At 34.7% G+C, this 72,089-nt stretch overlaps 1 pseudogene; it reads right to left on the bottom strand.

Moving 5' to 3' along the window:
• Nucleotides 1-14,351: 14,351 nt before the first annotated feature.
• LOC107868895 lies at nucleotides 14,352-49,257 on the bottom strand (annotated as a pseudogene).
• Nucleotides 49,258-72,089: the final 22,832 nt, after the last annotated feature.

Here is a 72,089-nt window from a genome sequence, read left to right as displayed (position 1 = left end):
TTGGGATAAAAAATTTACAAAGCCAACATGCAAGGAAAGACGTAAAATAAGTTTCATCCCTGAATGATTATTCTATGCCTAGCTCGACAAAAGGGGGATTCTTCTCTTTGGTTCATGGTAAAAAGTTCATGTCAATATTCCCTAAAGGATCATGATTCACTCCTGGCTTCGCCTGGTTTTTGAATAACTTTGGTGAAGGCTTGACATATTTTCTTGGTCCTCAAAACCAGAACTTAGTCCAATCAACAAAAGATATGTCATCAACGATACCTTTTGTAAACAGGTTAAATGCGAAAAATACGTACGAGTAGCTTCTAGGGAGAAAAGGCTTCCCTTGGTCATCTACATTTGTTAAGTCCTTAGCTGAGGGAATAACTTTTTCATAAATTGACCCATGAACATAAAGGCTTCTGATGTTTCTCAAGTCCCATAAAGATATTGACAACTCTCCAATAAAACTAGAATTTATACTGGTGGATTGACACCAATTCTCACAGAAGGCCTAGAGCACATTCTTGTTATGGTCATACGTGACGACATAATAAGTCTGGTTGCACTCCAAGGCCTCCTTGTGATAGGAAATAACATCTTTTAGCCCCTTCAAATATCAAGATGTATACCTCACCAAATCTGGAGGGAGGAACGCGCCAACTACAAAGGCTCCCATTGCGTCTAAAAGAACTTACAACAACAATATTTTGATGGGTAGAAGACTTCAAGTGGCAAAACTTTTTCAGTCATAATTTTGCCCGAAAAATTATCCATGACGTCCTTTGTTTCTTTCATTGACTATTCTGTGGTACGGGGGGAGTGTCTAGCGGCTATTTAACAAGCAGAAAGACACCGATAACTGGAGCAAGAACTTTCAAAGTCATAGCTTTACCAAAAGAATTTGGCTTGCTTTCCATGATCAAAAGGCAAGGGTATGGAGTTTCATGATCATTGAAACATGTCTTTTATAGGAATCAAGTGTCAAGACTTAAAAGTTAAGGGTCATGGTGGCACTTGTCATGGCAAGCCTTGACAAGTAGGCCTATCACACAAACTTATACAAAAGGGAAATAATAAAACAATAATCCAAACTAAGACTTCTGGAATGAAGTCGAACCACATAATATAATTAATACGGAAGAATATAACCAAAGATATCATATCATAATCCCTAAACCAGGGGTCATAATGTAAGAACTAACTAGTACAACTCAAAACCAGAATACATAAGTTATCAAAAAGAGGAAGAACTTTGTCTCTAAATGATAACTAAAGATACGGTCTAAATAAAGAAAGGTAGTAATCAAGCCCCGAAGCAAGATTCAAACCACTACCTTGAATATATCCAAATGTTGCCCAAATCAACCATCACGAGGCACACTCGAACCTGGATCTATATAAAAAGGGCGCAGTAGGGGTGAGTATGGTCCACTTGTACTTAGTAGGTATCATAGGTTGACTTTGCAAAGTTGAAAATAAAGTCTACAACATACACACTAAGGGCACATCACTTTTAATCAGATAATGTCCCACAATGGTAGCCCACACTGTCTCCACTAATATTTCTATAATATTCATATACATCATAATAAATATGAGAAAGAAAGATAAGTAGACAAGTATTACACATACGAATACAAAGGAAAAATACATATAGACAGGTACCACATCAAGGAAAATAACACTTCACATATATGTACTAAGTAAATACAAATGAAATCGGGATAATGATGATAATTATAATGATTATGATGATGATGATACCCGAGGTTGTCGCACAACCTCTGTATACACCTATGGAGCTAAAGCTTCTAAACGTAGGACCCATGGAAGGTTCATCAACCTGCATACAATCAATATCTAGTACCAATATCCATAGCTACTCTAGCACATCTTTCGGTAAAGGTTCTTAAATACGTAACATTTTCTGTCAGAAAAAGCCAGTGTTCCCAATATTACCAGAATTTCCACAGTGATACCAGTGTTTCGTGAATGTAAATGATATGATATGTAATGCTCACAACAAACTCGAATGAGAATTTCCATATCTAACGAATATACCAACCAAGTGAGCCAATAATCCACTGAACATTTCCAAACCACCTGCGAAACCCAATATGAACCATATGCCAAAAGAGTAACATACATCAAATATACCATGATACCACATTAAGCTTTTCATTAGACAAGATACAACTAATTTCACATCCACAAGGGCAATAATATCATATAATACCCCACACGGTCACACATAGAAATTAATATTCCAAAACCACAAAATAACATCAATGTATAGGCCCCCACATGACAAGAACACAATAATATATCCATTTTCATGATTTTTTTCCACACCCTTAATATAATTTTGTAACAAAATTATCTACCCAGTCCAGTCTGAAGAATGTTAAGCCATAACCTACCTCAAATGCCGAAAACTCAGTCCAAAAGACTTCAATCTGAAACTTTACTCCTCTTAAACAAACTCAGAATCAACTAAAATATAGAAATATAGAATTTATGCGTCAAAAGAAAGTCAACGACACCCATACTTCATATTTTCATGTGAAGTAAAAACAGACCCTCGAAATAGTTTTCGATTAAGAAGGGCAAAACTTTGTTTTATTTCAAAAGCATGTTCCATATATTTTTTGGGGTCTACAGTTAAAAACCTAAGCAAAAATGGGTTAAAAACAAGGTTCAAATCAAAGAAAACTCATTTTCAAGTTTTACTAGTAAAAGTCTTCGAAATCCATTTTAAAATTGAGAATTAAACTTTTTTTAGTGAAATCGAAAGGAAAGTGATAATTAAAAGATTAGAAACCCACCCGAGTGAAAACGGGTTGAAATTGAGGTTTAAATTGAAGAGTTCTATTTTTAGGATTTCTTATCCAAAATCCCCAACTTCTACCTTTTAATCCATATTAACACCAGAACTAAAGGACAAAAAATGATGAAAAAGGTTGAAATAGGTGTTTAGGATCCTACCCAAGCTTAAAAGTTAAAAAAATTGCTCAAAACCACAAAACCCTAAGCTCCAAGTCTCAAAAATAGTGGAAAATAGCGAAAATAAGGTATAATATAGTACAAGTAGGCGTCGCATATGCGGTACCTAGCCTGATGGAAGGGATCGCTATCCCGACCTTGTCCTCACATACACGAGACTCACGATTGTGCTAAGATGTCACATATTTAACACCTGCGCCTAATCTACTGATTCGTGTACTCAACCAGCCACTCACGGTTGCACTGGCACTAAAACCAACTGGAGACTTGGACAAGTCTGCGTGGACCACTCTGGACTCATCCAAAACCCCGTGAACACAAATGAGTTATGCTATCTTATCAAATTCAATGTTTTAGACTCAATGGAGATAAGAGATTTTCAAAAATATCATTTTCACAAAATTGACCCTCGAGACCCAATTTCACAACTTTCTAAACCGAGGGTCCAAATATGATTTAAAAATCATAAAACCACATCAACTATGTTACCACCCTAAAATCGACGTACTAAATTTGCTGGCGCAGTCCGTTTTGCCATCGGATGCACATATCAATAAATATTTACTAAAGTCAACTATAAGGCTTTTTAAGACACCAAAAATCACAATATCACATAAATCGTACCGAAACACATTAGGAATTGTGCCAATAATTACCATTTCCTAGAAATACCACGGCGCAACCACGGAGAGGGGTAAAATGGCCAAATTATGTAGAAATCAATATTTCACATAAATCTTCAAAAATTAGATTGTTACATCATCTACTACTAAATATCTAGTTCGTCCTGGAGCTAAAGTTATGGAAAAATACCTAAATCAGTAAAAAGCTAGGGATAAGAACTACGCATATCAGACTCGACATCCCAAGCAGACTCATCTATAGATCAAAGCTTCCACTAGACCTTAATCACTGAATAACTCTTGCATTCAACCGTTTAACATCCCTAGCTAAGATAGAGACTGGCTCCTCAAAAAAATACAACCTCTCATCTAACTAAATAGAATCCCAACGAATGACATGAAATCCATCAAAATATAATGGTGAAGCACGGAAACATAAAAAACTGGATGAACATCTAATAATGCTAGGAGCAAAGCCAACTCATAAGCCATATTAATAACAGTCTAGAGAATCGCAAATGGTCCAATATACCTAGGGATAATGTTGTCCCTTTTTCCAAACCTCATTAGATCCTTCATGAGTGAAACTTGAAATAAATAACGATCACTAACACTAAATCTCAAGGCACGAAGTCTACGATTTGCATAGCACTTCTACCTACTCTGAGCCGCTCAAAGTTTATCCTGAATAATCCAAACTCTATCCAAAGACTTATGAAGCAAGTTCGTACCACGAGGTCTAACCTCAAGAACCTCAAACCAACCAACCAAAGAGCGACAGCGTCTACCATACAGGCCTTAAAAGGAGATATATTAATACTTTAATGGTAGCTATTATTATACACAAACATTGTGAAGGCTAAATATTATTTCCACTGACCACCAAAAACCTTCACACAAGCGTGGAGCATATTCTTCAAAACTTAAATAGTCTTCTCTGACTAACATCGGTCGTGGGGTGAAACGTTATGCTAAGATTAACTCGATCACCTAACTCATCTTGAAAAGTCTACCAAAAGTGAGATGTGAACACTAAACCTCAATTTGAGATCATAGACATATGCATGCCATAAAGATTCACATCTCACGAATATAGATGCAGGCTAACCTCTCGGTATTAAAAGAAACCTGAACCAGAAAGAAATAAGTAGATTTAGTCAAACGATCCATGATGAACCAAACACAAATAGAACCATGTGAAGTACGAGGCAACACAATCATGAAGTCCATACTGATTTGTTCACACTTCTGCTCAGAAATGGGTAACCTTTGAAGTAATCCACAGGCCTCAAATATTCAGCTTTACCTGCTAGAAATAGAGGCAATGAGCTACAAAATCTGCTACATCAATCCTCATACCACCCACTAGTAATGCTACCTTAAATTATAATGCATATTTGTCAGTCCTAGATGAATGAAATACCTAGAACAATAGGCCTCCTCCAAAACCAATCACCCACTTTTGGGATGCAAACCCAGCCTCTAATCCTCAAAATACCATTTGAATCGAATAAGGCTTCCTTAGTCTCACCATTTAACACCTTATCCTAAATTAGTCTTAATCTATCATCATCAAATTGATGAGCTCAAATTTGCTCCATCAAATAAGACCTAACCTCTTCCACGAATGCCAAAAACATACCTAGGTGTCAAAATTTCAAGCCTAACTATTTGGTTTAATGAAGACTAGACCTATAAGTCCAAAGGCCTCTCCTAGGATAAAAGATGTTCCAAGATACCCATGATAGTTGACTTCCTACTTAAGGTATCTACAATAATATTAGTCTTTCCCAGATGATGGAGAATAGTCAAGTCATAATCCTTAAGCAACTCAAGCCAGTGGTACTTTCTCATATTAAGATCTTGCTGGGTAAAGAAATATTGAAGGCTATGATGATCCGAGAAAATCTCACAATAGACTCCACAAAAGTAGTGTCTCTACAACTTTAAAGAAAAAATAATTGCGCACAACTCCAAATCATGGGTAGGGCAATTCTTCTCATGGGACTTCAACTAATGAGAAGAATACGCAATCACCTTACTATCCTGCTCTAATGCTAGAAGTATCACAAAAGATGGTAAAATCCATGCCCTTCTTGGGCAAAGTCAAGATAGGAGTTGATGTCAACAAATCCTTGAGCTTTTGGAAGCTCGCCTCACAAGCATCAGACCACTAAAAATGAACCTTCTGATCAGTCAACTTGATCAACAGAGTTTAAAGGGATGAGAAACCCTCACCAAAACATCAATTGTAACCTACTAAGCCAACAAAACTTTAAATCTCAGTTGGTGAAGTAGGCCTAGCCCAATCACCAACTATTGTAACCTTGGTTGGATCAACTGTAATACCTTTCTTAGTCACCACATAACCTAAGAAAGAGACAAACTCAACCAAAACTCTCATTGAGATAACTTAGCATACAACTTCTCATCCCTCAATCTCTAAAGCACAATCCACAAATGCTCCTTATGATCGGCATCACTCTTGGAATAAACAAAGATATCATATATAAATACAATAACATAGGATTTGAGATATAATCAAAATACCCGGTTCAGCAACTCCATGAGCGCAGTTAGGGCCTTAATCAACCTAAAGGACATGACCAAGAAATCATAAGACTGTATCAAGTCTGAAAAGTTATCTTTGGAATATCTGAAGCTCTAATCCTCAACTAGTGATTCCTGAATCTCAAATAAATCTTTAAAAACACAGAAGAACCTGAAGTTCACTGAGCAAATGATCAATATAAGGAAGAGGATACTTATTCTTAACTGCCACCTTATTCAACTGTGGATAGTCAATACACGTATACATACACCTATCCTTTTGCTTCACAAACAAGATAGGCACACTCCAAGGTGATACACTAGGTAAGATAAATCCCTTATCCAATAACTCCTTCAACTGATCCTTTAATTCCTTTAGCTCGACTAGGTCTATCCTATAAAGAGGAAGATAAATGGGCTTGGTGCCCATCTCAACATTAATAGAAAAATCAATATCATGACTGAGAGGCATACCAGCCAAATATGGAAGAAACATATCCATAAACTCATGAACAACTCAGACAAAATCCAAAGAAGAAGGTAAAGTAACACTAGTATAATAAATATGATCCAAATAAGATAGACATCCATTTATAACCAAGCAACAAGCCTGAACATATTATATAACCATCTTGGGACCCGAATGAAGTGCACCCTTCCAAACTATCCTTGGGACACCAAGCGAATCTAAGGTCACGGCCTTAGAATAATACTAGGATAGCATGGTAAGGAACAAACCAATCCATACATAGATAACATCAAAATCTAACTTATCCACTACAATCATATCAAACCAAGTTTCATACCCAACAAAAATCATAACACAAGATCGGTACACCCGATCCACCACTAAAGAGTCTCATATGCAAGAAGATACATGAATAGGCACATTAAGAAGTTCATAAACTAAATCAAAACCTAAAGCAAAGTATGAAAACACATAGGATAGAGTCAATCTCGAATCAAATAATAGAGATTCAGGTTTGAAACAAATAGAGATGATAATTGTGATATGAACATCATAGGCCTCTGCCTCTAGTCTGGTGGGTATAATAGAGCATTATCCACGGCCATCAACTGGATAAACAGCCCCACGATCACCATCACAGGCTCTACCAACTCTAACTCATGCACCTTTAGTAGAACCTCTACCTCTCATAGCTGAAATAGAAATAGCTCTAAATATACAGCAGGGATAGTCACTGTCTAAATGGTCAGTCTCATCACACACATAGTAACCTCTATATCCCAACTATCTAAGGGGAGGTTTGACTCAACTGGAGTGGTCACCCAGAACTGCTAAACCAGAAGACCCACTACCTAAACTCTTCAAGGCTACCTACACGGGCCTACCATGATAACCACAAAAACCTCTAGAAAATATACCTCATGAAGTGTGGCCTCTGAACTCCCCAAGATAGTGCACCTTCGTGATTCCTCCCTGAGATGCTCGACGAATACCTTCAATTATTTTGGCATGATCCACTATACTCTGAAATGATGGTCCAAACACTATCATCTGAGATATATCTAGCTAAAGAGAAACATCCAACCCTTTCATGAACTTCAAAATCTTTTCATATTCGATGGCAGTGCTGGCATAGAAATATCTAGACAAGGCATAAAAGTGTACTTCATACTCTGCAATAGACATAGACCTCTGCTCAAGGTGATTAAACTCATCCCTCATCCAACTCTCAGATTGTGAGACATGAACCTCTCTAAAAAAAAGCCTCAACAAACTAATCCCAAGTCATCTCAGGAGAATCAAGAGGTCTGCAAACAATAAGTGACCTCCATCAATCCCTAGTGGCATCCTTCAATTGATAAGTGTTATGTGTAATACCATGTTACTTAAGCAAACCTAGGTTATGCAACTTCTCATGACAGTCAATCAAGAATGCTTAGGAATCCTCGCCTAAAACACCACAAAACTTAGGAGGACCTTAAAGAGTGCACCTCACAAACCTCTTCTTTATACTCAGAATACATAACTGAACTCACCATAAGAGGAGGCATGGTGATTCTGGTAGGCTAATATCTAACCTGAGAAGTTAATATAGATGAAGTCTAAACTCCTGACCTCAAATTACCATACTTAGATGCAGGCATTGAAGGAGAAATAACACTTAGAATCTACAGAGAGACAAAAGTAGAAGTAGGTACTACTAGACAATCCATACTTGGGGTTAGAGGAACAACATAAGTAGACTCTAGCATAAATAAAGTACAATAGTCGAAGCTGGCGAACATTAGGCATACTCAAAGGAGCACCCTCCAAATGGGTCAACAAATGAATCAACAGTCCCTCCAAGACTATGGTAGAAAAACTCGATAGGACTAAAGTAAGACCCATATCCCCAACATGCTCAATTCGAGACTCAGTGAAAAGTCCCCTAGAACTACTCCTAGATAGGGTAGATCCACATGCCTGTCCACTACCTTGAGCTAGTCCATAACTCATAACTCACCCTCTAGACTAGGATCTCTCATCTGATGAATGCTCTACATCTCTAACCTCATGAGATCTAGTCATCACTATCTGCATGAAAAAAGTAAAATATGACTTAGAATAGAAGGTAAGAAGAAAATTTGCATGATAAGCAATAAAATAAGAAAAACTTCCCAAAGAGATCTTATAGCATCTCGAAGATAGATATGTTTATTTATGTATCGATCTGTGAGACTCTATTAGACACCTCGTTCTTACAATATTGAGACCAGTGAACCTGGCTCTGTTACCAATCTGTCATGACATAAAAATTAAGGTTATTATGGCACTTGTCGCAGCAAGCCTTGACAAGTAAGCCTATCATATAAACTGATACACTAGGGAAAATAATAATAATAACTCAAAGTAAGGATTCTACAATAAAGTCAAACCACACAATATAATAAATACGGAAGAATATAACCAAAGATAACATACTATAATCCCAAAACCTAGTGTCAGGGTGTAAGAACTAACTAGTACAACTTGAGATCAGAATACATAAGATATCAAAAATAGGAACAACTCTATATTTGAATACAAAATAATGACACAGTCTAGATAAAGAAAGGTAGTAGTCAACTCCAGAAGCAATACTCCAACTGCTACCTCGAATAGCTTCAAATGTCACCCAAATCAACCACCATAAGGCGCACTCAAACCTGGATCTACATCAAAAGAGTGTAGTTGGTGTGAGTACAATCCACTTATATCCAGTAGGTATCATAGGCTGACAGACCAAAGAATAAATAAAGTATATGATAGACAGGCTAAGGGCATGTCACCTACAGCTGAAAAATATACCACAATGATTGCCACACCATCTTCAATATAGTTCGATAATATTCACATACATCATAGAAAATATGAGAAAGAAAGATAAGTAGATAGGTATTGCATATATGTATACAAAGAAAAAACATAGTTAGACAGATATCATATCAAGGAAAATAATGCTTCACAGATTTGTACTAAGTACAAATGCAAAGGGAATAATGATAATAATGATAATGATGATGATGTTGATAATGATGACGATGATGATGATGATGATAATGATGATGATGATGCTTGAGGTTATCGTACAATCTCTGTATACAACTACAGAGCTTAAGCTTTACGATGTAGAACCCATAAAGGGTTCCTCAACTGACAAATAACAAACATCCAGTACCAATATCCATAATTCCTCTCTAACATATCCTTCGGTAGAGGGTTTTAAAGATGCCATATTTTCTATCAGAAAAAGCCAATGTTCCCAATATTTCAAGAATTTCCACTATGGTACTAATGTTTCATGAATGTATATGATAGAAAGATGTAATGCTCACAACCAACCCAAATGAGAATTTTCATATCCAACTAATATACCAACCAAGTGAGCTAATAAACTACTCAATAATTCAAAACCATCCACGAAATCCTACATGAACCATATGCCAAAAGAGTAAAATACATCAAAATATACCATTGATACCACATTAGGCTTTTTATTAGACAAGATACAATTAATTTCACATACACAAGGCCAACAATATCATCTAAGACCTTACATGGTCACACATAGCAATTAATATTCCAAAATCACCAAATAACATCAATATATAGGCCCCCACACGGGCACAACACAATAATATATCCATTTTCATAATTAGTTCTCGCACACTTAACATGATTTTTGAACCAATATTAACTACCCAGCCCACTTTGAAGAAAGTTAAGCCATAACCTATCTCAAATGCCAAAAAAGTAGTTTGAAGCCCTTCAATATTAAGCTTTACTCCTCATGAACAAACTCAAAATCAACTAAAATATAGAAATATAGAATCTATGCATCAAAAGAAAGCCAACGATACTCATATTACCAATTTTCAAGTCGGAATCAAAATAAATTCCAGTAATGAATTTTCAAAAAAGAAAGGAAAAATCATAATTTTATTTCAAAAATATATTTCTCATATTTTTAAGTGTATATAAATGAAACCCTGAGAGAAAATGAGTTAAGAATGATGTCCAAATGAAAAAGACCATTTTCAAGCTTTACAGATAAAAGTCTTCCAAATTCATTTTAAAATCAAAAATTAAAGTTGTTTTAAAGGTGAAATTGAAATAAAAGATATAATTATAAGATTAGAATCTCACACAAGTGAAAATGAGTTGAAACCGGGATTTAAATTGAAGAGTTTAATTTTTAGTCCTTCCGAGCCAAAATTCCCAATTTTCACTTTTTTATCTATGTTAACACAAGAATTAAACGATTAAAATTGATGAAAAAAGTTAAAATAGATGTTTAGGATCTTACCCAATCTTAAAAGTAGAAGAAATTTCTCAAAATCACCAAAACCTAAGCTCCAAGTCTCAAAAATGGTGAAAACAAGGTATATATAGTTCAAGCATTACATACGCGACCAGGTGTCGCGTATGTGGCACCTGGCCTGATGGCAGGTATCGCTATCGTGACCAGTTCTCATTTCTATAGGACTCTCGATCATGGATGACATATCATGTATGTGATACTCTTGCCTAATTTGTTGAGGTGCATGCATGACCAGCCATTCATAGTTGCGATGGCACCAGCACCGGCTGGAAACTTGTAGAATTTCAAGTCTCCGCGGACCACTCAAAACTCATCTAGAACCCCTTGAACATATACGACCTATTCTACTATATTAAATTTGATGTTCCAGAATAAATGGAGATATCAAATTTTCAAAAAAAAAAACATTTTCACAAAGTTAATCCTCGAGACCTAATTTTATAATTTTTTGAATGAAGGGTCGAAATGAGATTTAAAAGTTATAAAACCACACCAACTATGTTAAGATCCTAAAATTGATGCTCCTGATTTACTGGCGCAGTCCATCTTGCCATTCGATGCATAGATCAACAAATGTTGACCGAAGTTAACTATAAAACTTTTCAAGACATAATATCACATAAATCACAATGAAAAACATTGGGAACCATTTCAAGTATCCCCACACAACAGAAATACCATAATACATTTACAGAGAGGGATAAAATGGTCAAAAATATAGAAATAAATATTTCACATAAATTATCAAAAATTAGATCGTTACATAAAGAGTGCACGACATTGTAAACAAAAGTGAGTTACCATTGTGAAAATGCAACTTGGAAAATTGAAAAGAATCTAAAAGTTGTATTTAAAAAAAGTAGAGATCTGTAGCAATCCATGATTAATATGGCTGCAAAATATTTGCTAGGCTACAATTCCCCCATTTTAGTTTCAAAAAAAGATCAAACTACTTGGGATTTAGATATTTCTATAGGAAGCTGTGAATTTTATACTATAAGTGCACAAACTTGAACCACACAAGCAACGTACTGCTGAATCATGTTCAAAATTACCTAAGAAATTTTGAGGGATATTTTTCTTTATGTTTTTTTTAGATACGATATAAGGCTACTTCTCTTAATGTGATTGAATCGAGCAATGTCGTAGCTTCGTAGCCTATAAATTAAACACACTCGAAGACTTTTCTTGATAGCTCTAGAATGATTTGATGATTTTCTATACAAGGGAGAAGCTACATAGAAGTTCTAGTGGAAATGCTCATTCTGTATATAAGTAAAGTTGTGAAATTGGAAGAAGAGAATACCTAGGAATTACAAATTTCCAAGCAGCTGGAAAATAAGCATATTGAGAAAGATTTCTTTAAAAAACTTTGATTCTCTTTGGAATACAAAAAGAAAGCTAATATTTTTTTCTTTTCGGGGTGCAAAGGTGCAAATCAAAATTATTTATTCCTAGTACAAAAGGGCATATCAAGTTTAAATTTTCTATAGTCCATATGGCCCTTCTATTTCAAATCTATATAAAAGGTTTACATTGTTGCCCAACGAGAAGAACTTAAAAAAAATATTGAAGTAATCATTTCTCATACTTATCCAAGAAGAGTAAAATAAATCAAGTTGGTGGATGGTAAGCCACACACTCGAAATAGTATAAAATTTGTACTTGATTGTGGACACAAAATGGGAATCACTACAAATAACTCATTTATTATTTCGGTGAAGACTTTCTCTATGTGAAAATTCACAAAGGAAATTTTAGTTAGAGCACTCGCAAGTGGTTGTCTAACTAGAATGCACTGACGAGAAATAAATATCTTTGGAGTCACAAAATATAAAACACACTCATGAGTACTTCAAGTCTTGTTGTCAAGTTTTGAAAAGACTACACGTCGACAAGTCTTAAAGTAAGGGGCATTTGTTGACATACAAATTTATCGGCGAAAATTCATACAAAAGTTGGGTTTAATTGATGTTCATTTGGGTTGATTAATTAATTTGGGATTTACAAATTTAGTAGTCCATTTTTTTTATTAAATTCAAGACTAAGGTCCATTATATTTTGGAGCCCAAAGCTATGCTATGTGTCAGGGTGACCTACCATCCTATCAAATTCAATAGCAATGAGATAACTCCACGTGTCCAAATGATGTGAAATATCATTCAAATTCAAGAACTAATCAAATTAGTCATATGTCAAAATGACATATTTCGCCAATCATAAGCAACTTGATCTACTCTCTACAACTATAAATAGGGGGTAGTATAACATTCTAAAGGGAGAGTAAAAAGACTTTGACAAGCATTAGAGAAACGTTAGCATTAGCAATTATGTTCTTGCAACGAGCAATCAATGGAATTCTTCTTGGAGATTGTTCCAAAGCGACAAAACATTTTCCAATATTTCCAATGATTTAAATACATCTCTAGAAGTCTAAGTTATCAAAAAATTTGAGAAACAAGCTACTGAAGGCCATCAGAGCATTACTAAGTTTAGGAGAGAAGAATCAAGACAATTATGGAATTGTACTCCCAATATTCATTAATAAAAAAAATTCTTTTACTTATCTTTGGTTGTAGTTAATTTTCTACTCTTTGAAAATTTGTTGTGAATAGAATGCAAATCCAAAGACTTCCTAGTCGTACACCAAGTAACTAATAAATAATAAAGTAAATTGGGATAATAAATGACCTTATAATGACCTAAACTTCAAATAAAAAGATTCAACAGCATTGTAAGCCTCGATTTCATAATGTTAAACTTATTTGAGGTAAACAAACAAGTCAAACCTCTTTCTTCCAAGAAAGAGCAAAAGAGGGAACCATTTTGCATCCAGAGGTCTGATGCTATTGCTATTGACAAAGCAAGGAAGCAAAACACAACATTTAATGATGAAAATTATCATAAACTGGTATCTAGATCAACTCATCATAATACATATAGGAAAACAAGTGTTGCAACTTGAAAGAAACTCGCAATACACAACATCTAAAATGTAACAAACATAATCTTGACGAGAAACCAAGCTACTATACCATTTGATAGACCATAACAACAAGTTAAAAGAAGAATAATAAATAATATAGAGAAGTTAAATATTTATGATTGTGTTAAGTTGATCAAAAACATAATATAAGGGAGCATTTATATGTCTTGAGACATAAATACTTGTAGTCTAGTCATAGAAAGCTCACACATGAAAGATATTCATAGAATTGGTAGAGTATCTTAGTAAAGAAAATGGGCAGCCTGGTGCACTAAAGCTTTCGCTATGTACAGGGTCCGAGGAAGAATCCGACCATAAAAATCTATTGTATCTAGCCTTACCTTGCATTTCTTCAAAATATATCAGCCGATTAGCTAGTTGAAATAAAACTCAGAACACATATTTGATTCCACATCTCTCACAACTTCCTCTCTTTGAAACGATAACGAACTTCTCCAAAACTACTGTGTTCTTTAGCAAAAATTTTGGAAGTCTAAAAAGCTTCTTGGCATATTCAAACTTGAGATGTTCCTTCATTCACATCCTAGAGGAGATGATAATCTTAACATTCTATAGGTTGGGAAATAAAAAATTTGAAATATAACTCTGCAAATTAATAAAATCACCTTTGACCAGATATTTTCTGTCAAAATAATAGCACCTGGAGTCATCAAACTAGAGATATGGTATTGTAATGACCCGGGACTACCCCTAGTCATTACATGGTGCTTACGACCTCAAAAGACCACAAGCTAACCTATGAATAGTATCTGTTGTGAGCACTGAATAATAATACTAAAATTAATGCTGAAAACAGGCTGAAATACCATAATGTTCAACACATCTAAAATACTGATAAAATATAACATCTGTAAAATGAAATATTGTCTGAAAAATTAGTCTGAAAAGTCTCTAACTGAATCTGTCTGAAAGTGAAGTTGATGGGACAATCCCCCAACTAACTCCACCTACTGAACTACTACATCTACTGAATATATGAAATAATAGAATATCCCCGAATGATAAGGACTCACTGCTAAATCTACTACTTTTGGCTAAATCTGAATCTACTATGCATGGTTAGGAACCAGAGCGTCCAACCTATGATATGAAACATCATAGTGCAGGAAAGTATGCATCAGTACGTGGGAATGTATTGGTATGCTAGATGAGATAAGGCTGAATGCAAGGGTTCATATGCATGAACAATAACTGACTAAATGATACAAATAACTGAACATGAGAGTACATAGATAATATAAACTACGAAAAATACTGAGTATGCCGTACTGTCCATTTATATACATGTTGTAACTGAGATTTTCTAAAGCTAAGTATTGAATTCTAATAACTGAGTAACTAATATCTAAGTTACTGATAACTGAATTATTGGTACTGAATTAACTTTGTCTAACAGTACTGATTCTGTAGAACTGAACTGAGTTCCCTACTAAAGACCAAAACTGAAACTGAAACTGCGAGAGGTATTATCTAATTGGCATGCCCCAATTAAAGCTAATTGGGGTCCAAACTGTAACCCCAGTTGGAAGGGTGATAATACCGTACCATGGGTATTAATACTAGAAAAACAGGATGCCAAGCCTAACTGACGGGTGACATCGGGTTGGAGCCAAGACTAATCTGACAGGTGACCCCTGGGAGATAGTCAAGCATAATCTGACGGATGACTTCTTATTTTGTGCTGGCTATACAGATTTGGAGTACAGGGACTGCTACTAACGACTCTGCCTATCTGATGGAGGATCCGTCATCCCTGCACTCGCTCGATGCTAAATTCTACTCCCAACTAAAAGACACTAAACTGAGTATACTGAATGGGACTGGACTAAGACTAAGTTTTTCTGAGTTCTGTAATTGACTGAGTTCTACTGAGTTCTGTAACTGAATAAAAATACTACTGATCGTGACATGATTGATACTATTCTGTAACTGACACTGGCTCTAGGTAAACAACTAAATTATTGGGTATTAAATACCTTCAAGACTCGATAGCATAAAAATTAAAGCAAAGCATAATCTTGAATAACATAACAATGTTCACTTGGTTATAATTCATTCATAGAGACATTTCATCAAACACTTGTAATGCATTAACTTATACATAAATGGGATCAAATAATAACATCTCATGATTCTTCTATCTACTTCAATATGTATTTTAGCAAATACTTGGGGAACATGTGTATTTCACATGATAATGGTCATCACATAAACTTCATGAATATAATACTTAATTGCAAATTCAAGGGTTTAGCATGTAATTCAAATAATTCCCTCTAAATACTATTCATTTTTTTCATGAATCTTATCATAATCATGTATTACAAACCAAATTAATATCATAGATGCATTAATCACTTTGTACGTTCAAGGGTTTATCAAGATAATCACATATTCATCACACATGTTATTTAATTTCATGAAACTTCTATTTAAATCATGGATTGGAACCCAACTAATATCATGAACATGAATTCAATTTAAATCAAACATGGAAATCATAAATCTGAGATCTTGTAGGTTTAAAAAGGGATTCTTGGAATCTATGGGTGAAAGGAACCTATAGATGAACATCTAACATACCTTAATTTGTGAGATTCTTGAAGTTCTTGAAGGATTTCTTGGGCTTGATCTTGATTTCTTTAACTAGGAATTCTGCCTCTTGAGAGAGAATGATTTTGTTCTTGAGAGAAAGTGAGGAAAAATGACATAATAGGGTATTTAGGGCATAATTTTGTGTTTAAAGGTTGATCTGGATCATGGAAAAAAACCCTATTGCCCCTAGAAAGTTTTGAATTTTCGTCACTAAAAACCCGAGTTGGGCACCTGGAACGACGTAGCACTATCGCGTCATGTCACTGAAAACTGACAATTGGGAACTAGGTTGATGGCGCGATGCGACGTCATCGCAGTGCCTCACTGGTTGAGAGTTTTCCCTTTGGCGCGACGTGCCATGATCGTGGAGTCACACTGGAAAGTGATAATTGGGAAAAAGGCTAGTGGCGCGATGTGGTGGTATCACGTTGTCTTGCTGAAAAATGACAAATGCCATTTGGACTGCCTCCGCGATGCGCTAGAGTACCAGGTGGTACACTGTCTCACTAAAATGGCTCTAACTCTTCACCCGGGTGTCGGATTTAGGCGAATTTGGTATCGATGGAAAGCTTATTCAATTTACCACACAATTATAATTCAAAATCTTGAAAATTACACATGTATAAAAGTGTATTCATCTTTAAACTAAGTCATTGATATTTTTGAGACGAATTTAAGCTAGGTAAAAGTACGGGGTGTTACAGGTATATAGCCAAGACTAAATATAAGTCAACTCAATAGAAACTGAACTAATGTGTCAAAATGAATTCACAGTATATCTAGTACATAAAAAATTCAAAACCTATAAATATGAATGGTGATTGGAAAATGATTATGATGGGAATACATCTCAAAAATATTTGTGGCATATATAGCCACAAAAAATAAGTGATAGCACAACAATCCTTTTCATTTTAGGGCCCATTTACCTCATAAAAATAAACAATACCAACCATATTAAAGTGTAGCTTTATAATTACAAAGGCAAAGATTATTAGTGATAATTAAGGATATATTATATTCTCCTTCAAAACAACTCGTGCGGAGAAGGGGGAGGTTGTTAAAATTACATTAAATGAATAGATATAGAAGGAAAAGAATAGGTTCCAAGAAGTTAAAGGCTGATTTTTTATTTCTATGTCGAGTGACGCCACATGAGGCGAGGCTCACAAAAGGCCAGCGGCCCCATACAAATTAAACTTTTCCAAATGTAACTCCAGACCTAGATGTTTGCATTACAATTCTGGTATTGGTACTCCTTTGAATTGCAATATGCATAGGCCTGGATGTAGTAATCCCAATGAAACTATTAAACAATGGAGAAAGCAATAAAAGAAATCACTTCACAGCAAAGAGATAGTGTTGTAACAATTCTAACAAAATTCTAGTTTCTTGTAATACTTTTTCTCGGTAACATAATAGAAATAACCCACTTCTAAAGTTGATCCAAGAATTGCAAAAAGATATAAATTGACAGCACCAAGTTATGTACAACTGAACAAAAATTTCCTTATTTGGCTATGCAATGCATTAATGACAATCATTTCAATCATAAGTGAACAAAGTTCTGAATGTTAACTTAGTTACCCGACTTAGCTTTTGATAATCTTGGATAAAGGGTCTTAAAACGTTGATAGTAATCAATGCAACTGTCCTTCTCCTCATCATCAGCATCTTTATCAAGATCCTCGAGATCTATTATAATGCCCCATATGTTTGGACATCCCTTTAGAGTTAGAAATGAGCCTATATGATCCTTAGGTTGAGAAGAAATGTGTTTGGGATGAATTTGGTAGTGTTGGGAAAGATTAGGATATGAAATGGCACCATGTGTCGCACGCTAGGAGGTCGTGCCTTGGCCTCGTGTCGCCCAACCAAGCGTAAGGGGCTGATAATTAATCCTCGCCACAGGTCGTGCGCCGCATAGGGTGGATCCCGTGATGGGCCATGAGACGCAAGGCGGTAGGCTACGCGATATGGTGTGCTTTTCACCCCAAATGTTGAAGATGATGGAAAAAAATTTCAAAGAAGTGTTCACTTTCACTTTTCCCATATCATACTAATAACCTCCAAATTTCATGCTTTTTACCAACAAAGAATTAATTTCAAGTCGATGAAAACCCTCAACCTTATGAAATAAAGTTTCCAACGCAGGATAGCCTAAGTTGACAATTGCAGCATCCCCTACCATATCCTCCAAAGTTATGTATGCTCTTAAGAGACTTCCACGCTATGACAATATTAGATAACAAGGAACTTTCTACAAGATGTAATGTTATCAAATACAAGCAGGTGAATAATGATTCAGGAAATTTGCAAAGAGGATCAGAATTGACTAGGACATGTTCCATTTTTTTAAACAACAAATCTAAACCATCGATTGATTCGTTTCTTGTATTTACAAAGGCGATAGCAGTATCTCAAACGTTTTGATTCTGGAAGCAACAGTATGAGACAATACATAGTCAACAAATGATCAGAAGCCTTTATTTTTTCCCAAGAGTGTTTCAGAGAGAAAATGAAGATATCAAGTGAAATCCAGATATACTACCACCTTTAGGAGAGAATACAAGTTGTGAAAGTTAACGAAGTAGTATATACTTGGATTTATTTGATTAATTTATTAATCATGACTTATCTGATAAAACTAGATTTAGATATTCCCCAAACTATTATTTAGATGAATAACGTACAAAAATTTCAAAAATATAAAGAATTAAAACAAATAATATCTGCAAAACGTAAAGAATTAAAAATAAGGATAGAAAGAGTATAGTATAACATAATTGTTGGAGTTAGCAAAAGCTCAATAAATGCACAAAAAGAAGAACTATCAAATTTAGAATCAACAATAGATAGTCTAGAATATATATATCAACATAGCTTATATACATTTAAATAAAATGAACAAAGAAGAATTTATAATAGATGAAAAAATATATGACAATCATGAAGGATTAAAAATAAAAATAGCATTTTCTAATCTAGGAAGAAGGTATAAGAAAATAGATGAACACTTATATTTAATGTTAGAAAAAGAGGAATTAAAATTAGAAGATAAATTGACAGTTATGGTAAAAATAGAAAAAGAAAATGAAGAAAAAGATAGAAAAAAGCAAATAGAAAAAATAAAACAACAAACTACAAAAGAAATACGAAAAATAGAAGAAACTAAAAATAGTAGGACGAAAAATAGAAGAAACTAAAAATAGTAGGATTGCTGAATTAGAAAAAGAACTACAAATACTAAAAGATTTGTGTGGAAAAAGATAGAAAGAAAAAGAAGAAAAAGATAAAGAACAAAAATTATTAAACGAGATAAATCAATTCAAAGAAAAATTAGAAATAAATACAATAGATGTTGAAGAAACAGATAATTATGATTCAGAAGATAGTTAAACATAGACAGAAATCTTAACAAATACAAAAAACTTAGAAATCAATGAAAAACAAGAAGTAATTAATGAAGAAAACTTAAAAATTAGAAACACAGAAATGTATACTCTTGATAAAAAAGAAGATGAAAATATAATACCTAGAACATCAAAAATAAGAAAACATACATATTATAAGAATAAGTTTAAAAGATATAATCTAAAGGATGAATATGACAAATGGATACCAAAAGAAATAGTTAATAAAAATTATAACTTTTTAGACTTAGATTGTGTAATAGATACAGAAAAAACAATACAATTATGGATAGGATATATGACAAAACAATTATTAGATAATAATATAAATGTAACAGATGCACCAGAATATATAGAAAGAACACTAATAGGACCAGTGAAATTATGGTTTTTAAATCTAACTTAAAATAGTAAAAGGGTATTAAGAACTGACAAACCTACAGAAGAAACATCATCAACAACTACAACTAAATTAACACCTATAGAATTATTAAAAAAAATATAAAATAGCTATAAAAGACGAATTTAGTAGCATGACAACAACAGAAGAAGAACAAAATGAAGAGAAAGATACAAATAAGAATTTAATGTTAAAATTAGCAATATGTAATATGTGTTACATAGATGACTATACTTGCGCTTTTAAAGAATATTATTATGAAGCAACATATAATACAAAACAAAGTAAAGAAATAAGAAAATTATATTTTAGTAAATTACCTGAACCATTTAGTTCAAAAATAATAAAAAGTTGGGATGAAGCAAAAATAGTAGATACTCTAGGAGCAAGAATAAAATTTTTATAACAATGGTATAGACACCTATGTGAAAAATATAGAGAAGAAATAAAAATGAAAAAAACATTAATAAGAAATTTAGCATTTTGCAAAGATAAAATAGTATCTCAATTTGGGTGCGAAGAAAGATATTATAAGAAAAGAAAAAGACATAAGAAATATAAGAAATACGAAAAATCAAAATATAAATATAAGAAACCAAGAAAAAGATATTATGTAAAAAATTATAAACATAAAAGACCATATAGGAAAAAGAAATCTATAAAAGAATGTACTTGTTATAATTGCGGAAAATTAAAACATTTAGCTAGAGATTGTAAATTAGCTAAAAACTCAAAAAATAAACAAATATCAGAAATAAAAATAGAAAATATAGGATATATGCAGATAGATTATATAGATTACGAATTAGAAAGTGAAGATAGTATATATGAAATTTTAGAGAATGAACAGATAATGAAATAGATAGTGAATTAGATGAATTAAATAACTGAAGAAGATATAAGAATAAACCAAATAACTGAAGAAGATATAAGAATAATAACAAAGTAAGAACATTTAAATGAAGAAGGAACAGATCAAACAATAATATTTGATAGTCATATATTTGATGAAATAAAAGGAAAAGAATTAGATTTAAGTGTAGAAAAAATATTTAAAATACCAAAATAAAAAATATATTTAGTAGAAGAAAAGAAGAATACTACGTAGTAAGCCAAAAAGAACATGTAATAGATTGTAGATATGTAAAAGGAAGAGCTAGTATACCACTAGTAACAAAAAAAATAATTAATAAAGAAATAAACGATATAAAAAGTAAAGACCCAATAAAATACGTACACCTTGGAGGAACAGAGATATTGATAAAAACATGTTTTAGAGAAGGAATAGATACACCAATAAAATTATACCTAGCAGATGATAGAATTATAAAACCTATAGAAAAAAGTACAATAACTACCATAAAAGGAAATTTAATATACCAAAAATTAAAATTTATAACAAGTGTGAATTATTCAATAGCAATAATAGATAAAAATATAGATAAATCATTAGTATTATATTGAAAATATCAGGAATAGAACTAATCCCAGAAAGTAAAATATTTACAGCAAGATATAAAAATCTATATGTATTAACAACAAAACATAAAATAAAAGGAAAAAATAAAATTAACAAAATACAAATAGAAAGTCATTTCGAACAATTTGTAAAAACAATTGATAATAATGATTATAGTTATAGAGACATAGATATAGAAGAAAATTTAGAAATAATAAATGATAAAATAAGTATAACAAAAAGAATAGCTTATGAAAAAATAGAATCATCAAGTTCATCAAAAAGAACAAGTTATGAAACAAGTTCAACAACTAATTTAAACCAATATTACATAACAAGAACAATAAATGAAAAACAATATTTAATACTCTAAAATACAGGACAAGAAGAAAATTATATAGCAAGATATCTAGTAAAAAATGAGGAAATAAAATCTAACAATAATATATGCCCAGATCAACCAAGAAGCTTAATAAACACTAAAAATATAGCAGAAAAAAAAAATAGGAGTTAGAAAAATAAAAATAGAATTTTAAATAAAGGGAGAAATGAAAAAAGCAGACATAATATTAGGAATAAAATGGCTAGAACAAGTAAAACCATATAATATAGAGCATACACAATTATCTATAAACATATAACAGAGAGAAATTATTCTTAAGAAGAGCTTTAACATGATATGAAAATATATGTATTAATGAAGATAGTAGTAGGAAGGTATTACAGTAGATATTATACGCCTATGATAGATACAAGAGCAGAAGCTAATTTATGTAGATATAATTGTTTACCAGAAAGTAAATGGGATAAATTAGAAACACCAATAATAGTTAAAGGATTTAATAACGAAGGAAGCTTAATTACTTATAAAGCTAAGAATGTAAAAACACAAGTATGAGATAAAATATTAACAATAGAAGAAATCTATAATTATGAGCTAACATCAAAAGGTATACTTTTAGGAATGTCGTTTTTAGATAAATTATACCCACATATAATAATTAGAACGGATTGGTAGTTTACAACACCATGTAAATAGAAAGTAAGAGTAAAAAGAGTTACTAATAAAATAAGAAAGCAAACTGATTGGATAGAAGGAAGTGAAAAAATTACACAAAAATTAGAAAATATAAAAAATACTGAAGATACAATAGAAATGATCATATTTTCAATAAATAAAAAGGAAATAACTATATTTTCAATAAATAAGATAGAAATAATTAATAAAAAATTAAAACAATTATATAGTGAAGATCCATTAAAAGGATGGAAAAAACATAAAACTACTATAAAAATTGAATTAATAGATAAAAATAGCATAATAACTCAAAAACCATTAACATATAATTTTGACGATTTAAAAGAATTTAAAATGCATATAGATGAATTATTAGAAAAACAATATATACAAAAAAGTAATAGTAAATACAATAGCCCCGCATTTATAGTAAATAAACATAGTGAACAAAAAAGAGGAAAAAGAAGAACGGTTATTGATTATAGAAATCTAAATACAAAAACTATGACATATAATTACCCAATACCAAATAAGATATTAAAAATAAGACAAATACAAGGATATAATTACGTTAGTAAATTTGATTGTAAATCAGGATTTTACCATTTAAAGTTAGAAGAAGAATCTAAGGAATTAACCGCATTTACGGTACCACAAGGATTTTATGAATGGAATGTACTACCATTTAGATATAAAAATGCACCAAGTAGATATCAACATTTTATGGATAGTTATTTTAAACAATTACCTAATTGTATAGTATATATAGATGATATACTATTATATACAAAAACCAAAGAAGAACATTTAAAATTATTAGAACAATTTACGGATATAATAGGAAAATCAGGAATAAGTTTAAGTGAAAAGAAAGCTGAAATTATGAAAAACCAGATAGAATTTTTAGGAATACAAATAGCTAAAAGTGAAGTAAAAATGCAACAACATATAGTACAAAAAATAATAAATTCGAAAGAAGAATTAGATACAAAAAAGAAATTACAATCATTTTTGGGATTAGTAAACCAAGTAAGGGAATATATACCAAAATTAGCAGAAAACCTAAAGTCTTTACAGAAAAAAATTAAAAAAGGATGTAGAATATAATTATAATGAAGAAGATAAAAAACAAGTCCAGAAAATAAAAACATTTTGAAAAGAATTACCAAAATTACAATTTCCAGACAAAAATAGAAAATTTATATATATAGTAGAAGCAGATGCTAATGAATGTAGTTATGGAGGAGTACTTAAATATAGGAACGAAAATGAAAAAATAGAACATCATTGTAGATATTATTCAGGAACGTTTAATGAAACAAAAATAAAATGGGAAATAAATAGAAAAGAATTATGTTCATTATATAAATGTTTATTAGCATTTGAGCTATATATTGTACATAACAAGTTTATTGTACGAACATATAATACACAGTACGTTGGTGGCTAACAAAGAAAATATAAAATTCAGTTACAACAAAAGAGATTCAGAGACTAGTATTGAATATATTAAATTTTACATTTACAATTGAAGTAATTAGTACTAACAAAAATGTTATTACAGATTATATATCAAGATAAAGCTACACAGACTGATATAATAGAAGATGAAATAGAAAAGCAAAAGACTAATGAAGATAAAATGAAGTCTGTAGCTACAAATCAGCTAACTCAGCAGTGTGCAAAGCTATGTCGATCGAAAGACATTAAAATTTCAGAGCTAGAAAGAAACGTTGGGACACTCCGTAAAACTCATAACGTTTATCAATCTACAATTGCAGGTACAAGCAAAGGAGTTATTGGACAAAGATACCAGAATATGAACTTAAATAAGATATTTAAAAAACCATTTACACCAAAAATATAAAAAGACCTCTTGAACATACCCCTACAAATTACCACATATCGATACCGAGTACAAATTTTTCTAAACCTTAACCCCAGAGCTACAGATATCAATGAACCCAACACAAACTATATAACCCAAAGATTACAAGGTCACAACAAGCTAATTGCACTACCCCAAAACCAACCCAAGCTTAATAAAAACTTGTTTTGATTATGGAGTATTAAATACCATATATACCCAAGATGGAAAAGAACTATCAACTATGGAAAAATTACAAAAAATATTCAACACCTATAAAAGAGTAACCAAAGGAAATCTATTTTATATAAAGTATTATACTGCACTAGCAGAGATATTATACGATGAGATAAAACTAGTTATACAAGTTGTAAAAATAGGATTAACCAAAGATATGATTATACCAGAAGATATTGTGCAGCAACCAGAGATACCCAGAATCAAGATACCTGATTTTTATACAAACAAACGACTTATTGGACAAGCAACAATTATTCAAGAACTAGCAAACAATTATATCAATGGAAACCAAATATGGAGCTATTATTCAAGAGACTATCAGATGATTTATTCAAATTCAAAGAATTACAAAAAGCAGATATGGAAGATGTCAGACAATGGATATTGACGTTACTTAACCCAGAAAAATTACCTACTGCAAGGGCAATTAAGAGAGGATTTATTTCAGAAGGATTATTGACAAGATATTGCAAGATAATTGGACACAAATATCCAGATCATCAATGTTTGAGATATAATGGAGAAGATAATATTATCCCAGAAGTTCGGCTAGAATAAAATAAAAAATCAAGAAGATAAGCATGCCAGCTGGAAAGAAGATAAAAAAGCAGCAGATACGATAGAGACATCAACAACAACAACAACAACAACAAACCCAGTGTATTCCCACCTAGTGGGGTCTGGGGGGGGTAAGATGTATGCAGTCCATACCTCTACCTCTAATGAAGTAGAAAGGCTATATCCAAAAGACCCCTGGCTCAAGGCACGAGATACCACACAAACACATAGTAAAGCACAGAAGCAGATTACATAACATAAATAGGGCACCCATAAGTATTATAAAATAGAGGAAAGCAGAGGAAAGCACACAGATTCGTAATAAAACATGGAACACGGAACACGGAATCATAACAGGAATAAAAACCCCACCAAGTAATTCCCTACACTAGCGACCCAAACTGGCCCTAATCCTCTGCCGTAATTCGCGTCTTCTAGATCTTCCTATCTAGGGTCATGTCCTCGGTGAGCTGTAACTGTTCCATGTCCTGCCTAATCACCTCACCCCAGTACTTCTTCGGCCTACCCCTACCCGCCTAAAACCATCCAATGCTAGCCTCTCACACCTACGAACCGGGGCATCCATGCCCCTCCTCTTCACGTGTCCGAACCATCTCAATCGTGCATCCCGCATCTTGCACTCCACTGAAGTCACACCAACCTTCTCCCGGATAGTCTCATTTCGAACTCTATCCCCTCTAGTCAGTCCACACATCCAGCGCAACATCCACATTTCTGCCACCTTTATTTTTTTGATGTGGGAGTTCTTAACTGGCCAACACTCCACTCCATACAGCAAGGCCGAACGGACTACCACCCTGTAGAATTTGCCTTTAAGCTTGGGAAGCACCTTCTTATCACACAGCACCCCCGACGCGAGTTTTCACTTCATCCATCCCGCCCCAAGACGGTGCGAGACATCCTCATCAATCTCACCGTTACTCTGGATCACGGACCCAAGATACTTGAACTTATCCCTCTTACATACCTCCTGTGCTTCCAGCTTCACTACTACCTCATTCTCCCGCCTCACGTTATTAAACTTGCATTCCACATACTCTGTCTTGCTTCTGCTCACCCTGAACCCTTTAGACTCAAGAGTTCGCCTCCACACCTCTAATTTGTCATTCACACCCCCTCGAGTCTCATCTATCAGAACTACATCGTCTGCAAAAAGCATATACCACGGTACCTCCTCTTGAATACGCCGCGTCAACACATCCATCACCAACGCAAACAAAAAGGGACTAAGAGTAAATCCCTGATGCAATCCTGTCAGGATAGTGAAATGCTCTGAGTCTCCTCCCGCCGTCCTCACCTGGGTTTTTACTCCATCATACATATCCTTAATTACTCTGATATATGCCTGCGGTACTCCACTCACCTCCAAGCATCTCCAAAGCACCTCCCTGGGGACTTTGTCGTAAGCCTTTTCCAGGTCGATAAACACCATGTGCAGATCCTTCTTCCTTTCCCTATACTGCTCCACCAACCTCCGTACCAGGTGGATTGCCTCCGTCGTCGAGCGGCCGGGCATAAATCCGAACTGGTTTTCCGAAATAGACACTATCCGTCTCAGCCTCACCTCGACCACCCTCTCCCAGATCTTCATAGCGTGACTCAATAACTTAATCCCCCTATAGTTATTACAACTCTGAATGTCCCCCTTATTCTTATAGAGAGGGATCATGGTACTCCACCTCCACGCCTCGGGCATCTTTGCCGTCCTGAAGATTTCATTAAACAATCCAGTCAACCACCTTACACCAGCCTCTCCAAGGAACTTCCAAAACTCCACCGGTATCTCATCCGGCCCCGTCGCCCTACCCCTTCGCATCCTGCGGACAGCTTGTCTAACCTTTTCTACCTTAAAACGTCTACAATAGCTAAAATCCCGACACTCCTCTGAGTGCTCCAGTTCCCCTAACACAATAGCTCTATCCCCTTCGTCATTCAAGAGCCTATGGAAGTACGACTGCCATCTCTTCTTAATGTGGCCGTCCTCCACCAACACTCTACCGTCCTCCCCCTTAATGCACCTCACCTGATCGAGGTCATGACCCTTCCTTTCCCTAGACTTAGCGAGTCTAAACAACTTTTTCTCCCCTTCTTTCCCCTATAACCCTGCATACAAGCTCTCAAAAGCGGCTGTCTTAGCTGCCGTGACTACTGACTTTGCCTCCTTCCTGGCTAGCTTGTACTCTTTCTTGTTTACCCGCTTCTCTTCTTCGTCCTTACTTTCCACCAACTTAGCATACGCCCCTTTCTTGGTACCCACTTTCTTCTCCACCTCTTCATTCCACCACCAATCCCCCCGATGGTGCCCCGCCTGGCCCCTAGAAACACCCAACACCACACTTGCATTCTCCCTGATGCACCTTGCCGCCCTGTCCCACATACTATCCACGTCCACCCTACACTCCCACACCCCCATTCCCGCCAACCTCTCCTCCATCTCCCACGCATTCACTGGCGTCAGGCCGTTCCACTTAATTCTCGGTCTACACTCCTTACTTCTCCTCTTTCTATCCTTCTTTATACCCAAATCCATAACTAAAAGCCTATGCTGGGTCGAAAGATTCTCACTCGAGATGACTTTACAGTCCTTACACAACGCCCTATCCCCTTTCCTAAGCAACAAAAAGTCAATCTGAGTCCTGGCTATCGCGCTTCGAAAGGTGATCAGGTGCTCGTCCTTCTTCGGGAAGCCCGAGTTCACCACCACCAGCCCAAAGGCCCTCGCAAACTCCAATAGGGTCGCCCCCTCTTCATTTCTCTCCCCAAAACCAAAACCACCATGCACATCACCAAAGCCTCCCGGTAGCGCCCCGATGTGCCCGTTGAAATCCCCTGCTACAACAATCTTCTCCGAACTAGGCACGCCTCTCACCACCTCTTCCAAAGCCTCCCAAAACCGCATCTTCTCCTCCCCCTCTGATCCCACTTACGGCGCATAAGCACTATACGGAAGATAAATCAACTACGGATAAAGAAAAGAAGACAAAAGTTATCAAAGTCATAAAAGATATGAAAAGGACATATGACTTATAGTTTTCAACATGTGAATTATTATAGATTTTGATTTCTTTTGCGTAAAAGAAATTGTATAGTTAGTCTTTGCAAGGTTAGGTAGATACCATTATTAGCCTACTATAGACTTTTTGACTTTTTTAAGTTTGTAAGACTTTGTGTAAAAGATTAGTCTTTTCTAGGAATAATATGTAGATACGTGTAAAGTTTTTAGGAATGTGTAAAATATTAGTACGAAAAACTACGTAAATCATCCATTATAAATGAAGGCTTCTAAGGCAGAAAGAAGTAAGCCTTCATGCGTTGAAGCAAAAAACTCTCTCTTGTCTACAACAAATAATTTGATTATTTAAAAAACAGTTATATTTCAATGGAAAAATCTATGGAGGAACAAAGCTTAGAATTATCAAAACTACCAGAACAGGTATATTCATTTACTATTATGAATAGCTAAATTCATAAATTTCTAACAATCATAATATGATAAAATAAGTTCATGTTAGTTTCTTTATAGTAGAATTATTCGAAAAATAGCATGTTAAGAAGTTTATTAGCAAAGTGAAAAAGGAGAAAAATCCCTAAGAACAATGCCATCCTAAATATGAAACCGGTAAGGCAAGAAAGCTGTGATAGGGAAGTAACCAGAGTAGAGGCGCTGTTTAAGGAAAAAGTATCCAGATTACCATGCTAATAGTGATCGAAGAATATGTTATTTAAGAATAATCTAGTATATAGCAATCTAAAGTGATCATATTTTGTTATGTGCATGATTGAAGGGAATATTTTGAAAAAAACATTATATGAAAAATGAATACTAATTTATCTGACGAAATGGTAGATAAATTTAAAATACTTGTTTTCTATGTACTTAAGGATATAGAAATTGTAGATATAAGAAAAATCATATTGAAAAAAATATTTGATAAATATTTTATGACTAGAATAAGTTATATACCACGCTTACCTAACTACTCTTACAAATACCTACATACCAACCATGGTAAATTATATATATTTAGAATTTTGGAAAATGGATATGAAAAATATACAATCAACAGAAAAACAAATGAAAACAAATTTAGATGAATATATGAGGACTAGAGATATAAAATGTATACAATTTCTTAGTGAAAATATAGAAGAATTAATGAGATTAAAACAAACAACTAAAAAATATTATATAAAGTATTTAACTAATTTTAAATGAAAGATAATCTTAAAATATTAATCTTATATATAATTAGAGATATAGAAATTATAGATATTAAGAGAATGCTATTAAAAAAGTATTAGACTATGAAATTGAAATTATAAATTTGATAGAACAGTTATACCTGGATAATTACCCAGATGGATATTATTCAGATTAAGAAATGTTAGAATATATTAGAAAAACTAGAGAAAATCAGGATAATCTACAACAACAACAAACCCAGTGTATTCCCACCTAGTGGGGTCTGGGAGGGGTAAGATGTACGCAGTCCATACCTCTACCTCTGATGAAGTAGAAAGGCTGTTTCCGATAGAAATTAATTATAGAAACCGAATTAGAAAAATAATGGAGAATCTAAAAGAAAAATTAATATGGATAGAAGAAACCCTAGAAAATTTAGGAAAAAGTACATGTGATAGTTTATATAATTTAAAAAACTCGCTACAAGAAGAACAACACAAGATAATAAATAACATTGAAAGTCTAGAATTAGATATACATTACAGTACAATTAGGATAAATTACTACACAGAAATTTGTAAATCTACAATAACTACAGGATAAAATGATAGAGTATGAATATTTAAAATATTGGAGAGAAAATATGGAAGAAATAATATTATTAGAAAAACTTATGAAAGACAATCTAATTGGATATTTTGAAACAAAAGATATAGAATATTTAGAATACCTTCAAAATAATATAGAAGAATTACAAAAATTAAGAGAAAAAAATAAAGAATACTATAGTAAAGCATTTAATCAATTACCATATAATCACCCCCTAAGATATGAATATCGATAAAACTAACATAAATAAACTCAAAATAAAAATAAAAATAAAAATATTTAGAGAAGTTAAGAAATATCCATGCACAAATAAAAATAGATCCATTGTATTTATAACAGATCTATTTTACCAAACAAGTTATCCGCACCCCATATACAATCGGGTTGGTCCATGTTCATTGCTTTATTCAATTATTAATCCCTATACTATTTATCTTTGTCAATTTAATCTTCAATTGTGTCGTTTAATCTAGTTTTCTACTTTAAGAAAATGGACAAAGCTTCCCCTAAACTTATAGTTGATTTGTAGGTGGATGCTTGAAGTTTATTTGGGCTATAATTACTACCTTCTTAAATAACGTTGGATTGATATTATTAAATCTTTTTGGATAAGCCCCAATTTTTTGAAAATCTAGCGTTAATTAGGTACATCCTTGCTTGACGCTTATAAATCTAATTAAAAATACAATTTTTTTTTTGTTTTTAGTGTTTCTTTTTATTATTTCTGTTCTTACTTTTTAACTTCCACAACCTACCCTCACTCCCCTCTACGAAACTTCAAATCCCCCACTTCTCCATATTCATTCTTCTTTAACAGCTAACAACTCTCCCTCTCTTGATCATTATCACAAAGGGTGCTTCAAAGTTCTTTTTCCATAGTACGTTTTTTCTGTTTTAGAGCCCATTTGGGATTACTGTTAGAATATTGCTTATTTGAGAATCAATTTAAAAATGGATTTTCAGAAAAATTCTTTTTAAAAAAAGCAATTTGTGTTTAATAAATTAATTTGGAAAGTAATTTTGATAAACAAATTGTGTTTGAATAATCTTTTTCAAGAAGTAATTTTTTGTGACAAATGACCAAAAATGACATGTATTAATAGACTTTTATTATTAAAATTAATTTATATAGAAAATTTATATTAAATATCAATTATAATATTTTTAATTAAATTTTTTTTTATTAAAAATTACGTACAATAAAATTTTCAATCAATATTTATATACATAATTCATTAAAAAATATTAAATAATTATATATTGCTTAAATAATTTAAATTTTAATTAATAATATCAAACAAAAATGAATAAGCAATCATCATATTCATATATGTACAATACATGGTAGCAAATATGTCATTTTTCATGAATTAGTTATTTAAAGTTAAATATTAGATTTTTTCTTACAAAGACTGTCAAAATACCATTTAATCCTGTAACATAATTCATTTGTCATTTGTTATCATTAATAATAAAAAATAAAAATTTATATATTTTTCGGTCATCATCATCAATTATATTTTCAAATTTATTTAAACCAAATAAGTGAAAATAAAATAATAATAGTACATAAATTATAAAATAAAATAAAAAATTATGATGTAAATATGAATTATAAAGTTTTAAAATCAAACTTCAATCAAATTTATAAGATACGTTAATTAATTAATAATGAATATATATGTGTTTGAGAGAGAGAGAGAGTATGTGTGAGTGATAGGGATATTTTAGTTATATAAAAAACTAATTTTCTGCTTCTGCTTCTGTTTTTGTTTTGAAAAGCAAAAATTTTCTGCTTCTTCACAGAAGCAGAAAAACTGCTTCTTCATCTTGTTTTTTAAAAACACTTTTGAAAGTTTACCGAACATCATTTTTTTCAAAAAAAATATTTTTTTCTAAAAATAAATGCTTATTTTGGGAAATAAGCAATCTCAAACAGGCACTTACAAAAGAAGAAAATTTTTGCTTTTACTTTTTTTTAAAAGCACTTTTGAAATTTACCAAACATCATTTTTATTTTTAAAAAATAAGTACTTTTTTCTCAAAATAAGTGCTTATTTTGAGAAATAATCATTCCCAAACAGGCACTTAGTTGGGTTTTACACTAAAAGTAATTATTTAAATTTATTTATCCAATTTAAACGTCAAAGATTTTTTATACTTTTTTATTTCAATCCTTGTTATAAAATAACCATATAAAATGATTGTTAGAGTTTGTTACCCGAATTTTGTTGATCCGGTCTTGAAAAGTTCGCGGTACGATCCATGTTAGAGATTTTGGGGGGAGGGCTGTGGTAGTAACGTAGGGATCGAGCCGATCCTATATGTTTTGGGCTTAGGATTTATTTGTACGCAAGTATTATATAAGTGCAATTTTTTTTTTATGGTTTTAACACACGTCATTGAGAGTTTCATCTCCGATATGTACTCCTCTCATTATAATGATTTTCCTCCCCCTCTGCCCATGGTTTTTCCCGTCAAGGATTTTCATGTAAAATATGTGTGTTCTTCTTGTTTTTCTTTTGTTGTGGTATTGTTTATTCTTGTCCTTTTCAACTTAGAGTTTCAAAACATTAATAGTAAGGTTAATCGAGTAAAATCCACCCTTATTTAATGTGTTATCAAAAAGTGTATCAAGTCAAGAAGAGTCAAATAAAATGAATTAGGGGGAGACTACTTTCTAGATTTTGTTGAGTTATTGATTATAAAAAAATAATAATTAATTTTTTTCTAAATAGATTGAAAGTTTTGGAAATATAATTAATTAAATTTATCTCCTTTTATATATCTTCGGTAGAATTAAAAATAAAGGTCTTAAAAAGAATTAATGAATTTTCTAAATTTATAAGGAACTAGATTGGAGCTCCGATTAAAAACAATTAAATGATGCCTCTAAATAATCATAAAATCTTATGGGCTTTATAAAACTATTCGAAATGCGAGGAAATATTTTATACAAAACTTTGGAGTTCAAATTTGGATGGAGTTGTGATAGAAATGGTGGCAATGTAAGTGGTGTTGGTGGTTGTGGTGGTGGTTTGGGGTGGGAGTGGGGGTTTGCGGGCGACAGAGATGAAGAAGTTGGGGGGAACACGCCTTTGAGGAAATAAGAAGGAAGAAAAACAAAAAAACATGAATAAGAAAAATAGTTTAAAATAACAAAAAGGAAAAAGGAAAATACATTTTATAAAAAGAAACACCATGCAATGAGAAAATTAAAATGTCATAACTCTTAGAATAACTTATTTTCTCATTTATAAGTTACTACTATTTCGTTTAAACACCTTTTGAAATCTTATAGTAGTTGATTAACCTTCTTCGAGATTTGGTGGAGCAGCCATTTTAATAGGATCTCTCCTAGGTGTTAATACTTTTAGGAGAAACTCGCTCTGATACCAATTGAAGGCTTATATGCGTCCACCACAATAATAGGGACCAGGTCCCTTACTCGTTTCTTCAGCTAATTACAGAAAATTTCTGTATGAGTTCATCGCAGCAATGAGAACCTAGTTCCGCAACAGGTTCTATGACCAAAAACATAAACTGAAGAACAAAAGTAAGGAACTAAAAGTAAAGAAGACAAGATATTTTATGTGAAATCCACCTTGCTCATTAGAGTAAAACCACGACCTATCCCAGTAGGCTTTCTCAAGCACTTCACTAAAAAAGAGCAATTTTCAAATTACAATATTTTGCAACCTCAGAATTAAACTCTTAACTCCTCACCTTTACAATAACTATATTGTAAGCACTCTCTGCAATAATTCTATTGTAAAGATGTCACAGCCCAAAAATCAATGGCCATGATAAAAATTGTCGCAACAAGCCTTGAGAAGTAAGCCTATCACTGAAACTTATATAAACAGAAAAAACAATACCAAAATCCAAGGTAAGACATCTAGAACGAAGTAGGACCACACATATACCATAATAACAGAAAAATGCATAACAAAAATACCATAAATCTCCCATAATCCGGTGTCACATCATAAGAAACAACTAAGTACATCTTAAAATCCAAATATACGAACTAATAGTCCAGAAGGAACATAATCTATCTTTGGATGTAAAATAAGACATGACCTATATATAAAGAGCTAGTAGATCAACTCCGAAAGCATAGACCGGCTACTATATTGAAAATACTCCAAGAACCGGCCGGATCAGCTACCATGTAGTGCATTCATATTTGAATCTTCACAAAAAAGAAGCACTACCCGACCCGACCCGGGGCCTTGTCGTAATGGGTATCCCAAGTCCAATCAGGACCGGGGACCACCCCCGATACCTAACCTAACCATCCAAACGCATACCCTGAGTTAGATTAATTTCAAGCATATAACAAGATAGCGTATCTGCACAAACTCAGACTCTAGGATAGGTCTATGACCATGACCGACCTAAACGAGTCCAAACGTCCGAAACTCAACCAATAACTATAACCAAACCAATACAAAAACCAATTTCATTTCAATAACAAAACATATAAGGATGAAACAACCATAAATCTAGTTCAATGGTATCAGCGCCAATACCAATGCAAATACTAAAGGCTGACACCAATACCGATCCCTCCCATTCCAACCCATAGCAGTTCCATAAAGGCTTCTAGCCAATAGAAAAATAATATTTGGTTGGGACATGCCCTCAACCATAGCCAAAACCAAAATCCATAAAATAACCAAAATATGAAAAAATGTCCATGATATGAAATGAAGCCTTTCGGAGTACGGAAGCTCACCACTTTAATCTAATAGATGGTCCTAAATTTGAACACTAAGCAGGAAGAGTAAGGGTGAATGCTAGCATAAACTCAGGATAAGGATAAAATAATGCCATCCAGTAAAAGCAAGCAAGCCAACCACATGGATAAAAACATATGTATAACCTTGCCGGGAAAGGGAGTCGGGTTTAGCATGCTTTAAAAACCATTAACCTGGGTATGTGTAACTTCAGCGTCCTAAAATCACCCACGGGCTATATGAGTCCAGTGTAACCCCCTGAATGGGCCTCGATGTGTGTTGCCACATGATCTGAAGATACCATAAGAGTAGAGGATTACTGAGTACCCTTCGCTCTCTATGATACATATATACACTGTACTTAGAGGATTCTCATGTACCTTATAGTAATATATATGGTTTCCATGACCAACCCTCATTTCGGTAAACATGAGTTTCCAGTGTCGGTCTATTGGACTCGCACCTTCATGGTTAGCTATCACACCCCGCCATTATTGCCCAATTAAAACCATTACCATCCAACCAAACCTTTATTCTAATATTATAAATCAAGGCTATGAGTAGTGGTATCTTCATACCAACTATAGCATGCAAGCAATGTCCTTAGTCAACCTTTTTGTAAAGGGATTCCCATGTACCCATAGTTTACATTATCAAGTTGACTTGGGGAAATCCTATGTACTCCACAAGTTGTTCATTAACATGTTTACTTGGGGGGGGGGGGGGTTTCCTTGTACCCCACAAAGAAGTTTAATTAACTATAACCAGGACCACCGAACATTACCATTTAACCATTCCAAACTATTTAAATAATTTATACCATTTAGGGTTCCATTACCAAATCATACCATGCGATAGTTCCATTAAAAGTTCAATAATATAGTAAAAGCATTATCATAGATATTTCACCAAACATGTTGACGACATAGTGTTTTCAAAACCAATTCCAATTACTAATTAACTATTTCCATGCAATCAATTGTCCAAACTAACATTAAAGCATGTAATTACATAATTAAACATAGGAAATCCATAACCAAACATTTAATACCAAAACCCCCAGCATATATTTGAAAACCCCAAACCATACAATATTCATAACATGAAAACACTATTCAAAACATACCTTTAGTTGTAACAAACAATGAGAGAGGAGTACATACCTTAGATTAAGAAGTTGATGGAGAGAAATCACCCATACAAACCCTAAATTGATCCTCTAGATAAAACCCTAGCCTTTCTTTACCTAAGAGACTTATAGAGAGTTAGAGAGAATTTGTAAGTGTTTAAGATTAAAATAATAGGGAAAATATTGTCCTAATAGTGTTATAAGTTGTAGGACCTTAAGTGGCTAAGTGAGGAAATGTCCAGATTACCACCAACTTAACTGCTGAAAATTCCCGTTAGATGGTATGACTCTCCCATACCAGTCGTATCCTCCAATATGAGTGGTACCCACTACTCATACCCTAGGCCTTCCATATGGACTCAACACTATCCACCATATGACTTATCCAACCTAATTTATACCCAACCATACGATCACTACCCTTAAACCATATCCCTGGAAGAATAGAATCCAAGGAGATTTGATCGCTTATGGTGAGACACCCGTACTCAAATCTAACTTATGTTACTAAGTATCAAATTAAGTAAAGAAAAAACCCTAACCATACGACCCATCACCAAACATACGACTCATACGAACCAAGTTGTACCTAATTCCAGAAACTAATCCAACCCACCAACCATCACTGGTAAGAATATGACCGAGACATACCATTCATACCCCATCATATGAATGGTACTCATAAGTCATTTGTGGTGCAGAATCTATAAATCAAAGAAATTTTCTAAGTGTCCTAAACCCAAGGTGTTTCACTCTCCCCCACTAGGATCATTTATTCTCGAATGATAGTAAAGGTAGGTCAAATAGAAGCATGATTCATTTGTATTATCTAGTATCAATCCAACCTTTAACCAAGTTAGAAAGCAAAAATGTGATCAAGAACATATACCTTCGGCATGAATATCCAGAGCAGAAAATAAATGCGGATATTTGGACTTCATGTCCACTTCCATTTCTCGTGTAGCCTCTTCCACCTTGTGGTTCTGCCATAGAACCTTAACCGAGGCCACTTCCTTGGTCCATAACCTATGAATATGCTGATCCAATACCTCAACCAAGACCTCTTCATAAGATAGAGAACTTGAGATGCCTAATCCTTCCAAAGGAACCACCAGAGAAGAATCACCAAAACACTTTCTCAATATAAAGACATAAAATATCGAATAAATGAAGCTCAAACAAGAAGGAAACTCCAATTCATAGGCTTCATTACCAACCCCCCACAAAACCATGTAAGGACCAACATATCGGGAATTGAGCTTTCCCTTTTTATCAAACCGTATCGCTCTCTTCATGGGGGATACCTTTAGGAATACCTTATCCCCAACCTCAAATTCCAACTCTCTACGCCTTGCATCTGTATAGGACTTTTGGCAACTTTGGGTAGCCTTAAGACTATCTCGAATCACCTTTACCTTTTCCATAGCCGAATAAACCAAATTTGTACCGAACATACCTGTCTCATCAAGCTCAAACCACCTAATAGGAGATCTTTACCTCCTACCATACAATTCCTCAAAAGGGTCCATCCCAATGCTAGAATGATAGCAATTATTGTAAGAAAACTCTAACAAAGGTAGATGCTCAACCCAATTATCATCATAATTAATAATACATGCACAAAGCATGTGGTCCAATGTTTGAATAGTCCTCTTTACTTGCCGATCCATCTGTAGATGAAAAATAGTACTCAGACTAACCTTAGTACCTAACTCATTTTAAAAAGGCCGCCAGAAGTGAGATGCAAACTGTGTACCATGATAAGAGATAGTCAAAATCGATACCCCATACAGCTTCACAATCTCATGAAGATATAACCTCGAATAGCCCTTAGTTGAAAAGTTAGTCTACACCGGCAAGAAGAGAGCGGACTTTATCATCCTATCTACAATGACCTAAATTGAATCAAATTGATTCCAAGACCGAGGAAGGCCGGTAATGAAATCCATATTGATTACTTTTTATTTCCATTTAGGCAGTTTAATTCCTGACACAACCCTCTAGGCCTCATGTTCTCAACTTTGACTTATTGGCACACCATACATTTGGCCACAAAATCAACCATATCCCTATTCATACCATTCCACCATTATATATCATTAAGATCATGATATATTTTTGTCGAACTAGGATAAACAACATAGAACGATTAATGAGCCTCGGCCAAAATCCTTTGTCATAATCCATCGACATTAGAAACACATAACCGCCCTTGGTACCTCAAAGTACGATCACCATCGATCACAAATACCATCACTCTTTGCCCACCTATATCATCATTGATTTTCATTAAGATTGGATCTAGTATTTGCTTCTCTTTGATCTCTGCACCAAGAGACAGTCGAACTACTTTCTGTACTATCACACCACTATCATTAGAGTCTAAGAGATGAACTCTAAGATTAGCCAAATGGTGAATATCTTTTACCGATTCCCACTGCTCCTTATCTACATAAGCTAAACTCCTTATGACAACTTGATAAGGCATCAAAAACCATATTTACTTTACTTGGGTGGTAATGTAGACTCATATCATAGTCTTTGAGAAGTTCCAACCATGTCCTCATACTGAGATTTAGCTCCTTATGAGTGAACACATACTGTAGACTTTTATTATCAGAAAAGATGTCCACGTTCACTCTATATAAATAATGCCACCAGATTTTCAAAGAAAAAACCACTGCTAAAAGCTCCAAATCATGAGTAGGATAATTCTTTTCATGGACCTTCAATGCCTTGAAGCATAGGCAATCAGCTTTCTATGCTGCATTAAAGCGCAACCAAGTCCCACCCGAGATACATCATAATAAACCACAAACACCTCCTTACCAGTTGCTTATGAGTTATGCCAGTAGAAGGGTTAGCTTGGGGTCACTTGTGACCTTAAGCACCGTGTGACATCTTGGGACCCAATTTTGGGGCATTACAAACTTGGTATCAGAGCCCAAGTTCAAGTGTCCTAGGGTGTCTATGAAGTCGTGTCTAATAGATTCTTGCAAAACGGTACGGAGACCTCTATACTTTTCTTCGAGTGGCTACAGGGCATTTAGGAAATGTTTCCCTTCTTTCAAGTCTAAGATCATTCTATAAAAAGGTTCTCCAAGAAGGTTATATAGATTCTCATCTTACTCTATTCTGGCCAACTCTGCCTTATTTTCAAGGTATCAGAAACAGTTAAGCTTAAATCTTCGTAGATAGTTATGGGATTGTAAGAGAGCTAGAAAGTATCCTATCAGTGCTTTTGAGTTCCAAAAATTGAAGTACTTTATTCATGTTCATAAAAGTCGTGAACTAAGCCTAGGTTAGGTGTGCTTTTAGATTCCTCCTCAGAATCTACAATGTTAATCTATACTTCTCCTTTCATGTATTATTTTTTAGATAGCATGATTCACAAGCTCAGTTCTTCCCCAAATAATGCTTCTATATTTTCTAGAAGTAATTTCAAAAGTTACACAAAGGGCTTGAGAGGAGCTCTCTAGTGTGTTAAGTTCCTTAAGTTGAAAGTTATGCCCTCATTCTTATGAGTTATTTAATTAAGATAGAGTAAGGTGTATTCTTAGATCGTTGAATGTTATGTGTCAAGTTTCTGTCTCTTGTATTATATAATCTTGTTATCATTATGTTTGTGAAAAATGAAAGTCTAGTGAAGCCGTGTGGGGCTCTTTCGATTCACTAGCACAGCTGCTTTGTTAATCATCTCAATTTTTTTTTTCAAAACTCATATTCAAAGCCTAGTGGAGCCGTGTGCGGCCTATTTCGATCCACTAGCAACTTGTAGTTCATCTTGTTCCTTGTACTGGCTGAAAATGTGGGATGTAGAGGTATAGTAGTAAGAAGGATGGTAAGTGTGATTTGTTGAGCATAAGTATAGCGAAATCCTTTTTTGCATAAAATTGGGTTAATAGGAAGTGATATAGTTTGTTTGAGGCATGAAATGGGTATTGACGGTATTCGTATGATAGAGAGTATAGGTTAGTGATGGAAGTACTCGGTGGGTAAGTGTTGTTAATCTAGGCGCTCTTCATATTGCAAGAGGAAGTTAAGTTAAGATGTAGAGAGCTATGAACTAAGTTAAGTTGTGTATGAAGGATAGATAGTAGTGACGGGTAAAAGAAGGATGTGTTAATGGATTGTGAATAAGATAAGCTATATGATTATGACTAATTATTATTGTTATGAAGTTTAAATGGGCTAGCATTTGTTGAGGATTATTTTATAGTTTCTAAGTGAAAATTTCGTGTGAAAAGTTTTAAGTTATATTGTGTTGTAAAAGTTAAGTTTGAATGATTGGTGATCGTAAAGGTGACTGTGATGATTTCTTGATTAATGGTATTAGTTGTTAGGAAGTGATCTAGTAGGCTTGAATAGTGGATATAAGAGCCTAAGTTTGGTTTATTTTTGATTAAGTTTAATGTTGTGTTTATGATGAGAAAGTTCACCCAAGATATTATGGGACTGCTTTAATTTCGAGGATTAGTGTATGACTGTAATGGTTGAGCTTCTTAAATGTGATTTTGATTCTTATGGTTTAGAAATATAAGTTTACAAGTGTGATTTTAATAAGCAATGACAGAGGTAGTGTGGCCCGTTAAGGATGAGAAAAATTTGAGTTGAGCGTTAGACTCTAAGATTGAAATTCCGAAGTTGAGCTGAAAGCGTTAAAACTTTAGATAGTGTATGCTTATTTTGAGCTAAGTGGTAATGTGAAGTAAGATTGAAATGCAGCTTTCATGTATATTGTGGTTAGTTAAAGTTTTAAGTGGTTATATTTAGGGATTGTGTTGTACATGTTTCAGATTTTGGAAGCTAGTTATGCTTCAATTCGTAAACTTCTACTAAACTATCTGTATTCTTCAAGTATTCCAGCTCAGTCAATCAGAATCTTATAGTGTACCTTCTCATTTATCATTCATCATGTTATCCAAGGATCTTACGAATGAAATCATTTCCATACGGAGCATCTCAGTAGTTACGAGTATACCTCTGTTCGTGCGTCATGCATATGAGCTAATTCATAGGTGCCCCATGCATAGTCGTAGTGACCCTGTGAAATAAGTGTTGTAGACTAACATAGAGTCCTAAGGGGGAGATACCCTATGACTTCTTAAAGCTTCTGTGTTTTAAACACATCTAGTTCATGCTCAAGTTCTCATTACGAGCCTTGAATTGGCTATTGTTGCATACACATTCATACATTCCAGAGTCAGTTCAGCTAGATATTTATGCGTCAGATATGCATGTTCAGTATGAGGACTAGGAAACTATAATTCCAATCGTGCCGATATGTCTCAGATGTTTGCGTCCCTTAAGAAGGTCAGTTGACCAGTTCTTTTATCCTGTCAAGGAAAATTCGAGGACGAATATTTCCAAGAGGGAGATAATGTAATACCCTAGAAAATTTTCTCCGTAAAGATTTCATGAGAAACGTATCGAGTTCTACGCTTTAGAGCGATCCATAAATTTTCTATGTAGTATTTCTAAGATGTTGACCTACCATTGCGTAGATTATCGAATAAGATTGCCAGTGATATGTAGATCATAAAAAACGGTCACTCGAGCGATGAGTTACGACCATTCCGATCGAACTACGACCATTCCGATCAAACTGTGATAGTAAAATGTGCAGGAAAAAAATTACTGAGGCCTGGCGTATTTTTGCTCCAACTTTAAATGATCATAGCTCCTTGTATGTAATGATCTGGGTGATCTACTATATATTAACGAAAAGCTCTGTGAGTCCTCTTTCCAATGAAATTGGTTTCATCTAATTTGTCTATCGGAGCAAAAGTTATGGTCGATCTACTTCAGCCTATCAAAAGTGAATTTTTAGGTCAACTTCAAAAGATCATAACTCCTCGTAAACAATGATCTAGGTGAGATACTATATATCAATGGAAAGATATGTGTTCTCTTTCTAATGAAATTGGTTTCATCCAATCTGGATATCGGAGTAAAATGTTATGGTTGATCTACTTCAGACTATCAACACAGTCCACCATAGGACATATTCGAGAATTATTTGATTTTTAGGGGCGTTTTGGTCATTCTACTCACCCAAAAACCATCCAAACCCTATATTAAAGCATGTTGGAAGCATTATATGTTATATTTCATCAAATTCCCTAAAAAAAAACCCTAAGCTCCTACATCCAACTTCCCTCCAAAGTTCACCATTAATTCTGCAAATTTATTCAAAATTCCAAGTTCCTAGTTTAAGAACTTTAAGAACCTCCAAAGTTCTCCATTAATTTTGCAAATTTATTGAAGATTCCATGTTCCTAGTTCAAGAACTCCAAGAACCATCATTCAAAGGTACGATTAACATCTCAAAAACGAGTATCGATCTAAAGTTTATCATTTAAGGTATATGGGGTTTTTCAACAAGAACTTTCTTTCGTTCTTGTGTCCAAAAGTAATTTTTTTTACAAAGGCATGATTTTTATTTAGTTTTTCAACAAGAACTCTCATTCGTTCTTGTGCCCAAAAGTAATTTTCTTTACAAAGGCGTGATTTTTATTTAATATTTACGAATTTGAAGCATGAACCCATATCTTATGATGATTATTATGAAATCTTGATGTTTATGATTTTGAAAGATGAATTTATATGTGTGGTGATATAAAGTATGAATCTTAAATGATATTTATCATGATTTTGATATTTGGGTTGCGAACCCCATTTGAAATTGTGTTTTTTGAGAAAGTGTGTGTTATAAGCACGTTGATGTTGAATATTTGAGATATTTTGAATGATTTGACCTTTTTGGAATGAGTTATTTTGAACTCGAGTGTGAAAGAAATCCACGTTTTTATTGATTATGATAAAGGGGTAGCAAATTAGCTCCCGATGAAAATTGTTGAAGTGTTTATTGTGGATTTTCTTTAATGTGAGCCTGAGGCTGATTTAAATTTCTGAGCTAAGTTCGGGAGTAATATTTTGCACCGAGTGGGAGGTATAAAGTGACCTTACTTTCCTAGAACTACGTGCCCCCGTAGGATGTGAGCCTGAGGCTAATTTATATAGTGATCACTAGTGTTTTTGAATCTACACTGGAAATCCTACTCCAATGGCAAGGATAGGACGACTCTCCCCAATGTGGGTTGTACGTTGGACTCCATGTAGCTCACATGGTTTATGTTGGTTATAGGATCTCCCAATGTGTGTGTGTGTACTCTTCTATCTGAGATGAAAACATATTTGCTTAAAAGGCTGAGTTTGAGAAAGTCATTATTCTTACAAGATTTAAGGAATATATTCTAATGAGAATTGATATGAGATTTGATTGTTTCGATGATTTGAAATTGAGATGAAAGTGAATTGAGAACGTATTGTAATGAATCACTTGTTTTGCTTTACATGTATTATTCATCCATGATTTTGATGATTTGATTCGAGCTAAGTGAGTCATCTATATCAGTATGAATAATTTTATAAACTGTGATTTGAGAGGAGCTCTCTAGTGTGTTAAGTTCCTTAAGTTGAAAGTTATGCCCTCATTCTAATGAGTTATTTAATTAAGACAGAGTAAGGTGTATTCTTAGATCATTGAATGTTGTGTGTCAAGTTTTTATCTCTTGTATTATGTAATCTTGTTATCATTATGTTTGTGAAAAATGAAAGTCTAGTGAAGCCGTGTGGGGCACTTTCAATTCACTAGCATAGCTGCTTTGTTATTCATCTCAATTTTTTTTCAAAACTTATATTCAAAGCCTAGTGGAGCCGCGTGCGGCCTATTTCGATCCACTAGCAACTTGTAGTTCATTTTGTTCCTTGTGCTGGCTGAAAATGTGGGATGTGGAGGTGTAGTAGTAAGAATGATGGTAAGTGTGATTTGTTTAGCATAAGTATAGCAAAATCCCTTTTTGCATGCAATTGGGTTAATAGAAAGTGATATAGTTTGTTCGAGGTATGAAACGGGTGTTGGCGGTATTTATATGATAGAGAGTATAGGTTAGTGATGGAAGTACTCGGTGGGTAAGTGTTGTTAATCTAGGCGCTCTTTGGATTGCAAGAGGAAGTTAAGTTAAGACGTAGAGAGCTATGAACTAAGTTAATTTGTGTATGAAGGATAGATAGTAGTAACAGGTGAAAGAAGGATGTGTTAATGGATTGTGAATAAGATAAGCTATATGATTATGACCTATTATTATTGTAATGAAGTTTAAATGGGCTAGCATTAGTTGAGGATTATTTTATAGTTTCTAAGTGAAAATTTTGTGCGAAAAGTTTTAAGTTATATTGTGTGCTAAAAGTTAAGTTTGAATGATTGGTGATCGTAAAGGTGACTGTGACGATTTCTCGATTAATGGTATTAGTTGTTAGGAAGTGATCTGGTAGGCTTGAATAGTGGATATAAGAGCCTAAGTTTGGTTTTTTCGTGATTAAGTTTGATGTTGTGTTTATGATGAGAAAGTTCACCCATGATATTATGGGACTGCTTTAATTTCGAGGATTAGTGTATGACTGTAATGGCTGAGCTTCTTAGATGTGATTTTGATTCTTATGGTTTAGAAATATAAGTTTACAAGCGTGATTTTAATAAGCGATGACAGAGGCAGTGTGGTCCGTTAAGGATGAGAAAAATTTGAGTTGAGCGTTAGACTCTAAGATTGCAATTCCGAAGTTGAGCTGAAAGCGTTGAAGCTTTAGATGGTGTATGCTTATTCTGAGCTAAGTGGTAATGTGAAGTAAGATTGAGATTAAGATTACATGTATATTATGGTTAGTTGAAGTTTTAAGTGGTTATATTTAGGGATTGTGGTGTACATGTTTCAGATTTTGGAAGCTAGTTATGCTTCAATTCGTAAACTTCTACTAAACAATCTGTATTCTTCAAGTATTCCAGCTCAGTCAATCAGAATCGTATAGTGTACCTTCTCATTTATCATTCATCATGTTATCCAAGGATCTTAGGAATGAAATCATTTCCATACGGAGCATCTCAGTAGTTACGAGTATACCTCTGTTCGTGCGTCATGCATATGAGCTAATTCATAGGTGCCCCATGCATAGTCTTAGTGACCCTGTGAAATAAGTGTTGTAGAGGAACATAGAGTCCTAAGGGGGAGATACCCTGTGACTTCTTAAAGCTTCTGTGTTTTAAACACATCTAGTTCATGCTCAAGTTCTCATTACGAGCCTTGAATTGGCTATTGTTGCATACACATTCATACATTCCAGAGTCAGTTCAGCTAGATATTTATGCATCAGATATGCATGTTCAGTATGAGGACTAGGAAACTGTAATTCCAATCGTACCGATATGTCTCAGATATTTGTGTCCCTTAAGAAGGTCAGTTGACCAGTGCTTTTATCCTATCAAGCGACATTCGAGGATGAATGTTTCCAAGGGGGAGATAATGTAATACCCCAAAAAATTTTCTTCGTAAAGATTTCGTGAGAAACATATCGAGTTCTACGTTTTAGAGCGATCCATATATTTTGTGTGTAGTATTTCTAAGACATTGAACTACCATTGCGTAGATTATCGAATAAGATTTCCAGCGATATGTAGATCATCAAAGACGGACACTCAAACGATGAGTTACGACCATTCCGATCGAACTACGACCATTCCGATCGAACTGTGATAGTAAAATGTGCAGGAAAAAAATTACTGAGGCCTGGCGTATTTTTGCTCCAACTTTAAATGATCATAACTCCTTGTACATAATGATCTGGGTGATCTACTATATATCAATGGAAATCTCTGCGAGTCCTCTTTCCAATGAAATTAGTTTCATCCAATTTGTCTATCGAAGCAAAAAGTTATGGTCGATCTATTTCAGCCTATCAAAAGTAAATTTTTGGGTCAACTTCAAACGACCATAACTCCTCATACACAATGATCTGGGTGAGATACTATATATCAACGGAAAGATATGAGAGTCCTATTTATAATGAAATTAGTTTAATCCAATTTAAATATCGGAGTAAAACGTTATGGTTGATCTACTTCAGACTATCAACACAGTCCACCATAGGACAGATTCGAGAATTATTTGATTTTTAGGGGCATTTTGGTCATTCTCCCTCACCCAAAATCCATCCAAACCCTATATTAAAGGCTATTGGAAGCATTATATGTTATATTTCATTAAATTCCCTAAAAAAAAACCCTAAGCTCCTATATCCAACTTCAAGAACCTCCAAAGTTCACCAATAATTCTGCAAATTTATTCAAGATTCCAAGTTCCTAGTTTAAGAACTTCAAGAACCTCCAAAATTCAACCATTAATTTTGTAAATTTATTCAAGATTCCAAGTTCCTAGTTCAAGAACTCCAAGAACCATCATTCAAAGGCATAATTAACATCTCAAAAATGAGTATCGATCTAAAGTTCATCATTCAAGGTATGCGGGGTTTTTAAACAAGAACTCTCTTTCGTTCTTGTGCCCAAAAGTAATTTTCTTTACAAAGGCATGATTTTTATTTGGTTTTTCAACAAGAACTCTCATTCGTTCTTGTGCCCAAAAGTAATTTTCTTTACAAAGGCATGATTTTTATTTGATTTTTACGAATTTGAAGCATGAACCCATATCTTATGATGATTATTATGAAATGTTGATGTTTATGATGTTGAAAGATGAATTTACATATGTGGTGATATAAAGTATGAATCTTGAACGATATTTATCATGATTTTGATAGTTGGGTCGCGAACCCCATTTGAAATTGTGTTTTTTAAGAAATTGTGTGTTATAAGCACGTCGATGTTGAATATTTGAGATATTTTGAATGATTTGACCTTTTGGGAATGAGTTATTTTGAACTCGAGTGTGAAAGAAATCCACGTTTTTATTGATTATGATAAAGGGGTAGCAAATTAGCTCCCGATGAAAATTGTTGAAGTGTTTATTGTGGATTTTCTTTAATGTGAGCCTGAGGCTGATTTAAATTTTTGAGCTAAGTCCGGGAGTAATCTTTAGCACCGAGTGGGAGGTATAAAGTGACCTTACTTCCCTAGAACTACGTGCCCCCATAGGATGTGAGCCTGAGGCTGATTTATATAGTGATCACTAGTGTTTTTGAATCTATACTGAAAGTCCTACTCCGATGGCAAGGATAGGATGGCTCTCCCCAATGTGGGTTGTACGTTGGACTTCATGTAGCTCACATGGTTTATGTCGGTTATAGGATCTCCCAATGCGTGTGTATGTACTCTTCTATCTGAGATGAAAACATATTTGCTTAAAAGGCTGAGTTTGAGAAAGTCATTATTCTTAAAAGATTTAAGGAATATATTCTAATGAGAATTTACATGAGATTTGATTGTTTCGATGATTTGAAATTGAGATGAAAGTGAATTGAGAACGTATTGTAATAACTCACTTATTTTACTTTACTTGTATTATTCATCCATGATTTTGATGATTTAATTCAAGCTAAGTGAGTCATCTATATCAGCATGCATAATTTTATAAACTGTGATGATATTAAGATATTATTTTATTTATGCATTGCACCCCATATGCTCGGTATTTTTCCATGGTACTGACCTACATAGTCGTATGTGGGCTACATTTTCTTGGAATATAGGTACAAGGTATAGTTGTACCTTAGGATCCAGTCAGTTCGTGGTATCCAGTCAGAAGGTGATGAGTCCTTTTGATTCAAGGGCTTGGTTTAGTTATGCAGAGTTTATAGTGTTGTATTTTCTTTATTCAGTCGTATTGAGTTGGGGTAGTCGGGAGTCATGACCCGGCTACCTACAGTCAGTACTAGTAGAGGCTTCATAGATAGTCAGTAGAAGTTGATGTATTTCATTTCAATTTTGGTTGTAAAGGCAGAATTGTAATCCTGTAAAATTCTATTTTTGTATCGATCAGATTCAGAAAAGAGTTAATTTCTGCTGATTTGTATGGATTTGTATTTTTATTCAGTTGCTTATGAGTTATCCTAGTAGAAGGGTTAGCTTGGGGTCACTTGTGACCTTAAGCACCGTGTGATGTCTCGGGACCCGATTTTGGGGCGTTACAGAGCCATTCTATAATGATGAATAGATACTGGACGATTGTCCAAAATAAAATCAATCCAAAACTCTATCTCCCTATTTGGTGGAACACCCGAAAGATCCTCTAGAAAAACCTTAGGAAACTCATTTCCCACTAGAACAGAATACAAAGAAGGACATTCCGAGTTAGAATCCCTAACCCAGATCAAATTATAGAGGTCCCCTTTAGAGATTAACCTCCGAGCTCTAAGATTGGATATAAACCTCCCCTTAGGAGCTAGGGAACCACCCTTTGACTCAATAACTAATTCACTAGGGAACTTAGAAAGAACCTTACCGGTCCGACAATCTAAGGACGTGTAGCATGAGTGTAACCAATCCATCCCCCCAAAAACATCAAAATCCATCATATATAATTCGAACAAATCCAACAAAGTCTCCTTACTACCAATAGATGTCATACAACTCCTATAGACTCTTTTAGCAACAATAGAGTCTCCTATTGTAGTAAAAATAGAAAAAGGATCTGAAATAACCTTGGGATCAAAACCAAAATACACAGCCATAAATAGGGTCACATAAAAGAGAGTAGACCTCGGATTAAGTAAATAATACACATCACGAGAAAAATGTTGTACCATACCAGTAATGACATCAGGTGATGCCTCAGAATCCTGTCGAGTAACAAGAGCATATAGCCTATTCCAACCTGCGCCAATACCAAAAGTACAAACAGATGCAGAAGCAGCACTCTTTCGTATAGGAGCAAAAGATGAAGAAACTCGAGCCTTACTTGAACCCAAAACACCCTTATCAACTAGACAATATTTGAGCATATGGCCTGCCTGACCATATTTGAAACACGTATCCCTCCCCTCATCATAGAAAACCCTATGCAACCTACCACAAAATTGTCAAAGAGTGCATATGAGGCTGACTGAGTCCCAATTGTCTAAGATTGGGCAACCTATGCCCAAAATTATAGCCACCCTATGGACGTTTATCGCCCAACGGTTTCAAGTAAAGAGCACTAGCTGTAGAGAAGGAACCAGAACTCTCTCAATTCTTATTTGGCCACTTACCGCCATTCTGTCCACCTTATTATTGAGCACCACCTAATTTAGATGACCTAAACTTCTTACCCTATTTTTTCCCAAACTCATCCTGCTTTATACTTTCTTCCTCCATCTTTTGTATATGAACCACCTACCTATAGATATCCATGTCCTTGATCAACAATGCAGTCTTGTTTTCAAGGATCAAATCCTGAGATAGTCTAGAGGTGAACTTTCTCAACCTAGCCCTTATATCAAATACAAATTCTGGAGCATACCTTGACAACTATTTAAATTTCAAGGCATATTCCTTGAAAGACATTTTCTCTTATCTCAGATTGACAAATTCCTTTGCCTTTGCTTCTCTCAGCTCCTGAGGAAAGAAGTGGTCCAAAAAAGTATTAGCTAAAGTCTCCCATAAATTTGACTTCTCAAGATCACCTTTCACCCTATCTCACTCCTTATACCATTGGTACGCCATATCCTTAAGTTGGTAAGCAAAAAAATTCACCTCTTCCATATTTATGGCCTGCATCATGTTAAAAATTTTCTCTATTTCATCCAAGAAAACCCGAGGATCCTCCTCCAACTTTGCACTAGTAAAAGTAGGAGAATTCATCTTCATAAACTATCCAACCCTTGTGGCCTCAACAGATAAAACACCAGATACATTCCGCTCAGACTGAGCAGCAATCAATTGAACAATAATATGAATCGATGGGCAAAACTCCACATTAGTCACCTCACCCTGAGGAGGACTAGTAGAAACTGGTGGATCCACAGAAATATCAGGGACTGGACCCCTATACCAAGTATGGATTCCCTAAGTAGTACGTGTCCTTTCAATATAGTCCCCAGTTGGGATAGAAGAGTTACCTTGCATCTCAAATCACCGAGGCATGATCTGAAAAGCAAATAAACTAGGATTAGAAAAGATTCTAGGACTTAGACTCCAATTTTTTAAAATAGAATACTAAGAAAGTGAAACATTCCTAAATGTCTTGTAGGATCTCCCTTATGAGTGTGATGCGCTACACACCCTTAATAAAGAATCTACTTGACATAGCTTTATGGACTCCCAATTAATCATGAACCTAAAGCTCTGATGCCACCTTGACATGACACGACCCAGGGCCTTGTCGTAATAGGCATACCATGTCTAACCTGGACCGAGGACCACCCCTAATACCCAACCTAACCATCCAAATGCATACCCTAAGTTGGATAAATTTCAAACATATAAAAAGTTAGCGTATTTTCACAAACCTAGACTCTAGGATAGGTCTATAACCATGACCAACTGAAATGAGTCCAACCATTCAAAACCCAACCAATAAGCATAACCAAACCAATCTAAAAGCCAAGTTGCTTTCCATAACATAACATAAAAGGATCAAAAAATCATAAATCTAGTTCAAAGGTATCAACCCCAATACAAATGCCAATACGAAGGCTAACACCAGTACTGATCCCACCCATTCCAACCAATAGTAGTTCCACAAAGGCCTCTAACCAAAAAAAATAATAATACCTGATTGGATCATACTACAACCATAGCCAAAACAATATCAATAAAAGAACCAAAATATTAAAAGATATCCATGATATGAAATGGAGCCTTCTAGAGTATGGAAGCTCACCACTTCAATCCAATAGTTGATCCCGAATCCAAAACCTAAGTAGGAGGAGTAGAATGGCTGATTCCTGCATCACGTGGGGATACAGGTGCCTGAAGATGGGTTAGCAGGTGAACACTAGCATAAAATTAATATAAGGATAAAATAATGTCATCCAGTAAAAGCAAGTAAACCAGCCACATTCATACAAATAATACACACACACACACATATATATGTATATATATATATATATATATATATATAACTATGTTAAGAAAGAGAGTTGGATTTAGCATTCATTTAAAAACATTAACCTAGGAATGTGTAGCTTAATTGTCCTAAAACTATCCAGGGATATATAAGTCCAGTGTAACCCACTGAACGGGACCCGATGCGTGTAGTTGTATGAATTGTAAACACCATAAGAGTAGGAGATTCACGAGTACCCTTCGTTCTCCATGATATATATGTACAATGTACTTAGAGGATCCTATGTACCTCATAGTATCATATATGGTCATCATGACCAACCCTCATATTAGCAAACATGAGTTTCCATTGTCCATCCATTGGACTCGCACCTTCTTGATTAGCTATCACACCCCGCCATTATTGCCCAATTAAAACCATTACCATCCAACCAACCATTGATTCCATTATTATTAGCCAAGGCTATAAGTAGTGGTATCTTCATACAAACTATAGCTTGCAAGCAATGTCCTTAGCCAACCTTTTTGTAAAGGGATTCTCATGTACCCATAGTTTATATTATCAAGTTTCTTGCATGTACCCGACAAATTGTTCATTAACATGTTTACTTGGGGGATTCCCTTGTACCCCATAGGAATGTTTAATTAACCATAACCAGGACCACCAAACCTTACCAATTAACCATTCCAAACCATTTAAACAATTTATACCATTTAGGGTTCCATTACCAAGCCATACTATGCAATAGTTCCATTAAGAGTTCAATAATATAGTAAAAGCATTATTATAGGCATTTTATCAAACATGTTGGGTGCCTAGTGTTTCCCAAACCAATTCCAATTACCAATTAACCATTCCCATGTAACCAATTGTCTAAACCAACATTAAAGCATGCAATTACATAATAAAAACATGGAAAATCCATAACCATATATTTAATACCAAAACCCCAACATTTATATGAAAACCCCAAAACCATACAATAATCATGCCATGAAAACATTGTACAAAACACACCTTTATTTATAACAAACAATGAGGGAGGAGTACATGCCTTAGATTATGAAGTTGATGGAGAGAAATCACTCGTACAAGCCCCAAATTGATCCTCTAGATGAAACCCTAGCCTTCTTTTACCCAAGAGCCTTAGAGAGAATTAGAGAAAGTTTCTAAGTGTTTAAGATTAGAATAATAGGGTAAATGATGTCCCAATAGTGATATAAGTCGTGGGGCCTTAAGTGTTAAAGTAAGGAAATGTCCAGATTACCCCCAACTTAATTGGTTAAAATTCTTATCAGATGGCACTACTCTCTCATACCAGTCGTATCCTCCAATACAAGTGGTACCCACCACTCGTACCCTAGGCGTCCCCCTTAGACCCAACACTGTCCACCATATGACTTAACCAGCCCAAGTCGTACCTAACCATATTATCAGTACCCCCAAAACTTATCCCTAGTAGAATAGAATTAGAGGAGGTTTTATCACTGCCTACCATACGAGTCTGTGGTATGACTCATACCCTATTTTGCGAATCATGGTGAGCCAGTCATACTCAAATCCAACTTAAGTTACTAAGTCTCGGATTAAGTAAAAGAAAAACTCAAACTATATGAACTGTTACCAACCATACGACTCGTACCAACCAAGTTGTACTCATTCCTGAAACCAACCCAACCTACCAATCATCACTGGTTAGCATACGACCAAGGCATTCTACTCGTACCCTATCATACAACTTGTACTCACACATCATATGTGGCCCAGAATCTAGAAATTCAAGAAATTTTCTAAGGGTCCTAAACCTAGAGTTTTTTTGTAGGGATAAGTACGGTCCACTTGTACTCAGTAGGTATCATAGGCTGATTGACTAAAGTAGAAAATAAAGCATATAAAATACACAATATGTGTACGTTACCTGCAATTAAAATATGTCCCAAATGGTAGCCCGTAGCATCTCCACTAACAGTTCTACAATATATACATATATCAAAATACAAGTACAAACAAAAAGAAAAAATAGATAGATATCATTTCTAGAAAGACAATACAACACAGAATGTACATCATGTATGAAATGCAATGAAAATGATTATGATATGATGCACTAGGTTGTCGCACAACCTCCATATGCATCTATTGAGTTGTGATACCGTGGTAGGACCCATGTGGGGGGGGGGGTTCATTAACCTATAAACAATCCAATATCCAGTACTATCTAATATCCATAACTCCTCTCTGGAACATACATCTATGTAAAATTTATGAGGATGTCACATTTTTTTATCATAAAAAAGCCTGTGTTTCCAAAGTGTTGCCAATGTTTTATGAATATATATGATATGAAGATGTACTTCTCACAACCAACCAGAATAAGAGTTTCAAAATTCAACTAAAATATCAACCATGTGAGCCACAAATTCACTCGATATTCCAACCATCCATGATCCAATATAGTCTATAAACAAATAGAGTAAGATGTACAAAAATATAATATTTTATACTATATAAATACCAACTTAGACATTTTACACTAAGAAATAAACAACCAATTCCATACCAAAACCGGGCCAACATCATATAAGATCCTACACGATCACACATAGCAATTTATAACTCAAATCTTTGAAATAACAATAATATAGGCCCCCATACGGGCACACAATAATAATAAGGTTTTTATGAATAGTTCCCCCAACCATGACATGATTTTATACCAATATAAACTTTCCAAACAAGTCTGAAGAATGTTAATTCATAATCTACCTCAAATAATGGAATCCTAGTCCAAAAAGCTCTAACTACGAAGGCTTCCCTTCACAAACGACATAGAAATCAACTAAAACATAATAATATGAAATCTACACGTTAAAAAAATCCAATGATACGTGTATTATTCATTTTCAATTGGGGTCAAAATAGACCTTGGAAATGGATTTTCAAAAAGGAAGGATAAAAATGGAATTTTAATTCAAAAATATAATACCATGATTAAAGAAAGTCATAGAAGAAAATCCAAGTGAAAACGGATTAAAATTGTAGTTTAAATCAAAGAATTATTAATTTATGCCTTCTGCGCCAAAATTTTTAAATTCCACTTTTAAAATCAAGTTTCAACAAGATCAGAATGACAAGAATAAAGAAAAATAATTGAAATAGGAATTTGGAGCTTACCGAAAATTGAAAATGAAATAAATCGCTCAAAAACTCAAAATCCCAAGCTCCAAGTGTCAAAAATAGTGAAAATTGTGAAAAGGGGGCCAGGCATCACTTAACAAAATACTAGGCTTCTTAAGCGGCTAAGTGTCGCTTAAGCGATACCTGCTAATATTGGGTGTGTTGCTTAAACGGACCAAGGGTCTCTTAAATGGACCTAAGGTAGCTTAATCTAAACTCGTTGGCATAATCCATGTCTCTTAAGTGACTGTCTGACCGCTTAAGTAGCTACACCAACTGAGTGGTGCATTAGCTAGAGACTTCGAGAATTTCAAGTTTCTGTGGGCTCATTGGGATTCATTCAAAATTATGAGAAAATGAATGAACTATGCTACTCTATCATAGTAGAAGATCTGGAATCAATGGCGATATCAAATTTTTTCTAAAAAATATTGTATTCATAAAGTTGACCCCCAAAATCTAATTTCACAACTTTCTAAACCAAGAATCAAGCTAAGATACAAAAGACGATAAACCACACCAATCATGTTACCAAACTAATATAAACATTCTAAATCTACTGGCACAGTCCATTTTGCCATCCGACACATAGATCAATAAATGTTGACCAAAGTCAACTAGAAAGCCTTATTAACCTCCAAAAACCATAAACTCACACAAATCACGTTAAAATAAATTGAGAATCGTTTCAATTATTTAAACGCCCCAAAAATACCAAAAAGTAACCATAAAGAGGGGTAAAATGGTCAAATGACACTGAAGTGAATAATTCACAAAATTCCCCAAAAATTAAGTCATTACAAAAGATAAACCAAGGCTAACTCTAGCCCACGAAGGTACTACTAAGACTTACTTTAACCCCCAACACTACATTGACTTACTCTAGCCCACAACTGAAATCTACAATATAAGAGGGTAAATAAAATAGCTATATAATTTTCTCAAAAGAGGAGTCATCTTACAAAGTTAGAGCAAAATATAAAGACTCAACAACCTATACCTAAAGACATATTCAGTTGTAGCAAACTGGTTCCTTGGTTGTTGGAGATTTTACTTGATGGAATATTCTGGTGGCTTTGAAAAAAAATGAGAAATTTTTATTAGGCTAAATCTAGGTTTTTATCCCATATAATGATCTATATATATGGAGAAAATAGGATGAAGAACCTGGAAAGTTTCTCATTGATCTGGATTGAAAAGTTGTTGCTCCTCCACTATTGTGCACCAACTTTACTGTAAAAAAGTACAACTTCCAACTGTACTATTGACTGCCAAAAAGTTTAATGTCCGATGGACCTGGTCCCTTATATGGTCCCAAATAAACAAGATCTCTGTGAGAGAAAGTTCTTCTTAACAACTAGATTTTTATAGAAGATATCCATACACACTCATGCAGTACTGTCAGACACAAGTTGATCACATACTCATACATCTTGGGGATCAGTTCCTTTTATGTAGTTTGTCAATCATTAAGAATAGATGTCTCATATGCCAGTTTAGTGCTTCAATGTCACATATCACCTAAAAAATTTGAACCAGGATAAATATTTTTCAGAAGATATCAGTTTGTAGGGTTATGAGTACATTTATAATATGAAAATAACCCTACAAAATAGGATCCCTTAGTGGACCAGGTTCTCACATAATTGATTTTAAGCAATGGATTAAGTTCTATAGGCAACATATCTGGTTCTAGGTCCCCTCACGAGTTTTGTCAATTGTCAAAACCACATGTATATTAATGTTCCCCCTTTTAATTATGCATCCAATAACCAATATAGAAAAAAATTTAGATATTTTTCCAATTATCAATAACATTTACCCTTTCTTTAGTTTCTTATACTATTTAAGTGTATCAAGTTCCTTGTCAATTCCACCTACCACAACATCTCCACATAATGATATTTTAATTTATTTTTGGTATGTTTATGAGCTTACCAAACATAAAAATTTAAAATATGTTTGCTAATTATTAAACCCACAAATATAATATTTCTGTCTTTTTCCAAGTAAACAAACTTAATATAGTGGTGGATGAGATTAAGATGTTCCCCCTGACACCTTCACTCATTTTTTGCTCCGCCTATCACCATTGATCATCTCTCTTTACCATATTATACTTTTAGGTATTAGGTCCCTTTATTAATTTTCTCTATTGCCATTATTTCCCCTTTCACCAAGTTCTTTTCTATTTTGGCGTCATTAAAAAGAGCAAACAGTAAGCTATGTAAAAAAGAGTATTAACATATATTAACATATGGCCATTGGAGCAATAGTAATATGATCAAAATGAATTAAGAAGAAACAAAGATGTAGGCAACAAGAAGATATGCAAACTATTCTATTAATTCCATTAAAAGTATACATAAAAGGAGAAAAACGTCAATTTGACATATATGGTTTGAAATAAAGCTTAAGCAAAAGACGGATCATAAGAAAAATATTAGGAAGGAAGATAAGATAAGATTTAATTCAAGACATTTGATATTTTAAGAACATTGGAATCTTTAAGAAATTAGAAAAGTTTTTGGTTCGGGTTCCCATCTTTTATTTACAACTAATATACTTCACCTTTTAAGAAGCTATTCCTGATGAGGAGCTATCAAGACACCTGGTCCCTCCATTAGATTTGGGGAAAGTTTGTATGAAATTCCACCATCTAAGGATCAAATAATGAAACACCCTAGGTTTTGGTTCTTAGAAATTTGTAAGTAATTTTAACTTCTGGACATCATACGAGTTGGGGTACTAGTCGTATGGTATAGTATGGGTAATATGGTCAAGTCGTATGTTTTATAGTGTTGGGTGGTGTTGGGTAGTTGAGTTTCTAAAATGGGTACGACTTGGGTAGGTACGAGTCATATGGTGGGTGACAGATCATATGGTTGGGTTTTTCTTCACTTAGTCTAAAACTCAGTAACTTACTTTGGATCTAAGTACGAGTGTCTCACTATAAGTCATGAGATAGGGTAAGAGTGGTATAGTCTAACTCATATATTGGATAGTGTAACCCCTCTTGATTCTGCCTATGGTACTAGTTGTATACTTGGGTACGATTAGGCCTTGGTTGTCGTATTTTGGATAGTGTTGGGGGTCCAAGGAATGCCCATGGTATGATTGGTGGGTACCACTCATATGATAGGGTATAGGAGGTATGATGGAGTCGTAACCTCCTATGGGAAATTAATACAGTTTAAGTTTGGAGTATTTTGGACATTTCTCCTTATAACTCCTTGGGACCCCATGAATTAAAACACTTTTTTGGGGCTTCATTAACCTATTTGCAATTAATCAAATACTCTCAACTCTCTCAAAATCTCTCAAGGTTCTTTGATTAAGTAAAGCTAGGGTTTCCTTCAAGGTGGTCAATTGAGGCTCTTAGGATGATTTCTTCTCATCTTCTTATCAATATAAGGAAAAATACTTCTCCCTTATTGTTATTTCCAACTAAAGGTATGTTTTATGAATTATTTTCATGCATGAATTTTGTATTGTTTTAGGTTTTCAAATAAATATTGGGGGTTTTGGTTACAAATGCTTGGTTATGGTTTTCCCATGTTTTAATTATGGATTTGCATATTTTATGGTGGTAAGGACATTTGGTTACATTGGAATGGTTAATTGGTACTTGGTTTTGGCTTTGGAAACACTATGCCCCCAATGTGTTTGATAAAATGCCAATGAGAATGCTTTTACTAAATTGTTGGAATTTTATTGAACTATTGCATGGTATAACTTGGTAATAGAACCCTAAATGGTATAAATGGTTTGGAATGGTTAAATGGTAAGGTATTGGTAGTTATTGTTGGTATAATTGAAAGCCTTGTCAGGTACAAAAGAATCCTCCAAGCGAATGTATTAATGAAATCCTACTGGGGTACATGGGAATCCCCCAAGTTTACTTAATAACGTAATCTATGGGTACATATGAATCCCTTATTCTTTAGAAGGTTGGCTAAGGACATTGCTTTCAAGCTATAGTCGGTATGACGATATCACTAGTTATAGGCTTGATTATTAACAATTGGAATGGTGGACTTGGTTATGTGTTAATGGTTTTAATTGAGCAATAATAGTGGGGTGTGATAGCTAATAGTGAAGGTGTGAGTACAATTGACAGACACTAAAAACTCATCTTTGCTAACATGAGGATCATTCATGGTGACTATATATGATACTTATGAGGTACACGAGAATCCCCTAAGTACACTTATACATATGTATCATGGAGAATGAAGGGTACTCGGGAATCCCTACTCCTATGGTATTCCAATTTATGTGGCTATATGTATCGGGGCACGTTATAGACTATGGGTGGTTCTATATGGGTATTTCTAGGAAGGTTAAGCTACAAATACCCAAGTTAATGATTTTAAAGGCATGCTAAACCCGATTCTCTTCCCAAGAATGGTTATACATATAAATACCCAAGTTAATGATTTTAAAGGCATGCTAAACCCGGTTCCCTTTCCTAAAATGGTTATATATATACACACACACATATATACACACATATGTGTAGGTATGTATGGTTGTGAATGCATATGGTTACTTTACTTAGTTTTAAAGGTTGGAATTATTTTATCCTTATCTTGAGTACATGCTAGCATTCACCCTAACCTGTCTTTGAGTGGTTGTATCCCCACATAATGCAGGAAATAGATATTCTATTCCACCTGCTTAGTTATCGGATTTAGGATAAACTTGGTTAGCTTGAAGTGGAAAGCTTCCGTATTTTGGAATGATCCATTTTTTATCATTGATGTTTTTACATACTATAGTCATTTTTTAGACATTAGTTTCTTCTATGGCTGGAGAAAAGTCCCAATTGGATATTGTCTTTCATTTGGATAGAGACTTTATGGAACTACTATGGTTTGGAATGGGCTGTGTCGGTAGCAGTGTCTTCCTTAGTATTGGCATTGGTATTGAGGCTGATATCATTTGGCTAAATTTATAATTATTTCATCCTTTTATATTATGTTATGGATAGGAACTTGGTTATTATATTGGTTTGGGTATGGTTGTTGGTTGGATTTATATGGTTAGACTTGCTTTGGTTGGTCACGGTTATAGGCCTATCCTAGAGTCTATATTGGTAAAAATATGCTATCTTGTTATATGTTCAAAATTTATCCAACACAGGGTTTATGTTAGTTGGTTGGATTGGGTATCGGGGGTGGTCTCTGGTCTCGGTTGGACTTGAGATGCCTATTACCAAAATGTCATTGTTCGGATTGTATCAAGTTAGTATCAGAGCTTTAGGTTCATATTCAATTGGTAGTCCACAAAGTCGTGTCGAATAGAGTCCCTTTTAAGGATGTGTAGTGCACCACACTCATAAGGGAGAGGATATAAGGTATTTAGGAAATATTTCTCTTCTTTGTGTTCTATTTTCATGCTTTGGGCCTAAGGTCTTAGATTCATCTAATTTTTGTTTTCTTGTCTTTTAGATCATGCCTTAACGATTTGAAGCTTATGGAAACTCCTCTATCCCAACTAGGGATAATGTTTTTGGGACACGTTCTACTCAGGGTCCATAGTCTAGGGGTCCAGTCCCTAATATTTCTAGAGTTCCACCAATTTCTTCTATTTCTCCTTAGCTGATATGATGAATGTTGAGTTTTATCAATCGATTCATGTGATTGCTCAGTTGGTAGCTTCTTAAGCTAAGCATGGTGCATCTGGTATTGCATCTTCTGAGGCCACAAGGGTTGGATAGTTTAAGTTGTTGAGTCCTCTAACCACTACCGGTGTTAAGGTAGAAGTGGTTCCTCAAGGTTTTCTGGATGAGATGGAAAAGATCTTCAGGGTCATGCAGGACATAAATGTGAAAGGGGTGAATTTGTTGCCTACAAGCTAAAGGATATAGCGTACCAATAGTACGAGGAATGGGATCAGTCAAGGGGGGATGTTGAGTAATCATTTTTGTGGGAGACTTTCTGTAATACTTTTATGGACCGCTTTTTTCCTCAGGAGTTGAGGGAAGCGAAGGTAGAGGAATTTGTTAACCTAAAAAGGGGAAGTTGTTGGTCTAGGAGTATGCCTTCAAATTTCACTAGCTATCTAGGTATGCTACAAAATTGGTGTCTAATATGAGGGTTAAGATGAAAGAGTTTGCTTAATCCTTCAAAGAAAGACTGAATTTCTAATTAAGGGCATGGATATTTCTATATTTATTATTCATATATAATAGATGGGGAAAGAAAAGAGAAAGCAGGCTGAGATAGGTGAAAGGCAAGATAAGAGGTTCAGGTTCTATGAGTAGGGTGGCCAACAACAACATGGTTGGGATGGTGGTAACTGGCTAAAAAAGAAGTTGGGGAGTTCTGGTTCTTTCTCTACAGCTAGTACTCCTTACCCAAAGCAGTCAGGTGATAGGCATAAGCAAGGTGGCGACAACTTCAAGGAAGGGTACATGGTTTCCAATCTCAGGATAGTGGGGCTCAATCGGCCTCATCATGTCCTTCTTAATGGTTTTGTAGTGGGTTACATTGGGTTTTTTGTGATAAGGAGAGGGATAGGTTCTTTAAATATGGCCATCCAGGACATATGCTTAGAAACTATCTGTTTTGTAAGGTTACTTCGGGGGCGAATAAAGTTTTGGTTGCCTTTTCATCTGATTTTGCACCAAAGGGTGCTATTTCTGCATCTGTTTCTGCTTCTGGTACCGGCACAAGTCGGAATAGGTTATATGCACTTGCTACCCCACAGGAGTCTGAGGCACCGCCTGATGTCGTAACTTGTACGTTACAACTCTTTTATTAGGATGTTTATGGTTTTCTTAATTCGGGGTTCACTATCTCTTATATGACCCTACTTGTGGATGTGTGTTTTGCTTTTGATCCTGAGGTTATTTTAGATCCTTTTTTGATTTCTACCCTAGTAGGTGACTCTGTGGTTGATAAAAAAGCCTATGGGGGTGGCATCTATTGGTAGTAAGGAGACTTTGTTGGATTTGTTCAAATTATATATAGTGAATTTTGATATTTTTCTGGGGATGGATTGGTTACACTTGTGCTACACGTCCTTAGATTTTCGGACCTATAAGGTTCTCTTTCAATTCCTTGGTAAAACTATTATTGAGTAGGGGGTGGTTCCCTCGCTCCTAAAGGGAGGTTTATATCATATCATAGAGCTCAGAGGTTAATAACTAAAGGGCACTTCTATCATTTGATTTAGGTTAAGGTTTCTAACTCGAAAGGTCCATCTTTATATTCAGTTTCAGTGGTAAATGAGTTTCCTGAGGTCTTTTTGAATGATCTTTCGATGTTCCTCCAGATGGGGAGATAGATTTCGGGATTGATTTATTTCTGGACAATCTTCCAATATCTATTTCTCTTTATAGAATGGCTCCGACTGAGTTGAGGGAAGTAAAGGAGCATTTTTATAATTTTTTGGATAAGGGTTTCATCCATCTTAGTGTGTCTCAGTGGGGTGCACCGATGTTATTCATGCATAAGAAGGATGGTTCCCTTTGGATGTGTATACACTATCGGTAGTTGAATAAGGAAATGGAAAGAACAAGTATCCTCTTCCAAAGATAGATGCCTTGTTTGATCAGTTTCAAGGTGCCAAATTCTTTTCTAAGATAAATCTTTGGTCTGGGTATCATTATCTTAAGAATAGAGAGATGGATATCCCTAAGATAGCTTTCCGTACTTAGTATGGGCATTTTGAGTTCTTAGTTATGTCCTTTGGTTTGACTAATTCCCAAGCGGCATTCATAGATCTGATGAACAGGGTCTTCCATCAGTTTCTGAATATTTTTGTCATTGTATTCATTAATGACATCCTGTTATATTCTATGAGTGAGATTGATCATTCCAATCACCTCCGTGTAGTTTTGTAGACCTTGAAAGAGTACTAGTTGTATGCCAAATTCTTAAAATGTGAATTCGAGTTGAACTTTGTCACTTTTTTGGGTCATATTATTTCTAGTGAGGGAATCATAATGGATCCACAAAAGATGGTAGTGGTAAAAAAGTGGCCTAGGCCCACGACTCCAACCGATATTTAGACCTTATTGGGTTTGGTCGGGTACTATAAGAGGTTTGTGAAAAGTTTTAGATGTTTGCTGCCCTATTAACTAAGTTAACTCAGAAGAAGGTAAAGTTCTCTAGGTCAGATGCTTGTGAGGGTAGTTTTGAGAAGCTTAAGGATAAGCTAACTTCGACTCTGGTTTTGACATTGCCTGACGGCAATGAGGGGTTTGTGATTTATTGTGATGCAATCTCGTGTAGGACATGGTTACATTTTGATGCAACATGGTAAGGTGATTGCCTATTTTTCTAGGTAGTTGAAGGTACATGAGAGGAATTATCCTACTCATGACTTAGAGATTTTTGTGGTGATGTTTGCATTGAAAATATAGAGGCACTATTTGTATAGAGTGCACATGGGCATCATTTCTGATCATAAGAGTATACAGTATGTATTCACTTAGAAAGAGCTTCTCAAGGATTATGACATGAGTCTTCACTACCATCCAGGTAAGGCTAATGTTATTGTGATGCTCTTAGCAAGTTATCTATGGGGAGTTTAGCTCATGTGGATAAGGAGAGGTGGAAGCTGGTGTAGGATATTCACTACTTGGCTAATCTTGGAGTTCATCTTTTGGACTTTGAGTATGGTGGTGTATTGGTATAGGAAGTGGTTTGGTCATCTCTCAATGTAGATATCAAAGAGACAGAAATTCTAGATCCCATTTTGATAAAAATAAATGGTGATGTAGGTGGGCAAAAGGTAATGGTCTTTGAGATTAGTAGTGATGGTACCTTGCGATACCAAGGGAGGTTGTGTGTTCCTGATGTCAAATGGTTTGTGAGAAAGGGTATTGGCTGAGATGCATTAATCATGCTATATTGTTCATCCTGGTTAAACAAAAATGTATCATGATCTCAAGGGGATGCATTGGTGGAATGATATAAAGAAGGACGTGGCTAATTTTGTAGCCAAGTATTTAGTGTGTCAACAACTAAATGTTGAGCACATGAGGCCTGGGGGTTTATATTTGGAGATTGAATTATCGGAATAGAAATGGGAGGTGATCAATATGGATTTCATTACCGGTCTTCCTTGGTCTTAGAACTAATTTGAATTGATTTGGGTCATCATGGATAGGATGACAAAGTCGGCTAACTTTTTGCTAATGCGAACTAACTTTTTGGCAGAGGATTATGCAAAGTTGTATCTTCATAAAATTGTGAAGCTGCATGGGGTACCTTTTTTTATTATCTCTAATGGTGGTACACAACTTTTATCTCACTTTTGGAGATCATTTCTGAAAGAATTGGGTACTAAGGTTAGTTTTAGTATTGATTTTCACCCACAAATGGATGGGGCAAGCAAAAACGACTATTCGGACATTGAAAGATATTCTTCGGGCATGTGTTATTGACTATGGTGGTAGTTGGGTTAACAATCTACCTCTTTTAGAGTTTGCTTACAACAATAGCTATTATTCTAGCATTGGGATGGTCCTTTTTGAGGCATTGTATGGTAGGAGGTGTAGATCTCCTATTGGGTTGTTCAAGCTTGGTAAGGCAGATATGTTTTTCCCAAATTTGGTTTATCAAGCTATGGAGAAGGTAATGGTGATTTGGGATAGGCTTAAGGCTTCCCAAAGTCACCAAAAGTTCAATATAGATGTAAAGAATAGGGAATAGAGTTTAAGGTTGGAGATAGGGTGTTCTTAATGGTGTCTGCAATAAAGGATTGGGTATCTCGAATTCTCTATCTTATGTAGAGATCCTAATTGAGATCTTAGATCAGTAGGTTTGTTAGTTACGGACCAAGGATGTATCTTCAATTAAGGTTATATGGCAGAACCACAAGGTGGAGATGACTACTTGGGAAGAAGAAGATGACATGAAGTCCAAGTATCTGCATTTGTTTTTTGTTCTGGATATTCGTGCAAAAGGTATGTATTCTTGATCACATCCTTGTTTTCTAACTTAGTTAAAGGTTGGAATGGTTATATTGGGGTGTAACTCGTGCTTGTACTATCTTTTTCTTCATTTGGAGACAAATAATCCTAGTGGGGGAGACTGAAACACCCTGGGTTTTGGTCTTTAGAAATTTTCCTGGGTTTCTGACTTTTGGACAACATACGAGTTGGGGTACTAGTCATATGGTATGGTACGGGTAATATGGTCCATTCGTATGTTGTTTAGTATTGGGTGGTTGAGTTTATAAAATGGGTACGACTTGGGTGGGTGCGAGTCGTATGGTAGGTGATGGATCGTATACTTGGGTTTTCCTTTACTTAGTCTAAAACTTAGTAACATAACTTGGATCTGAGTACGAGTAGCTCACCATTAGTTATGAGATAGGGTACGAGTGGTATAGTCTAACTCATATGTTAGACAGTGTTAACCCCTCTGAATTCTGCCTAGGATATGACTTTATTTTACTAGTCGTATGCTTGGATATGATTGGGGCTTGGTGGTTGTATGCTGGACAGTGTTGGGGGTCTAAGGGATGCCTGTGGTATGAGTGGTGGGTACCATTCGTATGATAGGGTACATGTGGTATGGTGGAGTCGTACCATCCTGCGGAAAATTAATATAGTTTAAGTTATGGGTATTCTATACATTTTTCCTTATAGCTCCTTGGGACCCCATAACTTAAAACACTTTCTTGGGGGCATCATTAACTTTTTGCATTCAATCAAACACTCTAAACTCTCTCAAACTCTCTCAAGGATCTTAGGTTAAGTAAAATCTAGGGTTTCCTTGAAGGTGGTCAATTAAGGCTCATAGGGGTAATTTCTTCTCATCTTCTTGTCAATCTAAGGCAAGATACTTCTCCCTCATTGTTAGTTCAAACTAAAGGCATGTTTTATTAATTGTAGTCATGGCATGAATGTTGTATGGTTTTAGGTTTTCAAATATATATTGAGGGTTTTGGTTATAAATGCTTGGTTATGGTTTCCCATGTTTTAGCTATGGATTTGCATGTTTTTATAGTGGTATGGACATTTGGTTGTATGAGAATTGTTAATTGGTGCTTGGTTTGGTCTTTGGAAACACTATGCCCCTATTTTGTTTGATAAAATGCCCATGGGAATGCTTTTACTAAATTGTTGGACTTTTGTTGAACTATTGCATGGAATAACTTAGTAATGGAACCCTAAATGGTATAAATAGTTTAAATGATTTGGAATGGTTAAATGGTAAGATTTTGGTGGTAATGGATGGTGTAATTGAAAGCCTTGTGGGGTATAAGAGAATCGCCCAAGCAAATGTATTAATGAATTCTTTGTGGGGTACATGGAAATTCCCCAATTCAACTTAATAACGTAATTTATGGGTATATGGGAATCCCTTATTCTCTAAAAGGTTGGCTAAGGACATTTCTTGCAAGCTATAGTTAGTATGGCGATACCACTACTTAGAGCCTTGGTTAATAACAAATGGAATGGTGCTCTTGGTTATGTGGTTATGGTTTTAATTGGGCAATAAAGGCGGGGTCTGATAGTTAACCGTGAAGGTGTGAGTCCAATAGACAAATACTGGAAACTCATATTTGCTGACTTGAGGATTGATTATGACGACCATATATGATACTTACGGGGTACATCGGAATCCCCTAAGTACACTTGTACATATGTATCATTGAGAGAGAAGGGTACTCGGGAGTCCCCTACTCCTATGGTATCTCTGGTTCATGCGGCTACACACATCGGCGCCCGTTCAGGTGTTACACTGGACCAATATAGCCGGTGCATGGTTCTAGGATAGTTACGCTACACATACCTAGGTTAGTAGTTTTAAGGGCATGCTAAACCCGGTTCCCTTTCCCAGTATGGTGTTATATATATATGTATGTTTGTGAATGCATATGGTTGGTTTACTTGGTTTTAAAGGTTGGCATTATTTTATCCTTATCTTGAGTACTTACTAGAGTTCACCTGCTAACCCGTCTTCGGGTTGTTGTATCCCCATACGATGCAGGAACCGGCCATTCCACTCCTCCTACTTAGTGATTGGATTTGGAATCAACTCAATTGGATTAAAATTGTGAGCTTCCATATTTTGAAAGGATCCATTTCATATCATGGATATTTTAACATACTTTGGTGATTTTATAGGCATTGGTTTTGGATATTGTTGGGGGCATATCCAAATCAGATATTGTATTTCTTTAGTATAGAGGCATTGTGGAACTACAATGAGTTGGAATGGGTGGTTTCGGTAGCGGTGTCAACCTTAGTATTTGCATTGGTATTGAGGATGATAACATTTGTCTTAATTTATGATTGTACCATATTTTTATGTTATGTTATGGACCGAAACTTGGTTATTATATTGGTTGGTTATGGTTGTTAGTTGTGTAGGATGGTTGGACTTTCTTGGGTTGGTCATGGTTATAGACCTATCCCAGAGTCTGGATCGGTATGCTATCTTGTTATATGTTCAAAATTTATCCGACACAGGGTTTATGCTGGTTGGTTGGATTGGGTATCGGGGGTGGTCTCCGATCCCAGCTGGACTTGAGATGCCTATTACAACAAGGCCTCGGTTTGGGTCTTGTCTAACACATTTCCATAAAGCACACTTTTCTTTTCCTTTTTCTGAACCCTATTTTAATGTGTGAACTCCTTTGCAGACACTTTCTTTTTTGCTCGACAAGGGTACTCGATCCTTACTAAAATATCAACGCACCTCTTCATTTTGAATCTTGACTTTCTTTTCTTTCCTTGGAAAACCGCATTCAAATGACTTCTCATAAGAGCTCTTCGATACAATATTAGATTTCATCCCTTTCTTTTGTCTAGACATAGTAGAGTAACCATGTCCTTGATAGTGTGTAATTTTCTACACGATATTTATTTTCTCATTTTCTTGTATATTATTACCAACCTCTACTTAGTTTTATTGGGTGATATGATTCTTTCATCAAAATCTTTACTTGAAGAAAAATTATGGATAAGTGTAAGAAGGGTCCAATGGTCATAGAAAGTAGCTTGGGGAGAAGACTGGGGTTTGGAAAAGAGATTTTAGAAGTAACTATCAGACCAAGGGTTTCATGGAATTTTCAGTTGTTCTGTTGAAAAGGTTGTAAAATTAAGGAACAGTAGATTTTTACTTAAAACAATAAGCATCAATATGTCACGTCAAGAAAAGGATACGAGAATAGAGTTTCAAATGTCATGTCAATGTTCCAAAAAGTGGAAGTGAAAAAGGAAATCTGTGGCATTTCAAGACAGTTCAAACCTTTTATGAGTGCAGTTAGTGGTACTAACTTGTGAAAAGGAACCTGGTTCCCCTTCTAAACTTTTGTGCACATACTTTGAGTTGCCTAGATAATTTCTACTTCTTATTTTCTCCCATTTTTCCATGCTTGCAAACCTACAATGGTATAGAGCCGTGTTAGACATAGTTAATAAATTCTTACCTAAATATTTGTATTTTGATCATAGACACTGGACGGAAATTTTGATGAAGAAGGTGATTTTTCCCAAATTATTCCATGCTTAGTATATTTGTAAATCTGTCTGGTACTTGGTCCCTCATTAGATCCTAGGAGATTCAAGAAAATGAATAACCTTTGATACATATATAATTTTCCAGTTATAGACCCTACAGTGTGTAGAAAATTGAATTATCTTTCCAACAATACCAATTTCACCTACATCCGATACTTGGTTGAGAAGTTATGACATTTTTAGTAAAACGGTATGACATTTCGAGAAGCACCGCGTCGCGGTGAAGGCCAAATAGGCAATTGCCAATTTCTAGTGGACCTCCATGATTGAGGCACGTCGCGTTGAAGTCCCATTTCCCGATTGACAAAATCAAGTATCCCAATGCAATGGTATCGCATTGCGGTGATGGCCTAAATGATATTTCAGTGGCTTACCGCGATAGCTCCATGTCGCGTTGATTTTCCAGTTCCCAGATGTCAATTTTCAGTGAGCCACTACGATAGTGGTGTATTGTGGTGGCACTCCAAATCGGGACTTTTCTTTCTTTTCTAGTTATGATTAAAATTCTAAAAGGGGCAATTTGTTCAATTCCAAAGCCCTCAATTTGTGGATAACACAAGATTAAGCTCATTCTAAACACTTTATGCATACTTTTCATCAATTCTCTCTCAAAGAAAACCCTAGAGCTCAAAACTTACTCTCCAATATATCCAATTTCCTCTATTATTTTTCCAAGATATCTCAAGATTAAGGTTTTCCAATTCAAGAACTCTAAGAAATCATCTTCAAAAGCACAATAGGAAACCAAAGTCAAGTGTTTTCATCAATTAAGGTATCTGGGGTTTATGAACAAGGATATTCTTTCATCCTTGTGCCCAAAACTAGTTTTTAATTATAATTTTACATTATTTTGTATGAATATGCATGAGTTTCAAATTAGGGTTCATACCCATTATTGTTATATGCAAGATTAAGAGATTTCAAGTGGTTTGGAAGTTGAATTAAATGTTTATTTTCCTATTTTCATACGTATTGCAGTAAATTACAGATTTTAAGTTGAATTATCAATATTTACATTATCAAGTATGAATATTACGATGTTTTAACATGAATTTAATGCATAGATCACTAAGTTCTAATTGGATATTACTATTTCAAGTTTGGTTGTACTATAAGCACCCTAAGACTAGGTTATTTTCAGATTTTTGATGAAGATTAGATCTTTTGATCTCAACTTATATATGAAATCCACCTTACAGTTTCAGATTACAGTTTAACTTAGCAATTATACAGTTGGTTTTTGTCATAAACCATTATACTAGATTTTAAATTGGATTTCCAACAAAATGATCATACAGATTAAAGGGAGTAGTATTTAGCACCGAGTTAGGTATGTTCTTATGCCTCAGAACTACGAGCCAACATAGGTTTAGATTATCAGATTATACCCATTTCTATATGGATGACAGATACAGATGTGATCACTTATATTAGGTTATACTCCTTAGCAAGAGTATGACACCACTCCCCAACGTGAGGTTTTCCCATAAGGAAACTAGACGTTGGACTCCATGATAGCTCACATGCTTTATGTTAGTTAGAAAAACTCTTTCCAAAAAAGAGTAATCCTTATAGAATAATCATATCAGAATAGTTTTTATAAACTAAGTGTAAAGGCTCAGAACTTTACTTAGATATTGTTTTACAGAAATAGATTAGCTATAGACTTCAGCTTTCAGATTTTAGATATAACAGTGAGTCCTTTCTACACTTAGACAACATGATTTACAGAAAAAACACTAGTTCAGTTTTTAGAAATAAATGTTATGACTCACTAGATTTATAAAGTATGATTTGCTACTCATGATTATGATTCTCATCATTTAGATATTCCAACTTATTTGAGTTATTTACATTTAGTATGCATTGATTTACAAATTATGATAATGCTGAGACATTACTTTACTTATGTATTCACCACCATATACTCAGTACATTCTCAAAGTACTAACCCACATATATGTCTATGTGCTACATTGTCTTATAATGTAGTTTTAGGTGCTCAGTTCTAGGAGCGTGAGTGATTTCGAGCATCTCCACCTACTTCCCAACACTTGGTGAGTCCTCGTAGTTCGGGGACTTAGTCTTTCAGTTTCTTAGCTTATTAGTATAGATGATTCAGATAGTTTGAGTCAGTTGGGGGGTTTGTCCCAGTGAATCTCTAGTTACTAGTAGTAGAGGCTTGTCATACTGCTAGATATGATTCAGATTATTCAATATCGATTGTTCAGACCATTGAGTCTAGTATTTTCTAGAGATTATATTCAAACATTCTTAGTTAGATCAAATAGATTTCTACATTTAGCATGATTTATATCTATATTCCCTTTTAATACTATTCAGACTTAGTAAAAGGCAGACAGGGTTAACTTAAGGCTACTCGTAGTCTTGAGCACCGTGTGACATCTCGGGATCCAGTTTTGAGGTGTTACAATTAGCCATGTTCTCTCTTTATCTACAAAGTACCCAACATAGTTACACATACAATCAAAGAAAAATTATCTACCATACTTAACATAATGTCGAGTCTACTGTCAGTTAAAAAGAGCAATGATTCAATGATGCCTTGATGCATTATTTCAGCCACTAGAAAATCGGGTAACTTAGAGCATTCTTCTATCCATAGAAAAATTTATCATGTTTGAACACATGGTAAGGATAATCTTTTTCAAAACTAAAGGTGTAATTCCCCAGTCTGGTACCCCGGACGCTACATGGTGCAAACAATCCCGAAGGACCACTAGCTACCCCATGAATGATATCTATATCTGAGCACTAGATAATATAACATTGTAATAACAACATAACTGAAATAGATGCGAAAATCTGGCGAAAAACTTGCCATAAGGTTCAAATACTCAACAATACTGAATAAAACAATGTCTGAACATGGTATGATAATACCAAGACTGAAATAACTGTCTGAACATGCTATGGTCTGAAAGCCTCTAAACTGTCTGAATAAGGAGTTGATGGAACATGTACCCAAATAACTCCATCTACTGAAAATGACTAAGTACCAAAATACTAAAAGAATGAAATAATCATGTCCTCAACATATGAGGACTCACCACTGACTCTGACTACTGATATCTAAGTTGCTAAGTGCAATCGGGAACCTGAGCGTTCGAACCTATGGTATAAAACACCCTAGTGCAAAAAGGAAAGTATATGTCAGTACGTGTGAATGTAATGGTACGCAAAGTGAGGTAAGTCTAAATGCAAGAGTTCATATGCATGAACTAAATTAAATGAATAACATGAACATGACTATGTGAGGATACATGCATGAATACATAACTGTAACTAAAATCATAAGGATTCTGAATACTGAATTTACTGATAACATGGATTACTAATAACTAATATAACTGAGTGACTGTGTATGACAATCCTTATTCTAATGGAACTAACTAAGTTTCGTATTAAGCTGACTGACTGTATCTAACAGTTCTAAAATCTGTAGAACTATTTGAGTTCTTTACTAAAGAGTGAGACTGAGACTGTGAGTGGTAGTCATCTAATCGACATGCCCTTAATAAGATATTATAACTGAGTTAGGGTCTAATCTGTAACCCTAATAGAAAGGGTGTCAATACTACGCCACTGGTAAGGATAAGCTGTGAGTGACCATTATCTATCAGGTACTCTAATGAGAACGACTAGACCCTCATCTGATAGGTTAACCCACCTCATCAACCCTCATTTAGCAGGTTTTGATGTCTCAACCTATGCTGGCTACGTAGTTTTGGAATGCAAAGACTGCTTCTAAGAAAAAAATCCTTTGCTGGTAGGTGAGTTCCCATCCTTGGGTTCACTTGGTGCTGAATTCTACTCCTAACTGAATAGACACTAAACTGAATATACTAGACTAAACTGGACTGAGTTCATTGAATTCCATTGACTGATGAAATATTACTAAATTCTTTAACTGACTGATTTACTGAGGACTGAACTGAATACTACTGAGTTTCCTGAGTTCTGAGACTGACTGAATTCTACTGATCGTGGCTTGACTGAGGTTATCTTGATAAATGACATTGGATTTAGGCACACAGATAAATTTTTGGTATTAAATACGACCAGGACTCGATAGCATGAAAATAAATTAGACATGACACTACTTGAACACATAACCATAGTTAACAATTCATAATACTATCATTAAGGTATTTCATGAAGAATTCGCAAGTCATAAGCTTACACATGAATGGGAATAAATGCTAACATATCATAATTTCACAAATCCATACTTATGAGCATTCCACCAAATCATTACAAGACATAGATTTTAGCATGGGAGTCATTTTGAACATGTGGGTACATTATAAGTTCATCATATAACTCACACATAGGTCATAATGTAC

Source organism: Capsicum annuum, chromosome 4 (genome assembly GCF_002878395.1).
Source record: "Capsicum annuum cultivar UCD-10X-F1 chromosome 4, UCD10Xv1.1, whole genome shotgun sequence".
NCBI lineage: Eukaryota > Viridiplantae > Streptophyta > Magnoliopsida > Solanales > Solanaceae > Capsicum > Capsicum annuum.
This window is presented reverse-complemented; position numbering and strand designations above follow the sequence as displayed.